This window comes from Plecotus auritus (genome assembly GCF_963455305.1).
Source record: "Plecotus auritus genome assembly, chromosome: 7".
In the NCBI taxonomy this organism is placed as follows: Eukaryota; Metazoa; Chordata; class Mammalia; order Chiroptera; family Vespertilionidae; genus Plecotus; species Plecotus auritus.
Genome location: NC_137774.1, coordinates 78,672,642 through 78,743,645, shown reverse-complemented (window position 1 = coordinate 78,743,645; position 71,004 = coordinate 78,672,642). Strand labels below are relative to the sequence as shown.

General features: G+C 50.0%; 1 protein-coding gene across 1 annotated transcript; it reads left to right on the top strand.

Moving 5' to 3' along the window:
* The first annotated feature begins 35,817 nt into the window (after positions 1 to 35,817).
* EMP2 (epithelial membrane protein 2) lies at positions 35,818 to 69,770 on the top strand. Its single transcript, XM_080678584.1, has 5 exons — positions 35,818 to 35,980; positions 56,970 to 57,108; positions 59,265 to 59,361; positions 62,945 to 63,091; positions 66,226 to 69,770. Exons 2-5 carry the CDS (start codon positions 57,031 to 57,033, stop codon positions 66,411 to 66,413), a joined length of 510 nt encoding a protein of 169 aa, XP_080534710.1. The 5' UTR covers positions 35,818 to 35,980; positions 56,970 to 57,030; the 3' UTR covers positions 66,414 to 69,770.
* Positions 69,771 to 71,004: the final 1,234 nt, after the last annotated feature.

The following is a 71,004-nucleotide window of genomic DNA, read 5'->3' as shown; positions in this document are numbered from 1 at the left end:
GCTGGTGGTGGTGGGAGAGTGGGCTCAGTCAGTAGAGAGATGAGGAGAGTCCCCTGAGGGGCTGAATGTCTGCTTCTCTGCATTCCCCTTGCCCTGTCTGTTAGCATCTTGGCAGGTGACTCCAGAGGGCAGAGGATGGTGGGTGGAATGTGTGTGTGGGGGGGGGGGGGGAGGGGTGTCCTGGCACTGCTGTCTGAGGAGCAAGGGAAACAGGGGTGGATTTTGGCAATGGGACTAGAAAACAAGATTCTCTCTGGAGCTGCCCACCTGCAGCTGAGCCTGAGGGGATGCAGAGGTGGGCACAGCCAATGGGAGCAGAAACCAAGCCCAGAGCCTCCTGTCTGCCAAGGTGGGCCTCCAGGCTACCTGGGCTCCTGCTCCTGCTCTGCCAAGGCCCCACAGAAGGAGGCAGTTGGGAAAGAAGCCCAATTCTGCCAAAATCTGGCCCGGGGCCTGGTAGGCTCAGTGTATGTTTCTTCGAATGAAAAATCTTTTCAAAGCATCAATCATGTCAACCCTTCACATATAAACCCTTCCAGGGCTCCCCAGTGCTCTTAGGGTACCCTTAGCCCCAACTTTAACTCTGACCCACCTCTCCAGCTCTCCCTTCCTCCTGAGCTCCAGCCACACTGGGCTTCCACCTTCCCACCCCAGGGCCTTTGCATGTGCTGATCCCACTCCAGGAACACGAGCCCCTCCCTCTTCACCCAGTTAACAGCCTTGTGCTTTAGCTCCAAGTTCTCAGTTTCCCAGGAGAGCCTTACGGATCTCTCTGGCCGGTCCTCTCAGCTTCCTTTCCTTCCCAGTAAGTAGCTCTTTTCATACATTCCTGTTCCTTGGAGATATGTTTATAATAAGAAAGATGAGCCCTGGCCGGTGTGGCTCAGTTGGTTGGAGCATCATCCTGTTATCCAAAAGGTCTCAGGTTTGATTCCCAGTCAGGGCACATACCCAGGCTGTGGGTTTGATCCCCAGTCGGGTGCTTGCAAGAGGCGACCAATCAATGTTTCTCTCTCACATCAATGTTTCTCTCTCTCCCTTCCTCTCTCTCTAACAACAACAAAGAAGGAATTATGTGAAACACTTTTTTAAATTGCAGATTCCTGGGCTCTTTCCCAGCCCTGGAATCAGAAACTCCCGGAGAGGGGGCTGGGCACTGTTTAAGGAGACCCTCAGGTATCTCTCTCCATCACTGCAGCAGTGGCTGATAGATAATTGTACTCAGCTCCCCAACTCCTCTGAGTGCCAGGAGGCGGGCCCATCTTTTTCTTCTTCCTTGCAACCCTACCACCAGCACAGGGTCTGGCACATAATGAGGTTTAAGAAATATTTGTTGAACAAATGGATGACTATAGAATAAACAGGATTAGTTCCAGTGACTAGCTTTAATTCTATTCTGAGTGTATTTATCACCCTGACTACACAAGGCCAGCAGAATCCAAGATGATTGACATGTCCCCGGAAACTACCTGAGAGAGTGAACAGGATATTAATAAACCCAAGCTGGGATCTGACAGAGAAGTGAGTTGGCGACGGGACCCTGCCTGTGCTGTGAGCCCAGAGCAGAGGACCGGAGAGTCCTGGAGACCATCCTGAGGTCGCTAAGCCCACCCCCTTCTCTGGAAGGCACCTGCCCCCCAACCCAGGTGGAGCAGAGGAACTGTTTACACCTGTGGGAAACCGAGGATCCAGAGAGAGTGCAAGGCAGCAACAACAGGAATAATAACAATAGTAATTAAGAAAGTCACTTTTGGCATTCCTATAATGCTAGGCCCTATTCTGAGAATACACAAGTTAGCTCATGCAAACTACCAGCTCTTTGGGCAGAGACAGTACCTTGATTTCCTGCCCTGCGCCCCCTTCCTCCCCCTTCTCTCCCCCTCAACTCCCGCCAAGTGTTGAGCAATGAATTGGAACAGCTCTAGCCCTCCTTCCACCCCACTGTGTCCTGGATTTCAAACAGCCCCATCTTCCCGCCAGTCTTTCCAGAGGGGGCCTCCCTGTCTGATGCAAGAGTGTAGAGGGGAGGGGAGGAGAGAATGGGGTGCAGCCCCACCCCAGCTCTCCTCCCCGCTGGCTTCCCACCCTGCTGCCGGCACCCACAAGGCTGCAGCTTGCACTTCAGGATTTTGAACTTGGCCTGATGCCTCTTGGTTCATTTCTGAGGAGGCAGAGAATGGAAAGAGAGGGTAGGAGGAGGAGCCAGAGGCTTTCCCCATGCCCTGCCCAAGCTGGGATGGCCAGTATCTTTGAGATCAAAACCAGCTGGCCCACACCCAGGCCTGTGGGGTGTCCCTCCCCTTTGATGAGGGAGGGGAGGGATGAAGATGCAAAATAGTGGTGGGTGGGTGGGCTGTAGCAGGAGTTGGGGGTGGGTTGCCCTGCATCATTGACCCCAGGAGTACTATCAGGCCCCACCCCCCAGGATACAGAAGAGACGTGTTTCAGGGCTGGGTGGGCTGCGCTGACACTAAAGGCTTGTTTGCCTGCTGCCCACACTCACTAGGAATCGCCTGTGTGGCTGGGCACCGCAGGGCTGCCACTCACGCCAGAGCCTCAGCCAGTTGGAGTTGGCTCCCCCCATTCCTCCTGCCCTGCCTGCATCCCAGTGTCCCAGGGGCGGCTCTGAGAGTGCCCCACAGGGCAAGGGCTTCCGGGTGAGCAGGAGCCCCTAGCTTTGCCAGGCCAAAGAAGTACAGAGCTCTGAAGTCTCTCCAGACTCTGGGAGGCCAACAGGGTGACGCAAGGGTGGGGAGTGCGTGGACAGGCTGGGACTCGCTCCTGCCCGGGGCGCCCTGGAGCAGGCTCCCTTGAAACTAGCAACTCTGAGCCTGCTCTTGACTGAGGCTCCCAGAAAGTCTTAGCTCTAACCTTCCCCTTTCCAAACCACACCCCCAGCTCCAGGGGATCCAGAAAGGAAGCCCCCTGGAAATTCTGGATCCAGGATTTCAAAAGGAAGCAGGCAGCAAAGCATTTATTTGGCGAGAAGTGCATCTGTGCTGGGGTTCCATGGGTCCAGAGAAGTGAGGTGTGTTCACACCCAGGTCAGGGTGTTCTGACCCAGGTGACGTAGGCTGGGCAGGGGAGAGGAGCGTGGGCTGGCATCCTGGATTCTGACTTTGCCCTTGTGGTCTATAGATCTTAAGCAGAGCTGGCTTTGTGGACATGTGGCCTGTGCAGTCACAAAGGGACCCCAGCTCAGAAGGGCCTTGCGTTTGATTTCATGGTCTGCCAGCGCCATCTTGAAATTCTTAATAATGTTGAACAAGGGGCCCTGCATTTTCATTTTGAATGGGAACCTTGATAATTATGTAGATTATAAAGCTGATCCTGGCCTTAAAACTCAAGGGAAAAGTGGTGGCTCTCAAGTTTCTATTTGGGGAAGCTTCAAAGTAAAAAGCTGGTTGGTAGTGAGAGCTGTACAACTTGTCCTGAAGCTACACTTGAATAATAATAATAATAGTTAATAATAATAATAACAAAACAGCATACTCTTAGGGTATTTACTATGTGTTGGTCACTATTCTTTATATGAATCTGCTCACTTAATCCTCACAATCCCTATGTATGTTCAGAACTATTATATCCCAATTTTTACAGAAGAGAACACTGAGGCTCAATGAGGTTAAAAGAGTGACCAGATTATTCCTGGGCAGTTTGGCTCCACAGCCCTTAACCTTTTGCTAGAGCTCCCCTTCATTAACATTTAAAGTAGGTTTCTTGTAGGCAACATAGTCAGGTCTTGCTTGTTTTTTGTTGTTGTTGTTTTTTATCCACTCTTGATAGTCTCTGTTTTCTACTTGGTGGATTAACACCACTCACATTTAATATAATTATATAATTGAATTAATATCTACCATGTTTGTAACTGTTTTGTAGTCAGTACACTTGTTCTTTCTTTTTAAAGATCTTCTCCTCTCTTTCCGCCTTCTCTGTTTTTAATCATTTTATATGATTCCATTTTTCATTCTCTCTTGGCCTATCAATTATACTTCTAAAATTTTTTTAGTGGTTGACCTATAGGTTTTGAAATATAAACTTACAGCTAATCTAAGTCCACTTTCAAATGGCTTCACAGAACGCCCCCTTACAATATGGCTGCAATTCATTTCTCTTGCACACCTAATTGCTGTTCTCTGTCATTATTGCGTTATTCATTTCCTGAATCCTCACAAAGACCTTACGAGGTGGGGCTGTCCTCACCTCATTTTACAGGGGCGTCTATAAAGGCACAGATGTTTAACAAGCTGCCTAGGTCGCAGCCAGCAAGTGGCAGAGCTGAGCTTTGAACCCAGGCAGCCTCACAGCATGGCAGGCAGCCTGCTTCTGTTTAGTTGATCTATTCCATGTCATCCAATGGAGCAAAGTTTTTTAAAAAAAGACTTTTATTCTTATTTTATAGGGTGTTTTCATTTACTATTGTTCTGGTCAATGTATTATTATGGGGGGCTTTGGGAGGGCCAATGGAGATGGGAGCTGGCAAAAGAATTTGGGTTCTAGTCTCGTCTGTTGACTCCTCCTCAAATCACGCCCTGCTCCCTCACAGACTTAGAGCGAGAGGGAGGAGCTGGCAGTGCCTGCCCTGTGGCCTGAAGAACTCAGGGCTGGGCATCCTCTGTAATAAAACAGGCGTCTGCTCCCAAGGTCAACACCCTGGCCTCTGTTGCAAAACCTCTCTGCAGAAGAACCTGAACTCTGGAATCTCAGGCTGTTCCCTGGTGGCCCTGGGGTAGCCCCTTGGTCCTTGGAGAGAGGACAGGAGAGGCATTCTGGGGACTTTCCCTGCAGGAGCCTGACTTCCTGAGCCAGCGGGACAGCACCATTCTCTGGGGGTGGACAGGAAGGAGCCACTTTCTGTTTGTAAACAGTGACCACGCCCTGCTGGCATCCTTCCTCCCTGAGCTCTGCCCTGCTGGCAGGGAGAGGAAACCTGGCCAAGGGTCCTGGGGCAGGACTGGGCAGGACAGTTCTCCCCAAGCTTGCTGGGCTGATTTTCCAGGCCAGAGGGATCCTCGGGAAAGGGCACCTGGAGTCAGATATGAATTCCTGGGGTAGACACAACCTTGGCGGGTCTTTGAGGGGGAAGCCAGGCTAAAACAGAGGAAACCTGAAGACCCCCCACCCCCAAAATGCCTGTGCAGCTGGGGCTGTGGGGCACCCAGTGACAGGCCAAGAGGTACGCACTAGGGTAGGCATCTTTTTGTCTGACCAGCATCTGTTCTTCCTTCAGTCCCCAGCATCTCAGTTTCTCTTTGAGGAACCACCCTTCCCCTTTTCCTTTTTCAAGTGACCTCTCCCCTCTGGTAGGTCAAGCCTGGCCAGTCCCTGTGGCCACGTTGGTTCACGCTGTCCACTGAGTCAGCTCTGGGGCTTTTGCCGGGACTGCTGACGAGAAGACCTTGATCTGCTGAGCTTGTTGAGCTGGTCAGATGTAAACTGAGAGCTGCTGGGAGCCGACTTGCCTACCAACAGAAGGAAAACTGAGCCTAAAGACGATTTTTTAAATTGCATTTCAAATTAGTGGGGAAAGAATGAATTCTTTACTAAATGGGACAATCGGCTACACAAGTAGGGGAAAATTAAGTCAGATCCCTTCCTCCTATCACAAACAGAAATAGATTCCAGTTGGATGAAAGAAAAAGAAGACTAAAAAGTGAATGTGGTGGAAGGAAATACAGGATTATACTTTTTCATAAGTTTGGGAGTGGGCAAAATGACACAAAATCCAGAAGCCACAAAGGAATCTATTCACAGATTGGCCGCACACAACAGAAACGTGGATAGCCAAAGACACCACAGGAAAAGTTGAAAGGCCGATTATTGCAACTGACAGATGTAAATACCCCTGATTACAAAGAGGTCGACCATCAATAGGACAAAAGGAAAACCACTTAAACCCTAATTGGGCAAAGGACATGAACAAGCAAATGAGGGAAGAGTCAGCCAGACCATTGTTCACTCCCAGGAGCACCCATCAAAAGGAGGGCTTGAGGGGAAGATTAGAAATGAGGTCATGTATGAACTGTTGAAGGAATGGAGAATATTTAGCCCAGAAGGAAATAGATCAGAGCAGCAACTGTCCAATAAAATACAATGCCAGCCACACATGCAACTTGAACTTTTCTAATAGCCACTTAGAGAAGCAAAAAGAAACCAGTGAGATGATTTTAACAACATGTTTTATCTAGCTAAAATAATGTCATTTCAACATGAAATCAACCTGAAAATTATTTCTTGGTTTGGGTCCTAGCTCTGGGAAATCTGGTGTGGATCTTAGATTGAAGGCGCATCTCCGTTTAGCCCATCCACATCTCAAGGGCTGGAGAGTCATACAATTGTTAGTGGCTATTTTGAGCAGCCTGACTGTTAGAGGCTAAGAGAATGGATCCCAGAGCTGGGGCCACGTCCAGGCTTTCCCATTTCTCAATCGCTAAAGGGCTTTCCCATTTGCTAGCTGTGTGACCTTTTTAATGTTCCATGTCTGCATTTGAAAACTGGCACTAAAGGGCTGTGTAGGTTTTCAATGGAATCCACATAAGCATCCAGCTCACTGGCTGGCACAGATTTAGAGCATAACAGTTGTTTATTTGTAGTTATAATAAGTACCAAATAGCTGATCAGCCTGTAAGCACAGCGGACAAAACAGAGACCAACATGTAAACACGGCAGGACATTAGATTTCATTCAGCATAAGAAACATAACTCCCCAACTGAGAGCTACTACAGCTGCCGCCAGCCCCGTGTGGCCACGGAGCAGCAGAGTAGCTGGTCTGATTGAGAAATGCCGAAATGAGAAGGCAGACTTCCAAGACGTGGCGCAAAAAACGGAACGTAAAACATCTCACTAAAATTTTTAATGTTGATGACATGCTGAAATGATCACATTTTAGACAGACTGGGTTAAAGAAAATATTAAAATTAATTTCGCTTGTTTCATTTTAAAGAACGTGGATTCATTCGCATTATAGTTCTGTTGGGTGGCACTGATTGAGAACTCCCCCACAGTGAGATAGCATGCTTTGTTGAGTAGTGAGTTCCCCGTCCTGAGAGTGTTTCAAGCTGAGGATGGATAATCAGAAAGCAGGGATGGCACATGATGGCTGGAGTTGGGGATTCGTGGGTTTCTCCAGTCTGGGTTTTCTCGCCATGCAGAGGCCTCTGGCTTTGCAGTTAAGTATGTGGCTGGAAGGCAGCTGACCATCTGCCTGGAGGTGGCCTAGAAAGCAGCACTCACTCCCAAGCAGCAGGACTCAGCGCTTCTAAACAGGATTCCAGCATGATACACTATTGGCTGGCAGGGAAGGGAGGGGGGACGGAGGGGGGGCGACCGGCCAGAGGGCGGACCCGGCCCTGCATGCCTTCTGTGTCCTTGTCTCTTAGTGTCTATGGGCAGCTTCATGAGTTCTCCATTCTCTCCTGCTCCCAGACAGTGTCTAGGGAGGCCTCCTTCCCCCGCCCCCCCCCCCCCCCCCATTGCTCTCTGCTCAGCCCGGACCCTGGGCAAAGCTGCCACAAGGGAAGTTCTTGTCTGCCTGGATGTGCGGAGAATCCTTTAGAGCAAGTAGTTTAGCAGATGTGAAGCCGGAGCAGCTGTTTCTTCCACCCAGACGGCTTCCTCCTCACAGTCTGTGTCTCATCCAGGAAGCCATCCCCCGTAACCACGTGTGGGCTTGCCTGATGCAAGCCAGGCAACCAAGACCCAGCGTGAATTCTGCTTAATAATTGAAACCCACAACTAGCAGGATGCCGTAGCTGAGGCTCCAAGTCTGTGTTCCAACCTTGTCTTCTCCATTACCATGAGACCTCAGGCAAGTCTCTTCCTCTCTCTGGGCCTCAGCTTCCTCATTCATCAAACAGGAGAGGGGACGCCAAATGGTCTTTCCAGTTCTTAAATTCAGGGATCATTTGATTGATCAGTGTCAGCTCCTCATAGCTCCTGTCTGTGCATCCACATATATATATATATTTTAGCGAGAGGAAGGGAGAGAGGGAGAGATAGAAACACCAATGATGAGAGAGAAGCATTGATTGGCTGCCTCTTGCACACCCCACATTGGGGATCGAGCCCGCAACCCGGGTATATGCCCTAACCGGGAATCGAACCATGATCTCCTGGTTCATGGGTTGACGCTCAACCACTGAGCCATGCTGGCCGGGCTCCTCTTATTTTTCATTGCTGAGTCTTATTTGTCTCAGCTCGATGACAATGATGATGGTAATAATAATAAACCACAGTAGCATTTGTTGGTTTCTATTTTACTTGCATTAAACTTATTCAGTCCTCACAACCACCTTAGGCAATAGGGACCAGTATTATGTCCGTTTTACAAAGGCAGAAACCCAAAAACTGTGAGGCCCTTGTATTAGTCTGCTCAGGCTGCCATAATAGAGTGCCACAGATGGGTAACTTAACAGAAATCGATTTTCCCACAGTTCTGTAGGCTAGAAGTGCAAAATCAAGGTGCCGGCGGTGTTGGCTCTTTCTGAGGCTTCTCTCCTTGGCTTGCAGATGGCTGTCTTCTCCCTGTGTCTTCCTTCACATGGTTACCCCTGTGTGTGACTCTGAACTAATCTCTCCTCTCCTTACTAGAGCATCAGTCCTATTGGATTAGGATCCACCCTAACGATCTCGTTTTAACTTAATTGTCTCCTTAAAGACCCTATCTCCAAATACAGTCACATTCTGAAGTACTGGGGGTTAGGACTTCAATATAGGGATTTGGGGGGACACGATTCAGTTTATAACACTCCTCAAAGGCAAGGAGAGACTCTTCCCCTGTACCCCTCACAGGCCTGGCCCACAACAGAGGTCCTCAGATGATCTTTGTTGAAAACCAAGATTGGGGGCATGGGGAAGGGGGAAAAATAAAGGGATATGAGGGTGAGAAGTATTCCCTCAGGGTTCTCTAGGTCCACCCTAGCAGTACCTGTGGGGGGAGGTGGGGGCGGGGGGACTCGGCCTTCTCTTTGCCCTTGTGTGTGGCTGACACCCTAGATGAGGGAAAAGGCCCAGTGAACAGAAATTGCCTTTTCATCACAGAAGTGTGCTGACCTCATTGGGGAGGGTCAGGAGGAGGCACCGGAAAGAGGATGAGTCCTAGTCAGGTAAGAGGGGAAGGAAGAGTTTCTGGGCAGAGGGAACAGCAGTGCAAGCTGGGAGAGAGAGTGTGTCCTGTGAAGGGGGCTCCAGCAGCATCAAGTTCAAAGCTGGGGACAAGGAGACAGGAGGGGCAGTCCAGGAAGGACTTGGTGCTAAGGAATGTGGACTGAACCAGAGCTCCAGGGTTACGGAATGATGTCCGGAGCAGAGTGCAGGGATGATTTCCCCACGTTCACGCAGTGGCAAGTGGGCTCCTGGCCAGGCTGGCTCCTCCCCACCCCCTCTCTCTAGTTCCCCAGTCCCTGCCATGCCTCCAACTCACTCACAGCCCTTTCTTCTCCTTCCTCTGGGAAGCCAGGGACCCTTCTCATCTGTTGTCCAGCTAAGACCCTGAGCCATTCTGCCTCCCAACATTAGTCTTGAACAATCACTTTGCAAACTCAGCTTTTGGGCACAGTTTGGGAAAGTTGACCTGGCCACGCTGAAAGCGGGATGTGATCTCCATCTTTATAAGGACTGCGTGTGCCTTGCTGAGCTCCCACCCACTGGCTCAGGAAGCAGTGTCTCTGGCTGAGCCTCAAGATGGAGGGGAGAACACAGGGACCCAGAGTGGGCTGAATTGGGCACATCCTGTGACACAGAGCACACACACACACCGCCAAGCTGCTATGGCTAGGAGCAATCATCCTAATATATAAAGAGCCAGGGTCTGTAACGTCCAAAACGACAGAACAGACAACCAAACGCCAGGCTGCGCGCACAGCAGGCTCAGGTGGGCGGGGACTGGCAAGTGGGCTGAACTGCTGACTTCTCAGTCCCTCCTGGGTCGCAGGCACCGTGGTAACCCAGCACTGACTGCCACCGCCAAGGTGGGTACGATGCTATTGGTCAGGGGGCCCTGCCATGGCCCCATGATCACCCCGCAGAGGGAGGCCCAGGCTACCTGGCTGGTGATGGTGAGCAGGGCCTCCCTCTGTGGGGTGATCAATCGTGGGGCTCCCAGACTGCGAGAGGGTGCAGGCTGGGCTGAAGGACCCTCCACCCCCCGAGTTCATGAATTTCATGCACTGGGACTCTGTAACAATAATAAAAACAGAGTGAATATTTAGCAGGCACTTACTCCATGCACACTTTACAAAATTAATTGTGAATCTTCACAGCTTGCCCTATGAGGTAGAAATGATTTTTATCTATTTTACAGATGAGGAAACTAAGGCATAAAGTGTCTAAGTCACTTGCCCAAGTTCACTGGTTCAACTGCTCAAATAAAAAAAGGGAGCTTTTTGCTGAGTAGAGACGAGGAAGGCTACCTATGGTTTGGAAATAGTTACACTGTCCATTTTTGGTCAAATGCTTCACAAAAATTAGAGAACGCAAGCTGGCTTCTCCAGTTTTCCACACAAAGCTGAAACATTTAGAAATTAGATGCAATGTTTAAATGGAGAGATGTATAGAAAACTCTGGCTCCTGCTCCCTGTTGGAAAATTAGAGGTGTTGGCACCTTGGGCCCACATTCCCAGCAGTTGTCCGGGGCAGATCTGCTCGCAGGTCCATCTGTCCTCCTGGCTGCACTCCCTGGGTCCTGCACTCATGGTGGCTGCCTGCCCTGGGGGTGGAGACACTGAGTTTGTCTCCCGTTGGAGGATTGTAGCCATAGAAAGTAGTGTTAGAAAGTCCTTTAGAAATTGACTTTGAGCCCGGTCGGCATGGCTCAGTGGTCTAGTGTTGACCTATGAACCAGGAGGTCATGGTTCGATTCCTGGTCAGGGCACATGCCTGAGTTGCGGGCTCAATCCCCAGTGTGGGGTGTGCAGGAGGCAGTTGATCAATGATTCTCTCTCAATGGTTAATGTTTCTATCTCTCTCCCTCTCTCTTCCTCTCTGAAATCAATAAAAATACAAAAAAAAAAAAAAAAAAGAAATTGACTTGACACCTTTACTTTACATACATGGAAACTGAGTCCCAGAAGGCAACTGCAGATTATACGAAATCTATGCATTTTCATAGGTGAAATGTCATTGACTCTAAAAACCACTTGGGGGAAGTCATTAAAGTACAGATTCCCTGGCCCTGGTCCCACATGTTCTGATTCAGTAAGTCTTCCCTGAGGTCCAGAAACTATGTTGGAAGGAGCATGTTCCCTCCGGCCTACAGAGGGTTCCCTCATTGGTGGTCCTTGGATTATACATAGAGAAACATTGCTCCCCCAGGGGTGGGCAAACTTTTTGACTCGAGGGCCACAATGGGTTCTTAAACTGGACCGGAGGGCCGGAACAAAAGCATGGAGTGTTTGTGTGAACTAATATAAATTCAAAGTAAAGGAGCGGAGGGGAGAGCAAGAGAACCGGATAGAACAGCCGGATCCGGCCCGCAGGCTGTAGTTTGCCCACAGCTGCTTTAGACCATGGGTAATCAATACCTGGGTAGCACATTAAAAACAGCCTTGGACCAGAGTCCAAAGGCCCAGGTTTTATCCTTGGTCCATATTCAGCTTACTCCATGTTAGTGTCTGCCATCACCAAGATCATACATGAGGCTTTTCTTCCCAGAGCATCTAGTCAAGGGTCACACAGCTGCATGATGAGGCCTTGAAGCTTTAAGGACTTGTCAGTCCCTGCCCATCCTCACCCTCTCTACCTGCCCCACCTCCCACCTAGAGCTGAAGGTGCCAGGTCTGGGTAGAACCTGTTTCCCTGCTCGTTGTACAGGTTTGAATGAAACAGACTTTGAGGTGGGACGGGTTTTAGAGGAAGGAACCTGGGTCCTGCCTACTCCAACCCCTTACGACACAGAAGGCTGGTTTATGATCTCGTATAAAGGCTTTCACAAAAGTGGTCAGACTTACCAGCCTGCTCCACTGGCAGCTGGGGTGTGACCGTGTAGAGAAGCATGGAAAGGGAATGGTCCCATTCATACTGTGTTTATAACGAGGAATCAAATTGGATGTGTGAGTGGAGGGGTCCCACACTGCAAGCTCCCTGAGAGGTGGGGCAGGACTCTCGGACCCGCTGTGCCCCCTGAGGGTCCAATCAGCCCTCGACATCAACATTCCCACACGTGGTCACCACTGTCACCAGCAGAAAGCCTCTGTTGCTGAGGACTGCTCACCTGGGGGTAGGACTTGGCCTCAGCTGGGGAGTTATCATAGGGCCAGCTAGCTCTGACCCTTCTCTTGTTCTGGCTGTTCTCTATGCTCAGGCAAATCCCACTACAAACAAAGTACATTTCGTTCTGCTCTTCAGGGCTCCCCTACCCAAGTCACGACTAATCCTAATCCTCACAAAAACATCCTGAGAGCGGTACCACAAGCCCCATCTCACAGATGAGGAAATGGAGGCTCAGAGCTCAGGGGGGTGGGGGGCTTGCAGAGGTTCTCAGTGAGGTTTGTGTGTGCATGTGTTTTTAAGACTCATGCTCCTCCTCTGATTTCTAGCCTTGGTTAACCCATCCTCTACGTTCCAGCAGGTCTGGGAGAGCTTTGAACCTTAGCAAGAAAGACTTACCTATCCAAGGTGATAGCTGCACTGCCCAATTGGGGGCCACAAGCCACAGGTGGCCACTGAGCACCTGAAATGTGGCTAGTGCCAACTGAGATTTGCTCTAAGTGTAAAATACACTCGCGGTTTTTTTTGTTTGTTTGTTTGTTTTTTAACATTTTATTGATTTTTTACAGAGAGGAAGGGAGAGGGATAGAGGGTTAGAAACATCAATAAGAGAGAAACATCGATCAGCTGCCTCCTGCACACCTCCCACTGGAGATGTGCCCGCAACCAAGGTACATGCCCTTGACCGGAATCGAACCCGGGACCCTTCAGTCCACAGGCTGACGCTCTATCCACTGAGCCAAACCGGTTTTGGCTACACTTGCGGTTTTGAAGATTTAATACAAAAAAGGGGATGTAAGATATCTTATTGATATTTGTATCTTGATTGCATGCTAAAATAATATTTGGGATATATTAGGTTAAAGAAAATACATTATTAAAACTCAATTTCACCTGTTTCTCCATTATTTATTTATTTTTAAAATATTTTTATTGATTTCAGAGAGGAAGGGAGAGGGAGAGAGAGAGAGAAACATCAATGATGAAAGAGAATCATCAATTGATCAGCTGCCTCCTTGCATGGCCCCCCAGCAGCCTTACACTGGGGAGTGAGCCCGCAACCTGGGCATGTACCCTGGCCAGGAATCGAGCCATGACCTCCTGGTTCATAGGTCAACACTCAACCACTGAGCCATGCCAGCCGGGCTGTTTCTCCATTTTATAAATGTAGCTACTAGAAAACATTAAATTCTATGTGACTCCCATTTTATTTCTGTTGGGTAGCATCTCAATCACTTCCTTCCCAGAAGGTCCTGAGATCCTTATACAGAATTTCCCAATGTATCCTAGCCATCTTTCAATTACAAACATTACAGGGAGGAAGAGATGGAGAACTTCATTCGCCTACTGAGCCCAAGTTAGGATTATATCATTAGCACTTTCTCCTTTCCTTGAGTTTCTCTTTGTGGTGCATGCCCATATTAATTTTAAAACAATAGCATGTATGAGTCTCTTAGGGTTGCTGTAACAAGTTGCCACAATCTAGTGGCTTAAAACAACAGCGATTGATTCTCCACAGCTCTGGAGGCTACAAGCCTGGAATCAAGGTGTGGGCAGGGCTGGTTCCTTCCGGAGGCTCTGAGGGAGAGCGTGCTCCTTGTTTTGGAGGAGGCCAGCGATTCTTGGTGTCCCTTGGCTTGCAGCTGCCTCACTTCCATCTCTGCTTTTGTCATCACATAGCCTTCCCCACTGTGTGCGTGTCCCAATTTCCCTTACAAGGCCACCAGTCATTGGATTGGGGGTCACCTTAATCCAGTGAGACCTCAGCTTAATTACTAACTAATTACACCTGCAAAGACCCTGTTTCCAAAAAAGGTTATACCCACCCCCCGGGGGTAAAACCGGGATGGCTGCCCCATGTGCCCAGGAGCCCCATTCTCTGAGTCTGGCATTGAAATAAGACCTGTTTGCTGCAGGGGCCCCTGCAGCTAGAAGCAGCCCCTGTCCCCATGGGGAGTTTGGTGTGACTAGTGGCACTAGAGTAATCAGGGATCCCGAGTCCCAGCTAGTCAACGACTCAGCCAGCCCTGCATGAGTTTCTCACATCCATGGTCAAGCCATGGGGGGCCTGGGGGCACATCTTAGACGCCACTGCCTTGTCATCCCAGCCTAATGTCTGCATTTAGTCTCCCAAGTTTCCATTCATGGAGAGCTACCCCAACACAGCTGGGCACTCCAGGATTGGTCAGTGAGAGAACTGGCACAAGCCCATGTTCGGGGCTGTGCCCATGATGCTGCTTCTCCCTATTTGCTTATCTTATTCACCAAAATAGGGCATCCCCCCCCCCAACACTCCACTTTACAGATGAGAAAACAGAGGCACAGAGAGGCTGGGTGACTTGTCCAGGGAAACACAGCTAGAAGTGGTGGCAGTTAGATTTAAATCCAGCCTGTCTAGCTATAGAGCTGAGACATATGGACAAGGAAGGTTTGGGCAGGCAGGGATGGGAGGTGGGAGAGGTCATGGCAGGTGGAGAGACCTATGATCGAAGAAGGAGGGGTGGCTCCTGGGAGGAGGGCCCATTGTTCCTAAGAGCCTATTAAAGAAAAGGGCAAGGAGAGCGGGCTGGGAGCCCGGGCAGAGGTTCAAGGGCCCATGGAACTCGCTACATGACACTTACCTGGTTACTCAATTCCAGTGCCCAGTATGCCATGTGCCTGGGTTGGGGTCCCCAACATAGCGGATCGTGAAGGGGGTTGGGGGCTCCATGGGTGGCCTGCTCCCATCACTCAGCCCTGTGTCCCCTGGCAGATCCCAGCAGGCCTCTGGGAGCTGGAGGTTCTCTGGTCAGGTTGACGTTGACGGGAAACAGGGACATTCCAAACCTGCAGGAATTGGAACAATGTGGCCACCGCGGGCTGAGGGCTGGGGGGTGATGGCAGGCAGGGTTCCAGCCAGGCCCAGCTGCAGACAGACCTGGCCTCAGCAAACACTCCGGGTGCCTACTGTGTGCAAGACATGGAGGGAGAGGCATTCCTGAGGTCCCTGCCCAGAAACTGTGGCAGCCAGCCCATGGGGTGCGGGGTCAGCACCCTTGGAAGGAGTGGTAGAGTTTCGATCTCACCTCTCTTCTGCATCTCAGGCTCCTTGAGAGCTCAGGGCGGGGCAGAGCCGTACCATCTGAGCTGCCATCTCTGTGAACACTGGGCAGGGACAGTATCAGCAGGGCTGCCACCCAGAGAACTGTCCCCAGGCTGGGACCGGAGCCACGAGGTCCTGTGGCTCTGCTTTCATATCATTAGTACAAAAATTCCTCTTGGGCTGGAATCTGAGCCAGAAAATATGACAAACATTTTGAGAGAAGGAACTCCAAGCCAGAGTGGCGTGGGTGGTGACAAGCACAGAGTAGGGCAAAACCGCTCCCTCCCCTGAAGAAGGTTCCTCTGAACTGTGGGAGGCTCCAGGAGATGGATTCTTGGCTAGGGGAGTCCACCCCCACCCCCGCCCCACCGGCCTGGCTCTTGCTGTTTTCTCCCTTTTCCCACCCCTGGCTCTTGTCTCTCCTATCTGCTGGGATACCTCAGGATCTTACCCCATCCCTCTGACATCCAGCCTCTGAGCGGGTATCTGGGACCTGGAAGCAGCTAGCACCCACCCTCCCATCAGGTGTATCACTCAAGGTGCAGTCCACAAACTGTGTGCCAGCTGCCACCAGCCCAGGAGAGCTGAGCAGACGGGAGTCAGGATTTGGAAATCTCTGTAGCAGTATGCCATTGCTGCGACATGCAGGCACAGGGTGACTTCTATTGTATGTTATGGAACTATGGGCTCCTGATGAACAGGCAAACAAACCGGACCTTTACGCAACTGGGTTGGTGAGCACTGAGCTATGCGAATTGCAAAGCAGAAAAAAGTTGTCCCAGGATGCTCCAGGCCTCACTCTCCTTCCCTGGGAGCTTCGGGGCGGGGGGGCCCTCCAAAGCTTCCCAGGGCAGGGAGTGGGCATGGCCTTGCTGAACTCTGGGGGATTCTCTTAGCTGAGCCCTGGGGCCTAGGATGCCATGCAGAGAGGACATCTAGAAAGGCACCCCTTCTTCACCAGTAGCCCCTTCCCCTCCCTCCAGAGCCTCCAGGGTGCTCTCCCTGTGACTCTGTCATTCATTCCCATGAGTTTGCCCAGTTGCTGCTTTAGACATCAGATGGGCATGGCCCCTGACCTCATGGAGCTTATGTTCTGAAGGCTGGGGGAGGTGTTGGCCCTGCAGATGAACAAATGAGTCAGGTGATCTCAGGTGGGAATAAAACAGGATGATGTGATAAGGAGCAGATGGGTGTGCTTGGGAGTGCAGTTTATAAAATGGGACAATATGCATGGCCGGTGTGCCTCATTTGCTTGAGCGATGTCCCGTGTACAGGAGGTCACCAGCTAGATTCCCGGTCAGGGCACATGCCTAGGTTGCTGGCTTAATCCCTGTAGGGAGCATGCAGGAAGCAGCCGATGGACCCTCATCGAAGTTTCACTCTCCCCCTCTCTTTGAAATCAATAAAAACATATTTAAAAATAAGTAAGTGGGGACAATATGCCACCCACAGGACACGGTGGTGGCATATTGTCCCCATGTATTTATTAAGCTATTTTAGATAGCGTAATGAGGCATAGGGTGTCTTTCCAGAAACCCTCAGGGGAAGAAAGAAAGAAGACAACGAGGAGAGAAAGGAGAAGAAACTGTGCAGGGGACTCAGCCCTGTCCAAGTTCAAGGTCTGCCAGGCCTCTGCTTGCTCACACCCTGGAGGGGTCCCCCTCTGACCAGAGCCCACCTCCCAAATGCAAGAGAAGGCAGGACCCCTTCAGCGGGCTTCCATCCTAGCAACCCCAAATCTCACCCAGGTGTTGGTTGGGGGCTATGGAATGGTATTGGTGTGAATCAAGTGTCCCAAACCCTGCCCTTGCCATCTCCTTCTGCCTGCAGACCACGGCCTCCATGAACTTCTTTCAGTGGCCCTGCCCATGTGAGTTCTGAGAAGCGCTGAGAGGGAATGCTGGCCATGCGCCCTGCTCCCCTGTTGCAGCCGTCCCCTGGCTGGTCTGTCTGCCTGGCCTCTTGGGTAACAGGCCTCCAACCTCACCTGAACTCTGGGGGATCCTGTTAGCTGAGCCCTGGGGCCTAGGATGCCATGCAGAGAGGACGTCCAGGAAGGCACTCCCTCTTTACCAGTAGCCCCTTCCCTTCCCTCCGGAGCCTCCGGGGTGCTCTCCCTGTGAGATGTCCCTCCATTCCCGGGGGCTTTGGGAAAAGCCTGGTTCTGTGGCTGAGGGTTAGGACCCCCGAGCTCCTTCCTCAGCTCAAGCACATGTATTGGTTTTCTACGGTACAAAACTAACTCCCACAAACTTCACCACACAAAACAACATGCACCTATAGCTCCCCGGACGCGGTGGGGCTGGTTTCTGTGCTCTGGGCTGAAATCGGGCTGTGGCCTTATAACTGGGGATGCTGGGGAGAAGCTAGTCCCGGGCTCACTTGGTTTGGTGTGAGAATGCAGTTCCTTTTGGCTGGTGTTTGAGGTCCCCATGCTGTTTCTGGCTGTCAGCGGGCCTGCTCCTTGCTCCTAGGCCGTTGCATTCCTTCTCAGACGGCTTGTCCATGTTCAAAGCCAGCAACGGCGCAGAGTCCTCCGCGTCACCCGCCAGAGCAAATGCCTGCCTTCAGTGGCCTGTGTGATTAGACTAGGCCCCCTGGACAACTGCCCTTTAGAGGGACTCAAGGATAACTGAGAAATCCCTTTCGCTGTGTAAGGTGACAGAATCCCAGGAGTGACAGCTCTAACATTCACAGGCTCCCTCATACCTGAAGGAGGGTGGGGGCCATACAAGGGTGAGGGTCACCATGGGCGTTCTTTCAATTCCCCCCTGCCTCACAACGGCTGGTCTCAGATGGAGTCTTGCGTGTCCCCATCTGAGGCCTCCCCATCAGGGTGCGTAGTGCCAGCCTGGGAATCGGGAGTCTTGAATTTAAGCTCTGCTTTTGCTACTAGCTGGCTGTGTGACCTTGGGCCAGTCACCTTTCTCTGGGCCTCAGTCTCCCTACCTGTACACCGGGGAGATTGGACTATCAGGGGTTCTCCAGGTGACTGCCTTCTGAAGTCACCTGGGGGAGCTTTTAAAAACTATAGTGCCTGCACCCCCTCCTCAGTGATCCTGGCTTACTGGGTCCAGGGTGGGGCCCAGATGTGGATTTCTTTAAAAACCTGCCCAGGAGATTCAGACAATGAGTCAGGTCTGAGAAACACAGAATTGGAAAATTCCTAAAGCTGAGGTTCTCAGCCTGGCTGACATTAGGATCCCCTGGGGAGATTTTTTAAAAGGCCAGTTCCTGGCCCCACCCCAGAGCCCCCACTGAATTGGGTGGAGGTGAGGTCCTGGCAGCAGCATCTCTTTAAAGCTCACCAGGGGTTGCCTGTCCAGTTAGGTGATTGCAATTCCTGACATCCTGTCTTTCCCCATGACACTGGGTGGAAGGGGGACAAAAAGTGCTAGATCGAAGGAGGCAGCAGGGACAGGGTCCACCCCACAGCTGCTTTTCTCAAGAGCCCCCCTCTCAGGACTGAGGGCTGAAAGCCAATTAGTGGCCTGTGTGATTAGACCAGGCCAGTTTCGCACAGGGCTTCAAAAATGGCGTTAAACCCGAATTCTTGGAAGCTTCCTGGGGCAAGGTGGAGGCTTTGCAAACTGAATCAAACTTCCACAGCCCCGAGAAGGCCTCCTGATTCCTCAGCCACTGGGATCTGAGCCCTGGAAACGGATCCCGGGCCTATTTTCAGTGTGGGCACTGCTTCCTTCTGCACCATTTCCTTCCAAACAAGCGGCTTCCCCTGCAGGGAGGTTATCAGTGCACAGACCAGGGCAGGCAGAGCCGGATTTCTGCCCTGGGCACTCCCAGGAGGTGAGAAGGACCAGAGGATGGGGCCCTGGTGGGGCTGACTGACCTCAGGCTGATCTTGGACCAGAGTTCCAGGCGGGGATGCTTCAGGGCTAGCTGTCAGCCCAAGGTATCCGGATGCAGGGAGTTCACCTCTTTCCCTCTTGGAATAATGCAGCCTTGCAAACAAGGACCAGCCTGCTGGCCAGTGAGCCATGCTGTTTGATTGGGGTTGCCCGGGTGCCTGCCTAAATACTCTGTAGGCACCTAAGTAATGGGCTCTCCATTCTCACCATTTCTCAAGAACCTCACACTGGTCTCTCCCCTCCCAACTTTGTCCCCTTCCATTTGTTTTCCTCAGAGCAGCGGGTGACTTTCGGAAAACATGAGTTAAATCCGTCACTCCCCTGCTTAAACTGTTCACAGGCTTCCTGTTGCCCTGAAGATCAAATTCAAAATCGTACCACAGCCTGTGAGAGCTGCTTCATGTGGCCTCTGCCCGCCTCTCTGATATTTCCTCTCCCTCTTGCTCATCCCAGTCACAACAGCTCCTCCTTTTCATCAATCATACTGAGCTCCTTTCTACCCCAGGGCCTTTGCACTTGCTATTTATTCCCCTACATGAAACACTCTTCTTTTGGCTGATAATTCTTCAATTCTATATGTCACCCTTCAGAGAGACCTTTCTAGATTACCCTGTTATTTCCTCCCAATACTTATCACTGTTAAAAGTGTCTTGTTTGTTGATTTGGATTTTTTTTTCTTTCTGGTCTGTCTCCACCCCTAGAAGTAAGCTCCTCAAGGGCAGGGGCCTTGTCTGGCCTGTTCTCTGTAAGTTTCTGGGCCTGAAAAGTGCTCAATACGTGTTGGCTGAATAAATGAATAAAAGAAATGGATCGAGGGTTTCAAAGCCTGTAGTGTGTGCGAGGCACTGTAGGGGGTTAGGAATGCATACATCACCATCTCAAATGGAATACACGCCAGGGATTGTTCTAAGTAAGTAGATGAACTCTGAGCTAGGCAGTGGTGGTATTGTTCACATTTTATAGATGAGAAAATGAAGGCACAGAGAAGTTTAAGTGACCTGGCCAAGGTCACACAGATGGTCCAACTCAGGCATAGTGGGCTCTCTATGCCAGCGGTTGCCAACCGGTGGTCCGTGGACCCCTGGTGGTCTGTGAGGTCCGAAAGGTTGGCGACCACTGCTCTATGCTATGCTGTCTATGGGGAAACATGAGGCATAATGCAAACTGCTTATCTGGTTGGTTGCACAAGGCAGAGGAAATCCATTTCATTGCACTCCCCTATGGGTGTGATAAGGCCGCAGAGGGCAGGGGCGGGGGATGTGAAGTATTCCCTAACAAACCCTAAAAGGAGCAGCAGCATCCCACAGGGGGGTCAATTAGGAGCCCCACTGCTGCCTGCCACCCCAGACTCAGTTTCCCCAATTTCAAGGTGCAAAGGGGATGGGATGGTCTTGGGGATGGGATGGTCTCTCCCTATCATAAGATTCACTTAAGTGACAAATCAGTGCCCCCAATGAATGTCACACAAACTCCAAGGTGGGGGGTAGGGGAGATGGCAGAGAGTGGGGCTCAGATGGTAGAAAGGCAAGCGGATCTAAGTCAGCACACGGGAGACAAGTGGAGTGGAGGGCGCAGACCCCTGAAGTTCCTGCTTGCAGTGTCCAGGCCCCGTCCTCAGCTGGTGGCAACCCATTCGGCCCTGGAGACTACCCAAGGTCATCTCATGGGAACCGGAGCTGGGAGGAAGGGCTAGTCAACGAGGTGCTCAGCATTCCCCTGGCCCCAGGGTGGGCACTGGACCCATCCCATACCGGTCAAATCCCCCCCCTCCAAACCCAGTCATAGCTCCAGGAAGCAGGAGGGAAGGGGGCTGGCGATGCCCACTTCCGGACTCCTCCCAAGGCTTGCCATGCCCTATGGCTCCCGCGGCTGCTGCACTCACAATCCTTAGAAACCCCTGCCTACCCTCTGACCTCGTTCCCTACCACTTTCCCTTTCACTCACCATGTTCCTGAAACACTGTCCCCTTTTTATTCCTCATGCCAGCCAAGCACCTCCTCACCCCAGGGCATTTAAACTTGCTGTTCCTGGGCTTGCAACCTTTAGCCCAGTCCTTATTTCACAAGACTGGCCTCTTCTAATCATTCCAGCCTTCCTTCAAGGTGTCCTCAGAGTGGCCTTATCATGGAGCCGAACCCCAGGCCCATCCCTCTGTCAGGGTCCATCACATCCTGCAGTTGTGTTCTCCACACGGCACACATCACCAGCTTGGGTTGTTTTACTGACTTATTTGTCAGCCTGTTTCTGCCTGTCTCCCCTCACTGGTCAGGAGCCCCCTGAGAGCTCTTCTCTGAGTGTCTTGCCTCCCACTGCCTCCCAAGCCTGGCAGAGTCCCAGCACTTGGCCGGTGCTCAAGAAATACTTGAAGAAATGAATGAATGGATGAATGGCCTAATGGATTGCATCTAATGCCCAAGAATCCTCAGAGGGAAGACTTCAAAGTGAGGGGATTCTTTGTTGTGTTTTCCAATGGGAAAACTGAGGCCCAGTGAGAGAACAGGTGGCCACATCAGCGCTCACTCAGCCTGTCTTCCCTATGGGAGCAGAACTTCTCCACCTCCCTCCACCTGCTCACTTGGGGTTTGGGGTCACTTCCCACAATTGTGAGCCAAGTCACCCCAATGCCAGGGGATCCCCATCCACAGGCCCCCCTTTCTCCTCTCCCCAGGCTTCCAGGAAGGAGTGCTTGTCTCTCTTTGCCAGAACACAAGGCACTCTCATGTGGGGATGGAGGAGCCTTTGAGCACCTGGGCCTACGGCACCTGGCAGGTGGGAGGGTGGGAGGCCAGGAGGCAGATGAGCCAGGTCCTGCTCTGTGCCTGTCCAAACGGATCTGGCTCGCATGTGGGTGGTGTGGTCCAACTGGTTGGGTGAGTATAGGGTGTTGGCTGGCAAGGGTGCTAGCCAGTAAGCTGTGGCACCCCCACCCTGGAGACTGGGAGGCCCTCTAGGGAGACAGCTGGTCTCTCAATGTCTCTCCTGCTTGGTCAGCACTGACTTGGGTTTGGGACCCTCAACTCAAGAGACCCAGAGATTCCCTGGCATCCTTCAAGGGCTTCCCAAGAGCATCTCACCTCAAGGAGGAAACATTCCGGGGCTGGGAAAGAGGCCAGTGAGGAGAGAGGCCTCAATGGAGGCAGTAAGAGAGCTGAGTGTGGTTAGTCAATGTTTTGAGCCACAAAGACCTTTGAGCCTTGGCTCTATCACATACTTAATTAATCTGTCTGAGCCTCAGTTTCTTCACCTGTAAAGTGGGGTCATAGTACCTACATCCTCATGTGGTATTAAATGAGCTAGGGCATGTAAGGTGCTTAGCACTTAGTACATGCTCAGTAAAATCAGCATAAGGAGGGGGAGCTTAGAGGGGAAATACTAAGCACAGTCTTGCTTTTTGTCCTCAAACTTTCTTAGCCTAGGAAATGCAGAAATGGGCCCACCTCTCTAGACCCTTCCCCTTCCATAATCTATCCTGTTCCTTTGTAAAGCTGGTTGATAATGGCTCTAGCCAAAGGGTTAATGGTTGGTTATAGCTGATGAGTAATCATGGCTTAGTGGGTTTCCCCATCTAAGAATATTTACATTGTAATCAGTGACAACTGGGGAAGACAAAGGAACAGTCACTGCGGAGCCCAGGGTGGGGTTGGAGGTAAGAGAGGGGTATTTTGGCTCAAGGGGGCTTCCTGGGTTCTCCTATGTTTCCTGGGGGCATTTGTATCCAGTCCTGGGGGTATTAGATGGGTGGGCACTGGACACAGCTGGACAGAGGAAAGACAGGGAACTTTACAGCTGCCTTACATGTTTCCTTGAGTTTCTGACTTCCTCTGTGGGGGCTGCAAAGGGGCAAGATCAGCAGATGTGCCAGGAAAAGGTCTGGGGCAGGGGTGGGCAAACTTTTTGACTCGAGGGCCACAATGGGTTCTTAAACTGGACCGGAGGGCCGGAACAAAAGCATGGATGGAGTGTTTGTGTGAACTAATATAAATTCAAAGTAAAGGAGCAGAGGGGAGAGCAAGAGAACTGAATAGAACAGCCGGATCCGGCCCGGGGCCGTAGTTTGCCCAAGGCTGGTCTGGGGGCTACGCTTGGGAAGAGGCCCTACGATTTATTCTCTCTTCCTTTGTGTCGTTGTTCTTGATCCCCTGGGTTTATTCTAGAACAAGACTTCCTGAGTTTGGTCATCTCAGTACCACCTTCAGCAGACCTCAGTACCGTCTTCGCAGACCCACCCATAGGGCAGGGCAAACTTGTATTTACTCAACCTCTGCTCTTATCACCCTGCAAGGACCCTTTGAAGCCCCCAAGATGCTTTACCTCATTGCTAGCTCAAGATGTCTCCTACACCTCCATCCCCCTTTCTATCTCTGAACCTCTCCTGCATGTGGGGTCCCTGACCCTCTCATGTATATGAGGTTCCCAAATATACTAGTATGCATATATTAAATTTGGCTATTTTTTTTCTTGCTAATCTGTCTCATATCTATTTGATTGTTAGACCAGCCAGAACAACCTTTTTTTTTTTTTTTTTTTTAATATTTTATTGATTTATTACAGAGAGGAAGGGAGAGGGATAGAGAGTTAGAAACATCGATCAGCTGCCTCCTGCACACCCGCTACTGGGGATGTGCCCGCAACCAAGGTACATGCCCTTGACTGGAATCGAACCTGGGACCCTTCAGTCCGCAGGCTGATGCTCTGTCCACTGAGCCAAACTGGTCAGGGCCAGAACAACCTTGAGGGTACAAGAAACATTGCTCCTTCCACACAAAAGCAAAATGATGTTTTTTTAATTTTTACTTCCATGCTCTTGCCTAACCAAACTTCTGAGGTGAGGCTGAACAATGCTCTTTCTTTACAATGGCTAATATTTTTTCATTCACTCAGCACATCATTGAGAACCGCCTATGTGCCATGCATCAGAATGACTGTTAGGCTCCTTGCAGAGCCTACTCGGTGCCACACACTGTTCTAAGCAGTTCCTGTGTGCTAACTTGTTAAGCATTCTCTATAGCCCTGTGAGGTAGGTACCATCACCCCCTTTTACCAGATGTGCAAACTGAGGCACAAGGGGTTGGGACATTTGTGAACATTTGTACAACTAGGGAGGTTGTTATGAGCTAAAGTGTATGCCTCTCCCCAAATTCATATGTTGAAGTCTTAACCCCTAGTGCCTCAGAATGTGACTGAATTTGGAGATGGGGTCGTTAGAGAGGTAATTACAGTTAAAATGAGACCATTAGGGTGGGCCATAAACCAACATGGCTGGCATCCTCATAAGAAAAGGAGATTAGGACACAGACACGCAAAGAGGGAAGATGATGTGAAGACACAGGGAGAAGACAGCCATCTACAAGCCAAGGAGAGAGGCCACAGAAGAAGCCAACCCTGCCAACACCTTGATCTTGGACTTCTAGCCCCAAATTGTGAGAAAATATCTTTCTGTTGTTTAAGGCTTCAGCCTGTGTTCCTTTGTTATGGAAGCCCGACCTGAGCAGGCTAACACAGAGCTTCAGAGCTCAGAGTCCCCGTCATAACCACCAAGTGGTATCTGCAGGTGATGAAGGCATCCTAGCACCCAACAGAGACTTTCTCCTTGTGATCATCAGAGAACAGCATTCTTATTCTATAATTCAGTGTAATTAATTCCATCGCCATGTATCACCAAAAGTATTCTCCAGGACTGCTATGGTGTACGCCCCTCGCTTTGGGAAATATAAACCTGACCAGTTAGGACCAGCCTGGGTCCATGACAACCCATGGGTCCGTGATGCCCAGCGGTTGGCTCTACCAGATCTTTGCGTGACAGATGAGCATCCTCAGATTCCCTGGGCCAGCTCTTGTCTCTACTGATTTTCTTGGTTTCCACCACCTTAAGCCATCTTCTGGGATCCCAACATATGGACCGATTCCTAGGTGGCCTCACGGTGTAGGGCAGGGCTTCACAGTTTGGTGTGCATGTACACTTTCTGGGGATCCTGTTAAAATGCAGATTCTGATTCAGTAGGTGTGGGCAGGGCCTGAGATGCATTTTTAACAGTGGGTGATGCTGATGCTGCTGGCAGGGTGACTCAGGAGCTGGATCATGTGAAAACTTCAGTAGATGCTGTGGTCCCCACCATGCATCAGAATCTAGTGGTTGGGGAGGTGAGTAGTGCACTAGGGAGTGGGAATGTTTATAGGCCATTTCAAGAAAAAAATAATATGTCCTTATTTAGTCTTTAGCCAAAGGCTCATTTGCCGTTTTTCTGGCTCCTCAGTCTGGGCTCTGTCATGAAGGTTTCCCCTGGGATAACTGTTTGCAAGTCATTGGACCAGTGCCTAATAGATTTGTATAATCCTGGAGCAAGGAAGGAACTCGGCACAGTTCTTCGGTGCCATGCTGAATTGGGTGAGTTCAGGAGAGCCCTATGGATGTGAACTAATGCTGCAGCATGGTCAGAGCCTCCTCCTTTTCAGGGAACTTACAACCTGAGCTCTGAGACTCCAGGTTCTAATTCACTGCATGATTCTGGACAAGAGTTGGCTATTCATTCTAGAATCTTCCAACTCCTTCTTTAAGGATCCCCAATCTTTCAAGCTTAAAAGGCACCTCTTCAGAGAGACCTTCCCCGTTTAATCCCTATAACCATTCTGTGGGACAACTTCCTCTCCAAGTCTGTCGTTTGCCTTATAACGTTTTACAATTAAATTCATGATCACTGATATTTTTCACTTCCTTAATAGCAGTTGCCACACCTTGTAATTATATGTTTGTTTGTTTATTTATTGCATGCCTAATTGTACCCTCCACTGGGTGGGAGACCATGTCATTTTCATTCATCTGTATTTCATTCATCTCCCAACACCTGGTATAGAACCTGGCCCTTGGGGGCCCTTGATAAATAGTTGTTGGAAGAAGGACAGCAGCTCTTCTAAACTTTAACACATGTGATGCATGTGATTCATCTGGAGATTTTGTTAAAATGCAGATTCTGATTCAATAAATCTGGTCTGAGAGTCTGCATTTTTCACAGGTTCCCAGGGAATGGTGATGCCTCTGGTCCATGGACCACACCTTAAGTAGCAGTTACCTAGGTAACGTCTATCCTATTCAGCCATCCACTCCACCATCTACTGCCCCCTTTCTCATTGCTTAATACCTAGGAGAGGTTTCAAGCTTTTCAGAAGCGAGGAAGGGGCTATTAAAACCAAAGAAAGGATCAATAAAGAAGTAGGACAAATTGCAAGGAACAGAACTAATAAAGCTCCGGAAGTTTAGCTGAGCAGAGCACACAGGGCTTTCAGGGTCCCATAGCCTCCATGACCTGGCTTCTCTAGACCTGGGGGGGTTGGGAAGCTAAACAAAGATGGTCCCATCCTGCCTGCCCAGGATCTCTCCCAGCAAGAAGATGGGCTCTTTCCGGAAGAGTTAACCCTTGCCTCACCAGCTTGTCTCCATGCACATCCCAGCAGTTTAACATCCCTGGACTGACTCTTCCAGTGATGGGTACTCCACATTGCCTCGGGGACCATATCTGTCCCTAACTCACACAAAGCCTTCTAGCAGCAGAGAGACACAGGACAAGGTAGTTCAGCTGAGCAGATGATGCCTCCGGGGGCCCATCTCTATGGGGAGCAAGGTGGCCCTCCATCATCCAAGGTGTCAAAGCACCACATCTGAGGGCGTCAGGAAATGCCATGTTAAATGTGATGCTCAATGACTATAACCATGTTAAGTTAAAGGATTCATGTAGTGTTTTTCAAAGGGTGGTCCACACACCACAGGCATCAGAATCACTTTTCAGTTGGAGGTGGGCAAAGAGCTTATTAAACATGCAAAATCCCAGGCTCCAGCCCAGACCTACAGTTCCAGCACCTTTGGAAGTGAGGCCAAGAAATTTGCATGATTCTTAGGTTCTCCAGATGATTCATAGATGCTTTCGCCTTTCAAAATCGCTGGGCTCATATATTTGCTTCCTTCTCAGTCTGCACAGTTTTTATTTCCTTTTGTGTCAGCTCTATTGTGTGCCTATCTTTGATCGTCAGCTGCCTGAAATCCCTTTGGAAGCCAGATAGTAGAGTAGATCCAGGAGGCTTCATACATGACCAGGTGCCCCAGGAACCACCCCTGGCCCTTTGATGCTCTTCTTGCCAACAATGCCATCATCAAAGTGCAGCCCTCAGAGAAGCTGCCCAATTATCCTTCCTTATGACCTGAAGTGAGCCAACAGGTCCCCGAGACTCTTTAGGGAACATCTGCACCTTTGGACCCTCCAATGGACCATTTCATCTGAGTCCCAGACTCTTCAGATCTCTATGCAATGTTATTTTCCTTCTACATCTCCTTGAAGGGACTTCTGAGCCACCTTTGGGATATTCTTCTCCAAGACCCAGTGTCATTCTACAGTGTGAGTAGAATCTTGGATCCTAAGTTACTATCCCTCCTCACCTCCTCATTTCTCTGCCTGGGCCCAACTCTGGCCTCCTTAACCTTCCCACATAGCAGTCAGTCAGGCCATGTTGCCACTTTTTTATTTGTTTGTTTATGTAACTTTATTGAAGAAAAATGAGTCACTTACTAGCAGAGCTGGCAGCGTGTATCATTTATTCAGTGCTATGCTAAACAATGTATTGGAAGATAGATTAACTAATAGCTCCAAACCTCCTAACAATTTAAATGAAAATTACAAAATGTTGGAGACCCTATTTGGAATGCAAAGGATGATTGACTTCCAATTTCCATTCTCTGTGGAACAAGCACTGGTCATTCCTTCATTGACATGCATAAAATACATCACATTTTCTGTTCAGCTGATGCTATAAATGCAATACCAATTCTATAGCCTCATCAGGTTATGAGCATAAAATAGTCATGTAACCTCAAACCTCTAACAATGCAAGGCTTAAACAAGAATGGATGCTGCTGACTAATGCTACTTCCTTCGATGAGATAACGGAGCATCCATTTCCCTTTTCCTCAGATGATGTGTTCAGCATGTTAGAGCAGTGAGGAATGGTGCATCCACAGTGCTCCATCGCCTGGAATGAAGCCCCCAGCCCTACCATAGCCTGACTGCCTTTCCCAAGCTCATCCTGGCTCTCCCCTTTCTAGTCACACTGGTTTCTTTAAGACCCTCCTACATACCACATTCACACGCAGAAGGCCTTGAACTTAGTGCTGCTTCTTCCACCCGGGGCCCTTTCCCTTCCCTCTTGCCAAACCAACTCCTGGTTATCCTTCAGGCCTAAGGCCTAAGCTCCAGCACCACTTCCTCAGGGAAGCCTACCCTGATGTTTCTGCTTGAGTCAAATCCCCTTAACTGCAGGTTGCCAGAGCACCGGCTTCCCCTTCCTTCATAGCGTGGCTGTTATGGTGACATGTTCACATTGAATTGAGTGATTACTTAATCCATTAGTGCATTCTAATGAGGGTGATATCATTGTGCATCTGTTTCCCTGGGACAGTTCCTAGTAAGTATTTCTGTTCCACTGCAATTATGAATAGTAGCCCTCTCACTCTCAAAAGTGTCCTACTTTGGATGATAAACTCTGGCCATCCCAATAATAGCCCACCCACCAGACTACAAACTCCATGAGAACACCAGGCGTGTTTATGACTACTTCTCACTGTCTCTGAGCACCTGGCTCCCAAGAACCAGGCAGATCCTGCCTGGATACTTGCAGCCCACCTTGGAAGTCATATGGCCTCACTCCCACCATATTCTTTTGGTCTACTAGACCCCTATCGATAAGCCTCTGCTCTCAAATAATTCACTCATCAAATAGCTCTTGATCCAGTGCTCCTGTCTCTTGTCACATAGTTAGTAGATGGCCCACGAGTTCCTAGCTGAGAGCTAAGGGGATGCTGCTTACAGACTGTTCACCAAGTCACATGCCTGGCTTGGAATTGCATTTGCCTGGAGGAAAGGACAGGTTTTTCCTTTTCAAGAAGATGTCACCTTTATGCCAAGCCCTGTGCACTGAGAGGACACCTGTTTCTAAGTCATCAGTTTGGAAGGAGCACCTTTTTCTAGTTTTCATAAAGGCACTGTGAAGACCAGCGGGAACCCTGATGGATCACCAGCAGGAAGCCTGATGTGTCAGACATCGGTGACAAAGCCACGGGCAGGAGGGAGGTGGCCTCTGCCCTCAGGGTGTCTGCCTTCTATTGGGGAGTGAAGACAATGAGTAAGAAAGCACACAAATGAAACATTTTAAAATGTAATTACAGATCATAAACAGTGTTATGGGGGGAAAGCCCCTCTACCAGCACCTACACTGTGCTGGTTGCTGGAGGCAGAAGCCAGAATCCAGAGGGCGAGGCTGCCGTACCCAGGGCCACCACCTCTCATGAGATGTCAGGCAGCAGAGGGATAAACAAGAGCAAACAGAAACCAGCTGTGTCCAAAAGGACTTGACTCTCCATAAGGAGGGAGTTCCAGACTGTTCAGGTGGAAGGACTTAAAGATGAAGAGTCTTATTTGCCCAGAATGCTTCGAATGCCTTCCTGCCTGGAAGCAGAGGAATGGACAACAGATTCTAAGTTTACCTACCTCCTACTTGCCCTGTCATTCTTTGGAGTTTGAACTGTGAGTGTGGTGTGTGTGTGTGTGTGTGTGTGTGGTGTGTGTGTGTGTGTGTGTGTGTGTGTGTGTTCCAGTGGAAAAAGAAGACACCCTTCCTTCCCCCAAAGATCCATAAGGATTTGTGAATCTGGCCTGAGGCTGGGGTTGTCTTGGCTGGGCCAAGGGTCACTCAGTTTAGGGAATGTTTCCATAGTATTACAGCCTAAGAGACAGCCCACATGCACAAAGATACCCAAGAATCTTGGAAAACAAAACCTAATCAAAACTGTAACTGTGTCAAGCAAAGTAACAGTGTTGCTAGCAAGTTCCACGAGGTCAAGTGTTTTTTATAAGTTTGTTCACTGCCCCATCCCCAGTGCCTTACGCAGTGTCTGGCACATGGGAGAGTCACACTAAGTATATGTTAAATAAATAACTGGAAAATTTTATTTCCCTGAGCAATTGTTTGACAGAAAGGAAAGAGGCAACGATTTGGGGGGTGGATTAAAAATACTTAGAAAGAACATTTTCATAGACAGATGGAATAGTATTCATAATTGTACTTAAGATCCCAGAAAATGAGAGGGACATTATTACTAAAAGGAACTTCTTTTTCTCCTTTTCTTTTTTAGTGTTAAATTATACTCCATTCTATTCAGAAGATGGGTCAAGAGTGCTGGCTTCCACTCACCTTGCCACACTGAGAAACACCTGGGGACTTTCTTTTGTGATTTGCCAAGTACATCCCATGGGCCACTCTGGGCTCCAGACATCTGGGTGGTAATGATGCTGGTGGGAGCGTTCTGCTTCCTATGACTCTTTCTAGCTGTGTTTTGGGAAATTCAAATCTGTGAGGGCTCTGAAGCCCTGGCCCTATGATGCCAAGTCTCCTGATGAAAGCTGGGCACTACAGTCAAGCCGCTAGATGCCAAACATTTCCATAACAGGAAAAGCCGAGACACCACCCTCTGGTTGGTTCTGCTCATAGTAAGCTTGCGTGCGTTACGTGTGTTACCTTTAAAAGACACGGGAGCCCAATGCAGCAGCACGATGGGCTGTGTCTCCAGAGGTTTGGATACGGTGGCCGTTGACTTCTGTGATTAGTGTTGTGAATGCTTCTTGTACTTGCAGGAAGTTCTATGACAGGGCGCAGAGATGAGACCCAGAGCTCCCCGGGTTAAGTGGGAAGACAGCAGGGCTTCCTTCTCAGCTGGAAACCATTGTCTCCATCCTGCCCCCAGTCAGTCTGTGGAGGTGGGCGAGGAGGAGGAAATTGTCTCAAGAGAGCATATTTCTCAGACCCCACTCCAGGAATCCCTATTTCTTGATTCTTCATATAGCAGGCACAAGGGGTTTTCCCAGCTGTCATGGGCAGCCAGCAGAGCCACGCCTAGAAGTGCTGATGGCAAGGCCTTTGGTTTGGAGGATCCTGCTTATCTGGAAGAGCAGCCAAGAGAAAATGTTTCTTGTGAGGCCTTTGAATGTGCTTGCTATATTCCTACATCCAGAAGCAGTTAGAGCTGTAAGCCAAATTCAAAGATAGAAATGAAGTGACTGGCCAAGATAAAGTGGCTAGTGGGACATTGTTCTTGCTGCTTGGCTTTATGACTTGCTTTGCCAATGAAATGTGAGCATGCAGAAGCTTTCTATAGTCAATGTGTGGTTCATCCTCTTAACTTCCCATGTCCCTGAGACCAGCAATGGTCCATATAGAGGATGCTCCACCAGCCCAGGTCCTAAAGTAAAGATGACTTGGACACATGGTCAGAATCAACCCATAATGGACATGTAACATGAGCAAGTTATGTCAACATTTGTGTTGTAAGCCAGAGAAATTTGGGGGTCGTTTGTTATTGTGGCATAACCTAGCCAATCATGACTGATGCAAAGGCTACAACTAGAACCTGGCCTTCCTAATCTCAGTCAATGGTAATTAAATTATTATTTTTTGTCTGTGTATTACTTATCTATTACCATATAACAAATTATTCCAAAATTTAGCAGCTTAAAACAACACACATTTGTTAACACAGCTTTTGTGGGTCAGGAATCTGGGCATAGATTAACTGGGTCCTCTGCCTCAGGGCCTCTCAGGGCTTCCAGGGAGGTGTCAGCCAGGGCTGAGGTCTCATCTGAGGCTCATCCGAGGAAGGAGCTGCTTCTAAGCCCATATGATTGTTGGATGCATTCTGGTTCTCAGAGGCTGCTGGACTGCAGTCCTCAGAGCCTGGCTGCTTTGGGCCAGAGCTTCCCTTTGTTCTTTGCTATGTGGGCCTCTGTAACATGGCAGCTGACTTCACTAAAGCAAGCAAACCTAGAAGGCAACAGAGTCTGCTAATGAGATGGAAGTCACAGTTTTAATAACCTATTCATGGAAGTGATATCCATCATTTTCCCCTTATTCTATCCATTAAAAGCAAATCATTATGTCCAGTCCACTCTCAAGGGGAGCACGCAAGGGGGTGAAAACCAGGAGGCAGGATCAGAGGGGGCCATCCTAGCAGCCTATCCACCAATTTGTTTTCAAAGGAAATGGTCCTTGAATGGAAGTGAGTAAAACCTCTGACATCTGTCAAGAATTAAACTGACCCACTAACCAAAAGCCAGTTTCAGTGACTGAACATGTTCCCATTTGATCCGTTTCCACTATGACTATGGATTTAGATCATGTTTTCTGTTAGATCCTGGTCCTTCTTGACAACAGTCCACATATTCTCTTCCATTGTGTGTTCTGCTACAAATTCTGTTAGGCTCGCTTAAGGTTGGGATCAGGCTTGCCCCAGGCATGGACACCCCTAGTTACTCCTTCTGAGGACAGAAAAGAGCCAACAGGAGCCGGTTATAAGAGACTGGCAGGCTCTTAAAATGTCTTAGCCAGGAAAGACACACAAGAGATCACTGAGTTCTCAATTACTGCCCCTCCCCAACCCCAAAACAATCCCCCAGCCTTCTCCATGGCCTTCCATGCCTTCAGATGCCTTCTTTTAGTTTTCTCGTTCTTTCCCCATATAAGATGGTCCTTTTATCCACCAGCTACTGCTGTGAAACAAACAGCCATGATGCCTCAGTGACATGCAACCATAGGCATCCTTTCTCAGTCACGTGTCTGCAGCTTGGCCGGAGCAGCTCTGTGTCCCAGATGGAAGTCCTGAGGATCACCTAGGGTAGCTCTGCTCCTCATCTCTTTTATTTTCCTGGGGCCAGTGGGTACCAGAGGTATATGCAGCATATGGAAATGGCAAAAGCACAAGAGGACAAGCCCCCCCCCCCCCCCAAGCACATTCTCAGCTCTCCTGTGTGCCATCTGCTAATATCTCATTGGTCGAAGCCAGTTAGTTACCTGGCCTAGCTTAAGGTCAGGGAGGGAAGGGGTCTCCAATTGCCAGGAGGCCACATCTGGAGTGTAAATGTATTCATTACTATAACATCTGGAGTGTAAATGTATTCATTACTATAGAGGGATGAAGAGTTGGGAACCAAAATTTAGTGGAACACACTCTTGCTTTTCCTTCACACCATGTTGAGGTTTCAGACTTAGTATTGAAACACTTGGAGTGGGAAATACAAGTGGATAGGAGGCAGATTGCTGTTTCCAATCTTATCGGAGAGACAGGTAGATATTCAAAGAGAGTAAACTAAGAGGCACACCTATCAGGTGAATGGGACAGGGAGGTGGGATTCTGGAGAGGATTTTGAAACCAGAGAGAGGAGCAATCCATCCATTCCTTTCTCTGGGTCCTGGAGAGGCAACTTGGTGTCTGGCCAGGTTCTTCCCAGTGTGGGGCACACCCACCAGCAGGCACAGGGGAGGTGCTTTTAGGTGACAGAGGGAGGAGGCGTCATCTAGCTTTGAATCACCAGCTGAGAACGCAATTCCCTTTTCAATGATCTCCCCATCGTTCTGATTACACGAAGGAGAAAGTCTCCTTCTGCAGTAGCATGAGACTCTCGCCTCTCTTTTACCTGCTGATCTCCCTTTGTCACAGCTCCTAAACCTCAGGCTCGCGGGCTGGTTCAAGCAACAGTATCTGGCCAGAATGCACTAACACTGTTTTCTTTGGGTAGTGTTTACATTAGTAAGTTTGTCTTCTATTTCTGGCAGATGGCACTAGTTTCCTGTTTACCATCATGACATAGAACTTCCTTTTAAAATAAATATAGTCAGCCCTGGCCGGTGTGGCTCAGTTGGTTAAGCGTCGTCCCATGCACCAAGAGGTCACGGTTCAGTTCCCGGTCAGGGCACAGGACCAGGTTGTGGGTTTAGTCCCTGGTGGGGTGTGTATGGTAGGTGACTGATTGATGTTTCTCTCTCTCTCCCTTCCTCTCTCTCTCAAATCAATAATAATAAAAAAATAACCCACACCATGTAAATATAAATAAACAGAGTAGTTGTTAATGAGAATGTTAGGTGAATACTAGTTCAGGTGGCATGTGGAAATGTCAGAAATGATGGCTTGACCATGGTTAGCATTTGGTGAATAGCTTTATAGTAAGAGGAGAGTGGCGTGTGCTGCAGTGGGTCTAAGTTCAAATCCCCACTCAATCCCTCACATAGGGCCTTTGGGCAAGTTTCTTAGGTAGCTTCTCAGAGCCTGTTTTTCATGGACTGTTGTGTACACTGACGGTAATGTTTGTAAAGTAACTGGTGCAGAGTAAATGCTCAGCAAATGGCAGGACAGCTCCAGCCCCACCTAGATTGTGCATTCTGGGAGAGCCTTGGGTTGTCTCTGTCCTCTAGGTGGCTGTGAGACAGGCAGGGGCCACCGTCCCTGCTGGTGGGTGGGCTCCTCCTGATCCTCCTCTGTAGTAGCCAGACCACATTCTTGTTCCCTTTTATATGGGACCTCAGTTCAAATGAGCACCTTCCTGCCTCCTCTGCAGCCCTAAGGAGAATCTCTTACTTGGGAGACTGAGTCTTGATTAACCATAGAATTTCAGAATTAAAAGACATGTGACAGGTCAGACACTAGATCTACTGGGAAACCTCAGGACCTGAGGCAGGGTGGTGGGTGGCCCTTTGGAGGGGCCTCAAACCTCCCAAGGATCTCTAATTTAGACCCCGGAGGCTGTCCCCTTGGAGAGCTTCCCAACAAGGTGGAAAAAGAGCATCAGAAAACTTAAGCACGGCCTCCCAGCTGGTCCAGCATCTGAGCAATAAATGAGCCTTTCTGAAAAGGGCTTCAAGTCTCATGTTTGTGGCAAGTCTATTGCCTTGTATTTGGGGGGGGGGGGGAATGCAAATAGCATTAACCTGTGGAACTAAAAGCTTAAAAATATTCTGTGATACGTTGTGGCCCTGTTTTGCAATTTCTTCAAATTTTTAATACAGAAAATCTCCCCTTCTCATCTCCTCCTCTCTTCCCCCACCCCCCCACCCGCCGCAGGTGGGGGAACTGAGACTGGAAAGAAAGCCAGTACCTTCTTTTCTGTCATTTTCAGGGACAACAAATTCCAGGACTGTGGGTTCAAAGGCTATGGGTAGTGGTTTGTGTGAGTAGGGGGTCAGTGAATGCGGGACTCTGGAGGAACCACAGGACTAGGTTCTCGGTGGCCCTGCCACCTCCCAGCAAGGTCGGGGCTATGTCAGATAATAAAAATGCCAGTAGCTAACATGTACTGAGCACTGACTATGTGCCAGGCACTGTGCGTGTGTTCTCACTTTCAGGCCTTACAACCACCCAAGGAAAGCGGTCCTGTGTGGAAAGAAGAGAGACCCAGGCAGGAAAGATTACAGGCAAGACCACAAAGCTAAGAAAAGTGTCAGAGAAGGGGTCCTAAAGCACGGAGTCGAATTCCAAAACCCTGTTCTTCACCCTTCCCCGAAGGGAAGAGAAGAGGGGTAAAGGGGAGGAAAGAGAGGAGAGGAGAGGCGAGGGAGCTGGGAACCTGGCAGGGGGAGCTCAACGAGAGAGACCCAGATCCAAGGAGTTTCCTTCCCACGTCTCCCGCTTCCCGCAGCTACGCTATGGAATCCGCCCTAAACTTGGCAGTGCTGCGCAGGAAGCAGGCAGGGCTGGGGCTGGGGCTGGGGGTGCCCTCCCAGGGCTCCGGCCTTTCTCTGCGGGGTCCCCCACCCACCTCCTGCGGCCCCTCCCACTCCGCTCTCCCGGCTCCTGACATCACGCCCCGGGAGGCGGGATCGGAGAAAGAGGGGGACGTGGGGAGGAGGCTCCGCGCCACCGTAAGGGAGGAGGGAGGGCGCGCAGTCCCAGCTCAGAGCTTCGAAACAGTCTGGCTACTTCGCCTCGCGCCCCAGCCCGTCGGTCGGTCCCGCCGCCAACGCCCGGTGAGTGGGGATTGTGCCCGGGGCCGCGCGCCCCTCGTAGGGCTTCGGGCGGTGTGCGCCCGGGAAGCGCGCGCGCGGGCCCTGCACGTACTGGACCCAGGGGGATCCCTGCAGTTGATAGGGAGCAGGGTGGGGTCGAGGCCCCTCCCTGCCGAAAATCCACCCTTCCTCCGCCAGATACGGGGACGCAGGCTTCCCGCCGGTGCCCCACTCGCTCGGGACCCGGAATTCCACCTCCCCACCCCCGGACTGCTTCCTTCTCCGTGAGCGCCGGGGCGGGCGGGAAAAGTTTGGGGAGGAGTCCGAGGCAGCCCTCCTGTCGCGTGAGGGTCCACAGCGCCTCGCAGCACTGCCCCCCGCCTCCCAGAGCGCGCGGGACTGGCTGCGCCCAGGCCGGGTCAGTGGGTCGTGCGGAGTAGCGCAATCCTTTCGGCCCGGGCGGCGGCTCCGTTGCGCCCCCCTACGGCGTGGAGCTACTTTCTTAGGTCTGGGTCGGTGGAGGAGCCTCAAGGCCCTGCTTGGAGGACGCCTCCGCCCCTCCCCACCTTAGCCTTCCTGGGGCTTTCAGGGCTTTTAGGGCCCGCCCATGGGTTCCAGAGAAAGAGGGATCGAGAGTTCAGGTGTGAATTATACAGGGTGCTCAACACACTCCCATGAGATCCTCATTTGGGGTCCTCATGGGGACCTCATCTATGGAGACTAGTCTTGGGCACCTGGACCTGAGGGAGGCCCCACAGAGGAAAGCCCTCCCTCCAGGCCCCACAACCCACTCCTTACTTTGGAACAAGGCTGACAGCTTAGTTTCAGATTTGGGGTTAGGGGCACTGCCCCCTCCCAAGCTCCAAAGATGTGTATGTGGGATTGGTGGTGGCGGTGGTGGTGTGATCTTGTAACTTATCTGCGTCGGAAATGCAGAGACCAGCCTGAAAAGTGACAGCCAATGGCCTTGCCCAGGGCCTTAAGAAACGAGCAGCCCAAATACTGGGTAATTCCCCTCACATGAGGTACCCTAACATAGGCACGTTCCTAGGCGCAGAAAGTAGCGTAGAGGCTACCAGGAGCTGGGAAAGGGGAGTAAGGGATTATGGCTTAATGGGTGCAGAGTTTTTGTTGAGAAGGGTGAAAACATTTTGGGTATAGATAGTGGTGATAGTTATACGACATTGTGAATGTGTTTAATGCCACTGAATTGCACACTTGTAGGTGGTTAAAATATTATATATATTTTATCATAATGTTTTTAAAAAGTCTTCAGCCACTTACTTCTACACTGAATCTGTCAGAAATCCCAGAGGCACTCACTGTTGCTGGCCACTTCTCCCTGGAACTTGGCCTTGGGATGAGGAAGTGGACGGAGGATGAGGAAGGGGCTGGAGCCTGGTTTCCCCAGGAGTCCTCAAGGGACAGAGATGGAAACCAAAGCTGCGGAGCCTTTGCAGCGCTGGGGCACCCAAGCGCTCGCGCTCCCGTTCTCCCAGAGCCTCTCACTCCTAGATGCGGAGCCTGGCTGAGACTGCCAGTCAGTGTTTCAGGTCCTTGAGCTAGTAATGCCCAGAGCCAGACTTGGAACCTCTACCTGCACCCCCTCCCCTGCAAGACCTCCCCTTTTCTCTACCTGGAGATGTCCAGGTGGGTTGTGGGGAATGCGGGAGACCCTTCTGGAGAAATCAGGGCCCAGATGCCAAGCCCACAGCCTAGGGAGGGGTGTGGGGGTGGCAAGAAGGTGCAGAACCAGTTTTCCCACTGAGGGTTTTGGATCTGCCACCTCTACCCCCGCCTGGACTTGGGGAGTGGGGGTGGGAGGCAGAGAGCAGGCCACACAGCCTGGAGCTGCCTCTGTCTGTCCTGTGAGGAAATTTTGATTCGCCTGAAATCCTGGGACAGGTGTTTGTGCCTCAGAGATGGCTAGCGGGGTGGGTGAGGCCAGGGCCAGGCAGGGAGCTTGGGAGATGACACTGTACTTCCTCACCCAGAGGGGAGGGGCCGTGCCCTCTCTGGCTGGCAGGGCCCCAGATCAGGGCACAACTCTTGAGGGTCAAGCAGGTCTCCCTGGCATCTAATTGTAAATACAGGGCACATCCATTCACTCCTCTCTGCCACCCCCTTCACACTACACGCACAAGTAATTTGTAAGGCCCTTTCTTCCTGGAATTTAAGCGTGTTTCACCTACATATCCTTTCTCTGTCTCTCACACGATATCTCTTTCACAGGAGCTAAAACCGCGTGCATGTGGCACACTCTCAATTTCCCAGCTACGGGTGATTGACTGAGAGGGAGGCTCAACTGGCCAGTGTTTCATCCCAGGCACATGCCGCCCTGCCCTCTGGGGCCTTCCTGGCTGACGGGGGCAGAGTGAAGGCCTCTCTTTGTCATAGTCAACCCCGCCAGACATGGCCAGGAAGGGAAGTCTGTCGAGACAAAAACATAGGAATGCCTTTCCAGGCCAGATGGGATGGCAGTGGGCTGCTGGCTGGTTGGCGGGGTTTGTTTGGGAGGCAGGAGTCCAGCCACCTTCCTGGGGGGGCAGAAAATTGTGTGTGTTGCAACATGTGGTTGCTGCACCGGCTCTGTGGACAAGTGGGGCCTCTGACATAGGCTCTGGGGCTAACGCAGGGTGGGGGTGGTGGCAGCATCACCCAAAGGTGCAGTGGGGTCCCTGGCATTGGGACTGGGGAGCAGAACCCTTCCAGAAGAGGCAGTTAAAGGTCAGGTTGGCGGCCGGACTCCTGTGTGGGAGCCCCTTGGGGATGTCTTACTGGGTTTGGAAAAGCGGGCGATTGGCAGCAGCAGCTGGAATGGGGAACCAGGACAGCTGGCACCATAGCCAGGACTAGAGGCCTGACTCTTGGTTGTTGGCTTCAGCTTGTCCAGGGAAGGAATGGGGACCTGGGAGAGGTGTGGCTGGAAGAGGAGGCCCCCATTCTCCCCCCGAGGAGTGGTGCAGCCTGGCTTCCTGCAGGAGTTACTTAAAGACTGCAGTTTCGGCAGGACCAGCTTTGGCGGGAATCGGCAGATGCATCTGGCTCTTGTTAGGGACAGGCCGAAGGGGGAGGCTAAAAATATCTGAGGCAGAGCTGCCACCCAGCGTGAGCGCAGGGCTGGTAACCTGATACCCACGGTGGGGGGGTGGGGGCGCTGGTGGTGACTGTGATGTTGTTCTGTACCAGTCACTTGGGCTCTCCCAGGCAGCAGAGCCTTAGGTGGACTCCTGGAAGGGGTAAGAGCTCTCAGCATTCAGGGCAGCCATGGACCGAGATAGGAGAATTTCAGAGGCACAACCACCTTAGATCATCCCATTGTGACAGCAGCAGGGCCACTCCGAGAGGTGGAGTGACTTGCCTACAGTCACCCAGCACTTGGCTGCAGGTTCATCTCTGTTCCAATGTAGTAAGATCTGTAAGACACGGTTGAATCTTTTTAAAAAGAGCAAAGCAATATGTGGGAAAATACGCTATTTATGTAGCAACAAACAAGTACTAGGTGTGTTTCATGTGTATTCCTGTAACTCATACGTATCACGTGTGTACAAAGAAAAATGTCTGCAAGGGTTTATCAGAATAGATTGAAGTGGTTGCCTCTGGTGAGAGGTGTGGAAGGCACGGGCACAGGGACTCCACTCTTATCTACAACAGAGAATATGTTCATGGGTTACTTGTGTACCTGAAGTTCAATAATAATATAGGGCATTTTGCAGAGCGTTAGAAGATTGGCTGCATGGTGGAGGCTCTGGATAGAGTCTAGGTAGGGCTGTGCAGTAATCCAGGGACACGTAATGGGGGCTTAAATCCAGAGCTGCCATCCAGTCCCCATGGAACGTTGCCCTCATTGTGGACACCTCATGGGTGTGATGGGTTTCCCATCTGGGGTCTGGGTGCTATTCATAGACAAGTGGCGGGTGGGGGCAGGGGGGGAGCAGTGAGTACCCTTGGGGTATGTTAATAGCGCCACCATGAGGTCCTCGGCAGCGTGTCCTAGAGACCACTGGGAGTCTAGGCTGGGAAGAGAATTCGGAGACAGACCTGGGTCTGCTTGGTGTTTGAGAGCAGGGAAGAATGACTTAGATTTTGCCAGTGTTTGTTTGTTTTCTGTTTGTTTGTTTTTTAAATATATTCTTTATTGATTTCAGAGAGGAAGAAAGAGGGAAAGAGAGATAGAAACATCAATGATGAGAATCATTGACTGGCTGCCTCCTGCACGCCCCCTACTGGAGATCGAGCCCACAACCCAGGCAGAGCCCTTGACTGGAATCGAACCTGGGACCCTTCAGTCCACAGGCCGGTGCTCTACCTACTGACCCCAACCGGCCAGGGCAGATTTTGCCAGTGTTATCAGCAGCAATGAAAATAGTGATCCTGCTGTTATTATAGCATTTATAGGATGCAAAGCAGTGTACTGGCCACGTGCTTTACATCCTTTATCTCATTTAAAGTGAGTAACTACCCCCTGAGATAGGGACTCTTATCCCCGCTCTATAGATTTAAAAAAATGGAGTCCTAAAAATGTGGCTTAAACATGCACTGTGACTGTGTTGGGATTTGAATCCAAGTCCGTGGACTCCACAGACTCTGTTCCATCGGACGTACTTCGGTCCCGTCCCTTTCTTTAAAAGCAGACATGTGTGCTCTCCTCTTGAAGCAGTCCTGGTCCTTTGGGCCGGGAAAGTTCCTTGCTGCAGATGTTCTGGTGAGTGTCTGGGAGACGAGCATTTCTCATCCAGAGGTGGCATCTCGGCCCTGAAGGTCCCCGCAGCAGCCTGATCACAGAGAACAGGCGCCCACCCCCAGGAGAAATCCTGCTTTCGACGGGAACCCCCTGTCCACATGGCATTGGGTTCCATTGTTTCTGATGGTCTTTGCGTAAGAGAGGCCGGAGCTGCTGGTGCAGGGACCCACCTGTCGAGTTCACAGGATGTTTCCAGCACCCAGCACAGAGCTAAGCATGCAGTAAGCACTTAGTAGATCTCTGTTCACGTGACTAACTGATAGAAGGAATCACCCTGGGTCTTAGGCAGCTTCCTGCTTTCCAGCCAACCCCAGTGAGGGGCCAGCCAGAAGCTGCAGGGGATGGGGAGGGAAGGGTTTTGGGAAAGGTTGGGGACCGTGAGAGAGTATTAGGATCGGCAGCTGTTCCCTCTCCCTCCTGCCATTGGCTCTGCCTGGAGCCGCGACAGGCCCAAGCGGTATGGTCAGTGTCCATTTATATCAACATGACATGGGGTCACATTCTTCTAAGACCAGAAGAGGCTTAATCTTCGACACGCTCAGAGTGTGGTCTGCACACCCACAGGCATTTGGAGGTGAATTATATGCAGGCAGTGCTGAAAACTGCAGTACGCTCATATTTATTTTAAAGTATATTACTAAAACGTCAATCATTGGCAAGTGATACTGATTTTCCATTTATGGCATAAGACACATTTTAAAAGAATCCAATTAAACTGATGTGCTTTAGTGATAATTCTGGGCAATGAACAGTACAGTTGGCACACAGATGGACACAAAGGATAATGGTGGCCATGTTGACGCTATTGGTGTCCCACCTGGTCCCCTTGGCTGGCTGAAGGGCCCACCCCCACCCCCACCCCCAGCTGTGATGCTCTCAGCTTCCCCTTCTCCTGAGAATTTTAAGAAGCCCCCGACCCGCCCTAACCAGTTTGGCTCAGTGGATAGAGCGTCGGCCTACGGACTGAAGGGTCCCGGGTTCGATTCCGGTCAAGGGCATGTACCTTGGTTGCAGGCACATCCCCAGTAGGGGCTGTGCAGGAGGCAGCTGATCGATGACTCTCTCTCATCGATGTTTCTAACTCTCTATCGCTCTCCCTTCCTCTCTGTAAAAAATCAATAAAATATATTTAAAAAAAAAAAAAAGAAGCCCCCGTCCCAAAGATGTCTGGGAAGTTATGCGCCCGCTCCCCCCGGGAGTGAGAGGAGGACGCTGAGCCTTCCTCTCCACCCGCTCCCTGGAGGTTCTTCAGTCTTCACCTCCTCCCTGCTCTGGGGCTTCCTGGATGCCAGGCACTGTGCTGGGCATCAGGGACACAGCAGTGACCAAACAGACATAAATCCCTGCCCACAAGGCACTTCCAGTCTAGAGGGATGAGACCAAAAAAGTGAATAGAGAGCAATAGGGAAATAGCAGATGATGTTCAGCGATTTGAAGAAAATAAAACAGGAGTCACTTCGATTGGATAGTCTGGGAAGGCTTCTCTCAGAATGGGGACTTTGGAATTGAGGCTGAACACAGAGAAGCAGCTAGACACCCCAAGATCTAAGAACTTCCCCAAAAGGGGGAAGCAAGTGGGAAGCAAGCTGGGTCCTTTGGGGAGAAGGAAGGGGCACTAAGGTTTGGGGTACTAGCCTATCCCCGATTTCTTTTGGCCACTCTGTGAGGGCCGGGACTGGGTGGTCCATGTCCTCATGTCCTCGAGTCGTGCCTACTGTATACTCTCTATACTCAGGACACCCTGGAAAGTGAGGGGCTGGCTCAGTCCCAGGCATTGGGTGTGGGTGGTCAATTGAGGGTGTGGGATGAGGATGTCTGGCCTCTGGGCCGTGCGGTTTCTACCTTCCCTTTCACACCAGGGGCTGCCAAGGGCTCTCAGGTGTCCTTGTGTGTCAGCCCCAAGGGCATGGAGGTATTGAAATACCAGCCCCCAGTAAACTCAGAGCTCCCCCATTTTATTCTCTGAAATCTTTTTAAATGAGTTTTTTCAAGCATACAATTCAGTGTGTTTTAGTGGCACCGCAGCCAGGTGTGACCATCATCAGAGTCCATTTGGGAACATTTCATCGCCTCATAAAGAAATCCTTTCAATATCCCGCCCTATTTTCCCATCCCCCTCAGCCCTGGTCAGTCACTAATCTTTCTGTCTGTATAGATTTGCCTCTTCTGAACATTTTATATAAACAGAATCATACACTATATGGCCTTTTGAGTCTAGCTTAGTTCACTTCATGTAATATCTTCAAGATTCATCTATGTTGTAGCATATCTACTAGACTTGTTATGACCTAAGTCTATTATATTGTATGGACTTCACACATTTTGTTTATCCATGCATGAGTGGATGGATGGATGGGTTGTTTCTACCTTTTGGCCATGGTCAATAATGCTGCTATATACATTTGTGCAAATTTTTGTTGGACATGTGTTTTCATTTCTCTTGGGTACATATCTAGGCGTAGCAGCGCTGGGTCATGTGGTCACTCTGTTTAGTTGTTTGAGGAACAGCCAGACTGTTTTCCATAGTGGCTGCACCATTTCACAGTCCTACCAGCAGTGTAAGAGCATTCTAATGTCTTCATTTTCATTCAATGCCCCATCCTGTCCTGGTTCCCTACGAAGCTTCCACTGGTGGAGGTGTAGAGCAGCTCCTGAGTTGGGGGCTCCTGGATCTAAGTGAGGCCCCCCTGAAGGTCTTGGGACAGGCTGGGGGTGGAAGGAAGGGAAGGCATGTGCTCTGTGGTTCCCTGGGAGGGGACCACCAGAGGCAGAATTGGAAATCAATGAATTCCTGCAGGGTGGGAGTCGCGATGCTGGAGTGACTTCAGGTGGTGCTGGTTATGACATTAAACAGTGTTAAATCACTCAGCGAGAAAGTGGTTCCCTTTTTGTCGTTAAACGTTTTGATTCCATCAAAGGGAAACTTTGTCACTGCTAAACTCTTGATGCCTCTTTGACTCTAGTTTTGTGTGTTTTTTTTTCTTTCACCAGACAGGGCAGGTCTTCAGCTCAGCCCGTCTGCAGACAGCAGCATTGAACCAGAACTTGTGAATTTTGGAGGGGTTAGCGGAAGGGCCATTTATTTTACAGTCAATCTCTATTTGTGGCAAGTGGTGCCGAGTTTCCGTTTCCCGGGGGCCAGATTTCTTTTTCTTTTTAAAAAATATGTTTTTATTGATTTCAGAGAGAGGAAGAGAGGGATAGAAACATCCTATATAATAAAGAGCTAATATGCTAATTAGACCGAACAGCTGAACGACGACCTTCCAGATGAAGCTGGGGCTGCGAGGGGCTGTGAGGGCCGGCCAGGGCTGTGAGGGCCGAGACCTTTGCACAAATTTCGTGCATCGGGCCTCTAGTCAATAATAAGAGAGAATCATCAATCAGCTGCCTCCTGCATGCCCCCTTTTGGGGATCAAGCTTGAAACCCTGGCATGTGCCCTGACCAGGAATCAAACTGTGACCTCCCGGTTCATGGGTCGATGCTCAACCACTGAGCCACACCGGCAGGGCCAGATTTCTTTTTAAAACACATGTATTTCTGTTAAAGAGTGGTTTTTTTTTAAGACAAAGATGAAGTGAAATCCTTCAGTGATACCTTGAGAGGGTGGTAGGCAAATGACTGAGGTTTGGAAAACCGTGTTCTAAAGCTTAGGGCCCCAAAACCAGATGCGAAGTTGGGAAGTGGTGAGGTCCCCAGTCTGGGGGCACATACGGGTGGAAACTGGATGCTATAAAAATAACCCAGGCAGAGGCTATGAGTCAGGGTGGCTCTGCATGACCACACCATGCCTTTCGGCTGAGACTGCATGAGTTCGCAGTTCTCATTGTGTGGGGTCAGTGTCCCAGTTCCATGGCTGGACAGTGTCAGAGCTGCAGACACAATGTCATCAGAGGTGCCCCAGTTGGAAAGGGGAGGTGTTGGGACTGCCTTTCTTTCTAGCAGGGTGACCTCACAGGCCTCCAGACATGCCAACGGGGAATGGTACAGTGTGATTTCAGGTTCACGGGGATAGCTCCCCAGCTGGCTTAGTATCTGCCCTGGTCTTGAGTGTTTCATGGCAGGATTCCCTTCCTGTCAGTCCCTGCAAGCCCCCAGGTAAGGAGCAGGACCTAGCTGCTCTCAGGTTACAGAGAGGTGCTGTGTTAGGCAGGGTTCTCTAAGAAATGAACCAATTGATGTGTATTATAAAGAGAGATTTACTGTAAGGAATTGGATCACCCAAGTACGGAGGCTGGCAAGTCAAAAATCTGCCAGGTAGGCCGGCAGGACCTAGGGGAGAACTGGTATTGCAGTTCTAGCAGGAAGGTGGGCTTTTTCGTTGTCTTCAGCCTTCAGCTGATTGAATGAGGCCCCTCACATCATGGAGGGCAGTCTGCTTTTCTCAATGCACACCAATTTAAATGCTAATCTCATCCAAGAAACACCCACCACAGAATCATGGTGGCCCAGCCAAGTTGACACATAAAATTAATGATCACAGGTACTTTAGGTGGGCCAGACACACAGAATTAAATAAAATAGAATCTTTCAAATACTCCCTTTAAAATTCCCTTCTAACCCTCCAAGGAGAAACTCAGTTTTGTGCAAATGTGTCTTTAAAACTTTTGAAACACGTGTGACATCCTGTTTCAGCAAAGAGAGAGAGAAGCTGGCCGGGACTCACAGCTCTCAGCAGCAGCAGTTTCTAGCTGGAATCTAATAACACTGTTTTGTTTTCATTGTATTTCTCTTCCCCAGCACCACCTACTTAGGGCAGCAATGGCTGACTTTCCATTTTCAGTCTTGATATAAGGTTTCCTTTTATAAAGGTATGAGTTTTAAAATCAGTTACTAGTAATGCAGGTGGTACACAGATAGGCCTGACCTTCTGAAGGTGGTGCAGGGATGACTGATTTGGAAAACATTGACGTAAGCATAGCGGAGACGGTGCCTGAAATATCCCCTAATTTTCCAAACATCTCGAGCTTCCTGTTGTCTGTTTGCACTTCTTTCCCTCGGGAGACAGTTCTGGTGGTCATTTCCACTTGGTGGCTGCCACCTGAGAGTGGTGGCAGAGGACAGGAGGAGAGAACCTGGCTCTTGGTGAGGAGAAGGGACTGGGGTGGCAATTCTAAGAAACGTCACTGAGATTCTGGTTGAGATTGGTGCATGTACTTGTTATATACAGATGCTGTTCTAAGCATGTCCACTCTGTTATCACCCAACAGTCCTATGAGAGAGTGCCATTGTCATCCCCATTTTACAGATGAGGAAACTGAGGCAGTGAGTGGCCAAGCTGCTGGGCCACAGTCCAGTCGGGCTCCATCTGAGCTCTCACCAAGTTTTGTACACATTACTTCCTGTTGGTCTTCCCCACTTCTTCCCCTTCCTGTGTGAATTTACTCGGTGGTGGAGGCCTGGCTTCCTGGTCTTGAAGCTCCTTGGACCTGGCTGAGTTATAGGCAGTGATTCCTAGTCCCTAACTTGCTGGCAAAATCCATCTATAAAAAGGACAGCTCTTGTCACTTGGGCTGTTAGAGGGAGTGCTGCTGCTCTGCGGATTACATGAAAGTCACTAATACAAGGTGCTCTGTGGCGGAAAGAGTATTCCTAACCCAGTGGCTGTGAGGATGGGAACAACCTGAGCCTGACACCTGCCTCACCCCTAGCCACCTAATCCGAATCCACCTCACCCCACACTCACATGTGCGCCTGCAGATACAGTATCAACCCTCTCTGGGCTGGGCTGTGTGTTTGCCGGGCGGCATAATTACAGGGAACTCCTGGGATGACAGCAGGCAGCAGGGAGCTCTTTAATTGAGGGGTCAGGTAGCAGTCATTGGCAGAATGGTGGTTATTAGCCCTTTTAAGAGCTGCCCAAACTAGCAGACATTCAACAAATATGTGCTGAGTAACCTTGGGCACTCGGAGAATGAAGATGAGTGAGACGGGGTTTCGGTCCTTGAGGAACTCTAAGTCTCATAAAGCAGTGTTTCCCCCTGTATCAGTTCGCACTTGCTGTGTAACAATCCATCCTGGAATGCAATGGCTTAAAACAGAAAACATGTGTTTAGTTCCTGATTCTGCAGTGGGCGGTGTGGGCTTGGGTCAGCTGGGGGCTGGCTGGGTTAGGGTGGCCATCTCTGCTCATGGAGCCTCCTGCCCTTCAAGCGGCAGCCAGGATTCCGTGGGCAGTGGGCGTGGAATGCATCCCACCTCTCACGAGGAGGATTCGATTCGTTAAAATGTTACTAAAACCCTTTGTGGTTATGAACAGGAGAGGTGCATTTTTCTTATAATGTCTTGTCTGCTTTTGAGATCAGGGTATTGCAGGCCTCATAGGATGAGTTGGGAGGTATCCCCTTTTCAATTTTCTGGGAGAGTTTATGCGGAGTTGGTATTATTCTTCCTTCAATGTGTGGCAGAATTCGCCAGTGAAGCCATCGGGGCCCGCATTTTCTCTTTGGGAAAGGACTCCAGGCACTTGATAAACAGTTCTTCCTTCTTTTACTGTCAGACGTGGAAGAAAAGTCTAGCTCTAGCTCCTTTCTTGACTTCTTAGCTCTGTAGCTCCTTGAAACCTGGTTCCTTTAGTCATTCATTCAACACACATTTACTGAGCACCATCTATAAACCGGGCACTGTGCCTTCCTGTAGAAACATGCCAGGCCCGGACCCCAGCGCGAGAGGCAGTAATGCCCAAGTTAACAGCTACAGGATAACGAGCAGGTCGCAGGGAGGAAAATAAAGAAGGGCCTTCGTTCACTTCACCAAAATTATTACCAAGTTTGCCTGTGAGCTCATTTTCCATCATGATGGGTTTTTTCCTAACGTCTCCTCTCTTGCCGTCTGGGTCCCCCACCGCTCTTGTTTCCTTCCCACACTGTGCCCACATCGCTGTCTCCTTTGCTGGCCTTTCCTCCCCACCTCTCCTCTCTGCCAGCACTTTCTCCCGGGTAATACTTTCTATCCACCCGGGGTTTTGTCTCCCATGCACACCCCCATGACACTGGATTTCTGTTCCCAGCTCCCGTTTTCTCCTGAGTAACAGTCCCGCCCATGTTTCCAACTGCCCAACCCCTTTCCACCGTTGTTAACCAGGCATTTCTAAAACACGTGTCCTTCCAGTGGTCCTCCTGCCCCAGCCCAAGTGCATCCGTGGAACCAGCATCCACTCTGGCACAAGCAGACGGCCCCCAGGGTCCTTGCCCGCCCCTCAGCCCACGCAGGTCCTGGCGATTCTGCCTGCTGAGGAGCTCTCCATCTTTCCCTTCTGCCCACATCCCTATCCTGCCTTAGTCCAGACCCTCATCATTTCTCACCAGGGCTGCTCCAGTGGCTCCCCAATTCACTTCCTTCTAAAACCGTCTGCCGGCCTGTGCAATGTTTTGCTTTAGAGGCGGATCTTGTTACTCCCTGCCTGAAAATCTTCCCCATCTCACACTGTGTCCAGGGTAACACGCAGACTCCCAAGGCCCGTTAAGTTCTTGCCCAGCGTAGATCTGGCTCAGCCCGGGGCCCTGCCCAGCACACACCCTTTTGACACTGGTTAGGCTTCTGCGCCTCGAAGCGTTTGGCTCCGTTTGCCCACCACACCCCGTCCCCACAGCCCTGCCTGCCCATCCTGACACCCAGCTCCGATGTCACTCCCTCTGAGAAGCCCTGATGACGCTGCCCGGCTCCAGCACAGGACTAGTCACACCTCCCTCTGTGTTCTCCCAGCACACATGTCATCACAGCGTGTTCATTTATTGGCACACACTGTTCTTACACCTGAGTGCTCCCCAGGGACACAGAGCCTGCCTTACTCATCCGTGTATCACCGGGGCCCCGGGCGTGGACAGCACTCAGTGAATGCTCATTGGGTGAATACTTGCTCCATTTAAAAACAGTGAGTGACAGGCTGGTAATCAGAAGGCTGGGGTCTGAGCCCTGGTTCCCCACCTGCTAACTGAATGATGTGGCTAAATCCCTTAGTTTTAATGTGTCACCTGCAAAACGCATCATAGTCCTTGCCCATCCTTAGGACTGGCACCTCGCTGACAAGGGTTCCTCCTGCGCTCGGCGAAGGGAGGCGCTTTCAGGACTCACAGGTGACTCTGTTCTCTGCGTCCCTTGTCCCCAGCCTGCTCATGTGTGTCCCACTTCGTGGAGCCCGGAGCAATGACACATAGGGATGACCAGAATCCAGAGCCACATGTGGCCCTAGGATTTTGGACTGATCTCCTCATCAAGCCTGAAAGTAACAGCACCCTACAAGGGAAGAGAAACTGAGATGTAGACAATATGGTGGTTTCTCTGGTGCCTGATTGCCTAGGTTCAAATCCCAGCTCTAGCCTTTCCTAGCTCTGTGGCCTTGGGGAAGTTGCTTAACCTCTCTGAACCTTATTTTCTTTACCTAATTATAGCCCTTGCCGGTTTGGCTCAGTAGATAAAGCATTGGCCTGTGGACTGAAGGGTCCTGGGTTTGATTCCAGTCAACAGCATGTACCTCGGTTGCAGGCTCCATCCCTAGCCCTAGTCGGAGGGTGTGTGGGAGGCAACCAACTGATGTGTCTCTCTCACATTGATGTTTCTCTCTGTGTGTCTCTCCCCCTCCCTTCCACTCTCTTTAAAAATCAATGGAAAAAATATCCTCGGGTGAGGATTAACAAAAAAATGAGGCTAATTATAACAGTCACATCATAGTGTTTTCCCGAGGAACAAGTAAGTTAATACATGTGGAGAGCTTAGAATAGTGCCTGGCACACACAAGGCAATAAATGTTGGCCATCACTGTTGTTGATGTTATGTTATTATTATTTCAGTGGCTGAGAGAGCCAGGGCTGAGCAGGCAGAACCATTCTCTGTGGCTTCGGCCCTGAAGCACTGCCAAATCCCAGTGTCCTGCCTCTTGTCATTTCTGGATGGAGCCAAGAGTTGTCTTTGTGCCCAGAAGCCCCAGCCACAGTGAGCACAAAGCTGGCCAACCCAGGACAAAGGGGCTTCCGCCATCCCCAGGGCATCTCGGACGTCTGGATATTTCGGGCTGGCTGCTGTCTAGATAGCAGGGCAGGAGGCTGAGCTGACCTCTGCCTTCCTGAAACAGAGGCCAAAGCCACTGTCCCCTCCGAGGGCTGTGGGCAGTGGGAGGGGCCCAGGCTCCAGCCAGCTGGGGGTTGAACTGCCAGCTTCAGAATGGGCCTGGGAGTCTCCTTGGCAGTGTGGCCTGGGCAGCCGCTGACCAGCTGACCTTCCCCAGGACAGGGCCCAGAGCTTCCCTGGCCTTTTGAACCTGGGAGCTGTGGACGGAGCACTTCTGGGTTGGGGGCAATGGCCCTGACCTCCAGATGCCAAACTTCTCAGGTCTGTTTGAAGGGCTCCAGGATTGTCCTTTTGCCTACAGTTCCTGGAAAAGGCTCCACTCAGGCTGAGAATGGGCTGTGGTGTAAATTGTGGGAAGAACTCCCAAGGGTGGGAATAGAATCGGGGGGCCAAGTGGTCACCTTAACAGCGTGTTCTCTCCCCTCGGGAAGGCAGCTGGCTTGCTCTTGTTCCCTTGCACGAAAGAGAGCGGGTGCCAGAGCAGCTTCCTTTTAGCACCGGCAGGCAGGGCTGAGCCTCCTGCTGGGGAGATTTGTGTTTCTATGAAGGCACGAGAGGAGGGGACCCCTACACTGCCAGTGGCAGGCCTATGGCCTTCTCTCTACCTGTAAGACCATTAGCAGTAAATCAAGTCAGATGGAGGCCCATTGAGTCATCAGCAGAATTTTCTCCACACCCAAGGCTAGATGTGCAACACACACACACACACACACACACACACACACACACACACATTGCAAGCAAACATTGGACCAAGGCATAGTAGAACAGCACCTCTACTTAGGGGGCAGCAAGGAAGTGGCAATTCTTGGTGTATCCTGTTTGCCATCTGTGATCTAGATGGACATTTCTGGGTAGTACTGTCAGCCATCGCTTTAGAACTTGACATTCACGGAGCCACAAATACCCCATTCTGCATGCAGAATTTCCATGGCCCCACCTACATCTCCCAATGTCCCTCCTCCTCCTCCTCCTCCTCTTCCTCCTCCTCACCCCTGCTCATCCCAGTCCCATGCCCAAAGGAAGTGGAAACCCATTTGCTGCTCCTGTTCTGATTAAATTTTTTCTTAAAATGAGAAAGAATCAGTAAGCAATAATTTCTAATATCCTGTGCTCTGTACTCTTTTCTGTGGTTATTTTATGGGTTTTGTATACAGCGGTAGGCATTCAGTCTGAAGATCCTCTTCCATGGTTCCTACAATGCACCTAAACCGAGGTTGGGGAGTCCAGGTACAGTGCTCCGCCAGGTCCACCTGAGTTTCTGGATGGAGAGAGGGTGTGTTGTAATAAATTTAGAAAACAGAATGTAGTCCATTCTCCCATGTCAGAATGAATCCTTTCTGTGATTAAAGAGCCAACATTCAAACCAATCTCAGAGTAGATTAATAAAGACAATGCATGCTTCAGTTTGGCCAGTGAGCCAATAGATTTTAAAAGGCAGGAAGCTCTATTTTTAGTCCAAGTGAAGACTAAAACATCCTTCTTCGTCAAGCCTTTTCTTAATTAGCCCAGTCATATCCCAGTTTTAGCTAATGGGCGCGCCCAGATCTCTCCTGCCTGGTGCAGAGCTTGAGGTAAATCCAGCCAAAGGAACAGAAACAACAATGACGCTGCCCGTCCTCTCACCTGATTTTAACTAGGCCACCATGTGACTTTCATTAGGCCCTAAGCATGTGGGCAGGGAAGAAGGGACATAGAAAAGTGTCTTGGATTTGGAGTTGGAAAACCATACGAGTAGATTGGTGTCCCAGCTTTGCAAATGTTGGCAAGTCACCTGAAGCCTTTGTCGGCCTCAGTCTGTCATCTGTATAATGGGGATAATGATACCTCACTCTGCCAGCTTCACGGAGTTGACGTGAAGATCCAGCACAAGACAGGCTGTGTAAACTGTAGCTCGATCTTTAATCTGAAGGAGCCTCGTTTCGTGTGGGATGAGTCCTCTTGGGCATCCCCTCCCCAGGCACTTGCTTTATCTCCTTTATCTCTTGGGGTTATGCCAGCATCCCGTGCCCTGGCCACAGTTATGAGCAAATCTGCTAGTCTTCCCTAGAGAATGCTTGTCTTACTTGTTCTGTGGCAGTAGCAGCTGCTGAGGTTGCACATGGCGAAGAGCAGAGGAAGACGGAGTTAGAGAGGGCCTCGCTGGGTCAAGTGCACTGGGAAAGATGAGTCTAACACAGGCTTGCAAGTGAAACAGTGCATTTGCCCAGCATCTGGGATTCTGCCATAAGAGACTTGGGATGATAAAAAATATGGAAAGCACTGAAGAAATTAGGATAATAGATGGAGCCACAGGGAGAGAGAACAGGGAACTAGCTAGAGAAAAGAAGAGTTTTGTAAGAAGAGTGCAATCATAGTACACTATTTGGCTCTGCAGCGAACAGCCAATGTGGTCATAATGCAAATGACACTTACTGATGTGAGTATGACAAGACTGTATTGGGATGACGGGTGAGGAAACTCTCCTCTAGGCAGGAAGTCAGTAATGTTTACAGTAGATGAATCTGGAAATAGAAGTGCTTGAGTGTTGCTGGGAAATATGGAACTGTGGAGGGAAAGACAGCCGAAAAGGTTAAGTGTTTCCCGGGATCAGGACTGGGGTGGGGCAGAAGGCTGTGGTTTTTCATCATGTGCCTTTTGGTTCCATTATCCTTTTTATTCTTAATCAGCCCATGTACTATGTAGATCAAAGCATATTTTTTTAAAAGAGAAGTTCTGCCAATCATAAGACTGATTTCTAGACAGGAACTGGAGAAGCTCATCTGGTGCGGCCTCCCACCTTTGAACAGGTAAACGCCCAAACCCAGGTGGCCTCTTACCACACCCTGCTCAGCACCAAAAGAAAAACAGCCTGGTTTGAACTGCCTGGCGAATGCTGTGCTTGAGAGTGACAGAGACTTTTGGGAAATGGTCATTGACTGTTGAAGGATCATCATGCGCCCTCTAGGGGTCTCCCATCGAGGTTGAAAGGGAAACTGGAGAGGGGCCAGGAGACCCTCCAGTCCTGGCCTTGCCCTCCTTTCGCTGTGGGACTGGAGCCAGTCATGGCTTCCCAGTTCCTGTCTCTGGGCAATCGGAGCGCTGAGTTTTCCAAGGGCCTTGACAATTCTACATTTCCCCAGATGGAAAATGACAGCTTCTGTGCGCTGGGCACAGCAGAGGACAGAGGGAGAGAGAGATAATAGACAAGTGAACAAATAAGATTCTTTGAGACTGAAAGTTTTCTGAAGAAAATAAACCAGGGGATGGTATAGGTGATGCTGGGATGGGATAGATAATGATGGGGGATAGACATTGCTGGGGGGCATGGGTGATCAGGGAACTGGTCGGAGGAGGGGATGCTTGAGTTGAGACCTAGACAATGTGAGGGAAAGCCAGCGGGGGTGGCAGGGAGAGGGCACTCTGGGAACTGCTCCAACAGAGCACCGGACAAGAAGGGGGTGGGTACAAGGGGTCAGTATGAATTTTTTTTAAGGGAAAATAAGTTTCTGTGCATGGGAAGCATAAATGTGATGCCACCCTGGGTTTGGTGGACCAGCCTTCCAATACCCAGTCCAGGGAGCTGTCTGTCCTTCAATATCTCCCGAGAGGGCCCACTGAGTCCCTGCCCAGGAGTAAAACATGGGTGTGTGTTGTGGGAAGGATTGAGCACCGCTAGGAAGAGCGTGGGGATGCAGAAGCTGGACTGTAGTGGAAGAATTCTACTTGCAGGAGAAATAGGGGTGTTAATAAGTCAAAGATAGGAAACCAAGGCTTGTCCACCTACCCAGGCCATGCATAATAGTTGGTCCAATACTTTCTACCCGCTGAAGACCCTCTGAAGTTCAAGGCTGACACAGCACTAACAGTTCCTAGTATGCTTTGCAGTAAATCAAATTTTAATTAATAAAAATTAAAATGCAATAAATTAAATGTTCATATCCTTTGACCCAGCATCTCCACATTTAGGAATCTGTCCAAGCAAAGAAGTAAGTTCAGAAATGTTCACTGGCGGTATAGCTTGGAGTAGCAAAAGCCTGGAAATGAACGAAATGGGCCTGGATAGGGAGCTAGTGGAGTACATTGTGGCAGAGCCTACAACAGAACACCGGGCAGTCTATCCAAGAAGGAGGTGGATTCCTATAGAAAAGAATGATCTCTGGGGGATATGAGCAGGTGAGAGAGGCTGGGTTGACTTAGCTCAGACTGTGGCCAAATGAGCTTGCTGTTGCTCTCAGCTCCACACCCTGTCCTCCACTTGCCCTGAAGCCCCTCCAGCCAAGGGACATTGGGACTCTGGAAGCTCAGACACACCTCGTGGAAAGAGGAGGGAAGGGCATCGCCATACACAGTGGCCCCTTGATGGCTGAGCTCCACCAACCCCGAAAATGAACACTGGATGTCTCCTCCAATCAGAAGCAAAGGAGTGAGTGAGGGGTGGGACATGAGGCCAGAAGTGTTACTCTGGTGCTTCCCCGCATAGGGAAGCATGAGGAGTGGGGAGTAAGTGTTCCCACCTAACAGATACTCTCTCTGGAAGGGGTCATAGGAAACTGGGGAGAGTGGCTGCCTGTTGGAAAGGAATAGGGAGACTTACTTTGATTTAAGGATGTAGGAGTAAAGGGTCATTTCTAGTCCCTTTTAAAGATTCAAGGGATCTCCTCTACTTATGAATAATTTCTCCAAAGCTCTGGTGAGGTCACTAGATCTGAATTCCAGATGTCATCATGGGAGAGTACTTCTCTATTTCCAATTTTCCCGGATGTCAAACAATTCAAACCAATCTCTAGCCACCCTTGTATTCCCCCAAGGCCTTCGCCTTACACTGGACTCAAGACCTGACTTGACCCCTTGTAAACACTTACCCTTTTCTGTGCAGGAGCTTATTCCTAATGTCTGGGATTCCAACTGAAATCACTCGCAGGTGTTAAAGCAACGCGTCCCAGACATTAGGCTCTGAAAACCACCCCCAGGATTTTTGCTAACTCTGAAGACCACCCGTCCTTATATGTACATAATATATTTTTAAATGACTCATTCTTTTAAATTTTCAATAAAGTTGTTTTAATGAGACTTTATATCTCTACTATATATGATATTTCTATAAAAAGAGAGAACCTTAGCCCTGGCCCGGTAGCTGAGTTGGTTAAAGCATCGTCCAGATACACCAAGTTTATGGGTTTGATCCCTGGTCAGGGCACATACAAGAATCACACAATGAATGCATAAGTAAGTGGAACAATACATCAATCTCAATCTCTCTCTCATTCTCTCTCTCACCCTCCCTTCTTTCCTCCCTCCCTCCTGTCCTCTTTCTTTAAAATCAATCAATACATTTAAAAAAAATTAAAAAGAGAACCTTAAAATAAACATTATAATATCAAAGCAACATTGTTAAATTCTTGCTACACACTATGGCTTGCCCAAAGTTCTGCTTATTGTTGTTGTTTTAAAAAATGGCACATGTTAGAGACAGACTAGCACCAAACTGGGTCTTTTCTCCTTGGTGGACTCAGACAATTTCGATGACGACTTTCTCCCTACATGGTTCATTGTTATTTGATACCATATCAGTGCACCATCCAAAATCATGCCTTGTAACATGAATTCCACACTTTGGGGAAGACTGAGTTAAAGCATTTTTTTCCTTTTCCAGAAAGTCTTAATTATGTGTCCATAGGCATTTGTGTCATCTGAGCTGGACAATGTGTAAAGCCATTATCACCCTGAAGTTTGTGGCCCTGCCTGGTGAAGTTGGCATTTTGCATTCCAGCTGGCATTAAAGTAATATCTGTGGTGCATGAGCCTTTTTTGTTTTTTCCTTTGAGGCAGCATATGATGGCAGCTAAGAGTGACGCGGGCCTACACAAAGGGGGGTTTGTCCTTTTTAAAAGAATTGGAAGAATCTCTGAGCTGGTTCACTGGGTTCTTCCAAATGATGATGCAGAGTCGCAGCTGGGACCACCCAGGCTGAGCCCTGCAGCCACACAGCTCCTGGCTCATTGTTAAAGGTCCTGGGTCTCAAAGGGCGGCCTTGGTCAGGGACTAAGGGAGTGAGAGTGAGCATGCTCTGAGGGGAGAGCTGACAGAGAAAGGGTGGAACATTTTGCACAGTGCAACTCTCTAGGTGGGAGAATTGGTATCAGGAAAAGGCTCTTTTAATGATTCTATTTTGGTGTGTTGTGGCTGCACCATCCCAGCTATTTCATCAGAGGGGGGAGCATGGAGAACTCACACCTGCTTCTGAATGCGGAAATGCTTCAGACGGAAATGACACCCACCCATGTTGCTTACAGTCCATTGGCCAGAATTAGTCACAAGGTCCAACCTAACTGCAAGGGAGTCTGAGAAATTCAGTCTTCCAGTGCCCAGAGGGAGGAAAAATGAATGGCAGCTGTCTGCCACATGTTGTATTTGCATTTAGTGGTCGGATGTTGTTCAAATGAGTATAGGTATTAAGAGGAAGGGTGTTTGAGTGGGGGTTAATTTTATAAATGATCAGATCACTAGGAAATATTTGTGTATCATGACCACCTTTGCTTTGTTACACTGCAGGGACTGTGACAATGAATACTCAACCCAGAGGGTGAGCTTCCTCTGGTGCTGTGATATCCCCAGAGCATTGCCTGGTGGGAGGGAGATTCAGACAGCATTTTAGCCCACACACAGCCCCTCCTGCTTGCCTCAGTGCCCCTGGCAGGCCACTGAAGAGGTGGGATGCTTTTCTGAAGTAGGGATTCTAATTGGTCCTCACCCCAAATCCTCCACAAGGAATATTCAGTGTCTGGATACAACAAAGAACATCTTTGAAAAGATAGCTCTAGACTTTGTCTGATAAAATATGCAGGCAAGGAAAGACAGGAAGGGCTGCTTTTTCTTTTCTTTTTTAATAGAAAAGTCTGTATCTTTTTTTAAAATATATTTTTATTGATTTCAGAGAGGAAGGGAGAGGGAGAGAGATAGATAGAAACATCAATGATGAGAGAGAATCACTGATTAGCTGCCTCCTGCACACCCCCCACTGGGAATCCAGCCTGCAACCTGGGCATATGCCCTGACCAGGAATCAAACTGGTGACCTCTTGATTCCTGGGTCAACGCTCAACCACTGAGCTACACCCGGCTGGGCTGCTTTTTATTTTCTTAAACCCCATTAAAAGTTGCTTGTTTTTCATTTTAATTTTGTCGTTGACAAATTCCAATTTCTCACACCCTCTTTAGCACATCCCCTGCTCTCTCTGGGCTTTCCACGCGATCCCTCGCCCTCCCGCGCCCTGTGAAAATGTTGGTGCTCCTGGCTTTCATCATCATCTTCCACATCACCTCCGCGGCCTTGCTTTTCATCGCCACCATCGACAATGTAAGTTCCTTTTCCTTATGACCATCCCAGAACCCCTGGATCCTGCAGTCAACAGCAGGATTAAGAACTCCCCAAGGTGATTATAATTGGGGTTGTCCTGCCCACCAAGGCATGCCCACCTCCTGAGCCGGGGCCTGAGGGCTCTGGACTAAGTGTTGGGGTGTGAAGCATCCACATTTAGGTGGGCCGGGACCTTGGTCCTCTCATCTCTGATTCCCCCACAGAGCCTGGTGTGATGCCTTGGTTGTAGGAAGCCCTTTGGGCACTCGGCTTCAGTTCAGCCCTCCTGAGGTCAATGACTCGACCGTGGCACTAGGTTGACCAGTCATTTTGGGGACCGTCTGTGCACTGTAGGAGGGTTAGCCACATCCCTGGTCTCTACCCACTAGATGCCAGCAGCACTCCCACCCCTATTTGTGACAACCAGAAATGTCTTAGGATGTTGCCAAATATCTAATTGGGGGGGGGGGCAAAATCATCCTCGGTGCCCTAGCTCCCAGGTGACCCATCCCAGGGGATCTCTGCCCCTCTCGCTTCTGACATCTCCTGACTGACAGAAGCCCTTGTTGCTGGCCTTCCTGGCCTTGCCCTCCCCAGCAGAGTGCAGGCTTGGGACTCTCTGACTCTGCCCGTGCTCCCATGAAAAATTGAACTCTTTTCCTTTAGTGTCCAGCTCTCAGCCATATGGCAGGAATGCATTTGGTAAATCTATTGGCATAGATTAATATCCCTGCCAGCAGCAGATGAAGATTTTATCAAAGGTTCCCTGTGGCCCACACCTTGATCCAAAGGCCTGGCTTCAATCCTGATCATTTCAGACTGCAGAGACATTTAGAGTCAGAAACACTGCTCACACATCTAAAAAGTGCACCTTACAAGTGGCCATCAGTTCTGCCTACATATAGACTTCTGTTGACTAATCGTCATAACAGTAGTGACATAGACCATCACACCTCCTGTCGCTTAGCGTGTGCTCACGCTGGCCAGGTCCTGGGCTAGTCCCTTTTATGTGCATCATCTCAGTTGATCCTCACCTCAAGTTTACAAGATAGGCCCTCTCCTAGCACTGTTTTATGAGGGAACTGGGTCTCGGGGCAGTTAAGGTCCCTGCTGGAGTTTACACTGCAGTCAGGGCAGACCTGGGGTTGGAACCATTACAGATCTGGCCTTGGATCCTGTAAGGGCAGATAAATGCAGTGTCAGGTTTGGCTTCTTGCAGGTTCCTGAAGAACAGCTGAGAGTGGGTAGGGCAGGGATCACAGTGATGCCGGAGTTAAAGTATTTCACTTGCTGTTATCCAAAGGGCCCGCGCTTGGTGAAATAAATGGTATTGAATGTTCTTTTAGAATCTCCTTTTTCTGTGTTTTGCATCTGGTTCCCTGGGGTTCTGAAATGGTTGCAGACTTAGTGAACAGGATAGACAGACACGAGGGGCAGAAAAGCCATCGGCCACAGCGCCGCTCAATCCTATGGAACGCTCCTGCATATGCACATGACTGTGGCACTCACAGATGGGCATTCTTGCCAGTCAGTGAGTCACAGGTTGCTCATGGGTTAGGAATTGTGCTTGGCACTGTAGCAGGGCATGCAGTGGGAGCGCAGTGAATGTCTGTGACTGGGTGGACGGGTGGGGGAGATTCCTGTGATCTGGAGGGTGGAGACAGCAGAAGCAGGAGAGAAATGAAAGCCTTTGGACTGAAGACAGGAGAGTCTCGTCTGATCATTTCATCCATAACAGGCTCCCCCTTCCCTGACCAGTTTCATCATGGTCTCACTCCCTTCTGCCTTCACCCCTGTAGCCCTGGTGGAATTTACCACTGTCTGTTTATTCCACCAACTGAGCCTGGTCTCCTCTCCTCCACCTCGGGAGGGCCTGGATCATCCTGTCCTTTACTCAGACCAGCAGTGTGGACATCACCTGGTGCATCACCTGAGCCTGGATCTCAGGCCCCACTGCCGGCCTCTCAAATCAGAATCTGCAGGTTAACCAGATCCTCAGGTGACCTGCATGCACACCGCAGACTGAGAAGCACCGGTCCCAAATGCCCATTCACCCTGTGCCTCCCACCCAACAGGAATCTCATTCACATGATTAGGAGTCTGTGTTTTCATCATTAACAATCAGCCTTTCCCTGTGTTTCCATTTCGTGTTACAGGCCTGGTGGGTAGGAGACGGATTTTTTGCAGATGTCTGGAAAGTCTGCTTCACGGATAACACCACCAATTGTACAGACATCGACGACAGCTTTTCCCGTGAGTTGAAGCCGATGGGAAAGCATTGATGAAAAAGAGGCCGCTTCCCCTCCCTCTGACTCCTCACCCTCTCTGCCACCCAGCATAATGGGAGGGGTCCGGCGGGGCTTCAGCAGGGACGACGGCAGCTGAAGACGGGGGTGGGGGGGCGGGGGCGGACAGGGGTGGGTGGAGAAGCAGAGGCTGGAGGGCACGCCAACCCCACCTACACTGGGCCCACCCATCTCTGTGTCTTGGCCAAGCAGAGCTTCCCTTCCTCACACTTTCTCAGCTTCAGCCCTTATCTAGAACCTTTCCCCCCTTCTCATTTATCCAAGCCTCCCCTCTCCTTAGGCTCAGAGACTGTATTTGACACCTGTGTCACTTCCCAGCATCTCAATAGCTGGCTCCTTTGTGAGCTGTGTGACCTTGCCTTGGGACAGGTCATCGGAGTGCTCAGAGTACCCTCAGCTTAAATGGAGGTAGAAGCAGTGTACCTGCCCTGCCTGCCTCTGTGCACAAGCCCAAGTACCAAAGGGCTTTGCAAATGCAGGACATCCCACTTAGACCCATGCCGGCGACGACTCTCCTCCACTCTGGAGAGGATGGCTCTGTGTTCTGTTCTAGAACTGATGCAAGAGGCACTTTGGGTCCTGGTGCCTGATAAAATACTGGATGCCCCATTAAATTTGGTATCTCAGATAACCATAAATAATTTAAGTATGTCCCAGATATTAACATGGGACATACTTATACTAAAAAAATTATGTGTTGTTTATCTGACACTAATATTTAATGGGCATCCTGTTTCTTTGTGTGTGTTTGTTTACCAAATCTGGCAATCCTATTTAGGGAGCAAGGGACCCTGCTCACTGACTCCTAAAGTCTCACCATTCCGTCAGTAACAATATCAACATTCATAGCACAAGCAGCAAAAGTACCAATAGAAGGCATCATTTGCTGAAGGTTTCCTGCGAGGCACAGGGCTACATCCTTTACCTAAGCAATTTCATAGCCCTATCCGTCAGGGACCATTGGCCCTGTTTTAAGATAGGGAAACTGAGGCACAGAGCGGAAACCCAAGGTTACACATCCAGGACTAAATGATGGAGCCAGGATTCCAGTCTTGAAGTGATCGACGCTGAAGCCTGTGCTCTAAACCGCATCATGTGGTCCCTGCCACACCCTCCCCCTCAGTGCGTTTATCTGACACGAACCCCTGACCCTGGGAACAGCCATTCTCCCCTGTGCTCTGCAGCCCCGGCTGTCAGTGTGCGTGGTCGGCTGTGCGAGCTGGCTGTGCTCTGTGGCAATGTTTCCCAGTCTCTATTGTTTGCGTTCCATATCCTCTACGTGGAATTATTTAATTCCCTTTTACTTTTCCTTAAAATAACAGGGGTTGGCAGACTACCAGGCAAATTCAGTCCAATGAGCTAAGAACGGTTTTTACATTTTTAAAGAGTTGTTAAGACAAAACAAAACAAAAAAAACAAAGATGAAAATGTAACAAGGGACTATATGGCCACCAAGCCCAGAGTATTCACAGAAAAGCCTGCCGACCGGACTTGAAAACTGCTCACGGTTTCCTTACATCCATTTATTTTAAAAGGGACTTTACATCCCTACATAAATGCTAACCTGGGATCACTTGCCATAAAGCAAGGAAAATTTGTTTAAAGTGCTACATTGAAAATCAAATGTTATTAAATCCTCACCAGATGCATCTGCCTCTTGAAGGTCCAGAGACTGTTTCCGGTTCTTTCCTTGTTAAAAACAAAGCCACCACTAAATCCAGATATTAGCGGTGTTACACATGTGCTAACGGGCCAAGTGGAGAGCTCCCTGAGGTCCATAGACACATGTAAACCAGAGCAGAGTGAGCATGCCTCTCAGTGGGTGAGTGTCGTTGGTCGGTGCACTGTCTGGCCTCCACCCATACTGAGCTCATCGGCCTCCAGCGCTACATTCTGCACCCACCCCCCAACGTTGAGAAACCCTCTTCTAAACACACGTCCTCTCCTCCTAAAGCCATGGTCTTCATACCTTTGGGCAGTGTGTAACCATAGGCTTGGTGGGTGGCTTAGACAACAGACATGTATATCTCACAGGGCAGATCTGGTGTCTGGTGAGAACAGACACTGGTGCTGGTTTGCAGACAGCCTGGATCTCGCGTCCCCACATGGCAGAGAGAAGAAAGAGAGGGTCACATTGAAGGTGGCACCCCCTCCAGGCCAGCTCCCGACACCACCAGAGATTCTGATGGAGTTCATCTCCGTGTAGCCTCCCGGATGTTTTTATAACGGAGCAGAGCTGTAATTTACAAGCGAGAAGATGTAGACTTCTTAAGGTCTCAGTTCAAAGAGCTTTGACAATTATGTACGCACCCTTGTAAACGCCAGCCAGGCAAGAAGGAGAACATTCCGTCCCCCCAGAGGGCTCCCTCGGGCCCCTCTTAGCTCAGTTCCCACCACCCCCTGCCCTGAGGGCAACCACTTCTGCCACTGTTGTTCCCTCTGCCTGTTCTTGGACTTCATAGGATGCGATCATGTGGGGTTGGGGGAGGGGATGAGGGTTCGTTCCTCACTGTAAGCAGTGGGGGAGGGGCTCCATGCTCTCCTGCAGATCTTCAGGTGCAACCAGACCACACTAAGAGCCGTTGCTTAACATTTCATTAAGAACTTAACATTATGCCTCCCTCTAGTCATTTTTTGGCAAGATTGCAAAAAGAAAAAGAAAAAAGTAAGGTTTTCCTTACATTTTCCTCTGCAGCTCTGGGCACTGTCCCCTCAACCATCTTACATGCGTCCTGGTGATAACATCATCCCTTACATAGCACTCCCTTTGGCGGGGGGCACCCCCTAAAAACCTTCCATGGATGAGTTCCCTCCACTCTCCCAGCCTGCTGAGGTGGGAGCTGTTATTATCCCCATTTCACAGGTGAAGAAACTGAGGTTCGTGCAGGTGGCTCCAGTCCCTGCACTCGACCCCTCTGTACGCCTTGGGCACAGGGCTCCAGCTGTGTCCTTCCCCGTGCAGTGCCCTCCCAGACTGGCTCCTGTCTTTGCTCAAGCTCCCCTGTACCAAACCCCGATTGCTCACACCTCACACAAACGTTGCTTTCCTTTTCCTAAGGAGCGAGCACAAGGTTCACTCTCTAATGTACTTTCAGAAGGTCACTCAGTCCTGAGAGCCTCACGTCCCCGAGAATGCCTCCAGAGGTCTCGCTAAAGAACAGACACGCAAACTGACCTGTCCCCTCTGAGCTCTTGAATCCAGAATCTGCCAGCTTGGAACCTGATGGCTTGTGCTTTTAAATAATCCCCCATCCGAGAGCCACGGATGTGGGAGCAGCGACCCAGGCTGGGAAGAATGCCCAGCAGGTGGTGGTTCTCCATTTTCCAGATAAGGACACGGGATCTCGGGTCAAGTGCACAAGTGGACACTAGAGGGAGAGGGGAGAGAAGACTCCTTGGCTGCCATGTGCTCACACTGTGCTTCCTGCACTCTAGTCTCGTCCCCCCACTCGGGAGCTGGCACTGTCCCTGCACCCGGGGGCCCAGGGCGCCTGTGGTCCTCAGTCTCACGCTCTTGTCCTTTCCCACAGATTACTCCACAATGCAGGCGGTCCAGGCCAGCATGATCCTCTCCACTATTCTCTGCTGCATCGCCTTCCTGATCTTCCTGCTCCAGCTCTTCCGCCTCAAGCAGGGAGAGAGGTTTGTTTTAACCTCCATCATCCAGCTCATGTCATGTAAGTAAAATGACAGGCTTCCTGGAATAGGGCCCCCCTCCCGGCCAGGAGCGTGGCAGGCAAGGACTCGGAAAGGAGAGGTTGGCAGCTGTGCCCCGGTGCCTCCGTGGGACATTTCATATTTTGGAGTTTGGATTTAGTTAGGGGGCCAGGGAGGGCGCCCTTCCTAAGCTGGAATCTGTAGGGTGAGTAGGAGTTGCTGCAGAATGTGCTCTGTTGGTACAGAGGGGAAGGAACAGTGTGTCAGGCAGAGGGAACAACATGACCAAAGCCCTGTGATAGGAGAGACTTAGCTGGCCAGTGGGGCTGGAGTGTAGAGATGGGGGCGCGGGGGGCGAGGCCTGGTGTGAGCTGCACCAGACTCACAGGTGTTGTAAGCCTGCTAGGATTTGGGGGTCTTTTCCCCAAGCTGGTGGGAAGCCATCAACAGGCTTTTCTGTCGTTTTTTTGGCTGGTTGGTGTTAGGTGTGTCTGCTTTGGGCCCTTGGGGGATTCTGGAGATACAGAGATGAACAAGACACGGCCTCAATCCTGGAGGGACTTAGAGAAAAAAGGTGTCCCAGAGCACTTTGCCCTATTGTGAGTTTCAGCGACGCTGAAATCGGGTGCAGAAGCCTGTGCCACCACGTGATGGTTTGTTATTGTTCCTCAGTAGAGAGTTAAAGCTTTCTGATGCCAAAAACTGGAAGCCCCTCCTTCCATGGTACTTTCCAATCGGGAGACAATGGGGGGCTTGAGGAGGATGAGAACTCTGTACTTCGGAGACCGCCTGCTGCTTGGTGCTAACTCCCACCTCCTTCCAGCCAGCCGTCTGTCTCCCAGACTTCATTCTCTGCAGCCCAGAGTGAAGTCCAGACCTGCCACATGCCCTCAGCATAGCCCCAAGGCACACGTTACCACACACCAGGGGGATCTGTGTGCCTGTGACTGTTTCAGTTTTACTTTTTGGTTTTTTTAATTCTTATCCGAGGACATGCTGAGGAAAGAGAGAGAGAGAGAGAAAGAGAGAGAGAGAGAGAGAGAGAGAGAGAGAGAGAGAGAGAGGAACATCGATGTGAGAGAGAAACATTGATTGATTGCCTTCCATATGAATTGCCTTCCATATGCTCTCTGGGAATCAAACCCACAACCCAGGCACGTACCCTGACCAGGAATTGAACCGGCAACCTTTCCGTGCACAGGACAATACTCAACCAACTGAGCCACTCCAGGCGGGCTGTCTCAGTTTTAAAACTGAGTCCTGCATCCCAGGAAACCCCTCAGTCCTGGGCATAGCAGGATGGCTGGTCACATACAGCATCCTTCTTTCGGGGCACCTTACCTGAGAAGCCAGGGTGCAGGCAGAGATTAAAGCATTTCGATCATAAAAGACCCTCGAGGGTCACTTGGTCCCCAAGCCCCAAGTCCACCAGGATCCTTCTGGGAACCTGTCTGAAGTGCAGCCCCCAAAGGCCCATCTTGACCTGTTGGTTAGAACCTGGGGATGTGTGTTCTCATCCATGAGTCCAGCACTTGAGAGCAGTGACACAGACCCAGACCCAGTGAGGCCGAGAGAAGTAATATGACTTGCCCAAGGGCACCCATGAGGGGGTGTCTGCTCTGCCTCTTCCTTTACTTTCCTTGTGTCTCCCAGCAAGAAGCATGGACACCCCACTACTCACACCATTAAAGGCCATTGAATCTCGACACTTAACATGCAGAGAGGGAGTTGGGGAGTTTCCCACTCAAGTTTACTTTCTGTTATTGTCTCCATTTGTCTATTTGTCTCTTAAGGCCATTTAGTCAAAACTGGTTACCTTGATACAAAAGTCACACACACCCCTTTCCCGTCCACAACAACTCCTTTGACCATTTTCTGGTCTGAGGACCTGCCCCTCCCTCTTCTGCCCCAAGCCTGCAAGGTTTGGACACCATATCAGTCAGTGATGTTGAGGTGTGAGCAACAGATGCTCTAACTTACATAAGAACCGGATGCAGGGGCAGCTCACACAATTCAAAGGAAAAGCTGGACACCAGGTCTTGGATAGAGGCTCCAGGCAGCAGGAACTGATGGGCAGTCACTTCAGCGAGATGCTGGCAGAATCCGTGTGAATCAGAAGACAGTGTGACTTTTCCCTAGATTCAAGCCTCCAGGAACAACAGTCTGATCGGCAGAGATTGTCATACACTCAAACCCCAGTTAGAGAAGGGCTGGCACCCTGATGGACAGTCCTACCTGGCCAGGAGAGGCTACAGGTCCCGCAAGGAAAACCAGGGTACTTAACCTCATCCTACCACTCATGTCTTTTAATCACGTTGCCTTTGGCTGCAAGTAAGAGAAAATTCCAATTAACAATGACTTCAGCCACAAAGACCTTTACTTTTTTAATATAACAAATAGGAGGTGGAAGGTGCCAGAGTTGGTCCGGCAGCTCAGCAGCAGTATCCCAACCCCCACACCTCTCATCCTTCTATGCCATCATCTTCTATGCCTTCTATGCCTCTCATGGCCCCCAGAAGGCTGCCATAGTTCCGGCCATTCCATCCTGACCTAACAGGCTAAAGTAGTATGCAAGGGAAAGTACAGAGTTGAGTAGTGGGGGACAGACATTGTACAGAGCCTGCAAAGCCTGAACTATTTACTGTCCAGATGACCCCTGGTTTAGATACATTATGTCTTATTTTCTGGGCTGGGCACATGGCTGCCCAAATAAAATTGGGTTCAGCCTGGCCAGCATGGCTCAGTGGTTGAGCGTCGACCCATGAATCAGGAGGTCACGATTCAATTCCCAGTCAAGGCACGTGCCCAGGTTGTGTGCTCGATCCCCAGTGGGGGGTGTGCAGGAGGCAGCTGATCAGTGCTTCTCTCTCATCACTGATGTTTCTATCTCTCTCTCCCTCTACCTTCCTCTCTGAAATCAATAAACACATATTTAAAAAAAATAAAAATTGGGTTCAGCTAGCAAGAATGAGCAGCAAAATGGTGACAGGGGAGGCAGTGATAGTCAAATAAAATATTCATTATCATCTTTCCAATAGACTAAAACAAACACCTATGAGAATAAAAGCTTAAGTTGGTCTTTAATAGTCCCCTCAGGGGCCTGGGACACACTGCGGTCCGTGATTTATTGGTATCTTCACTTTTCTTCTCACAGGCCTGTGTGTCATGATTGCAGCTTCCATTTACACAGACCGACGCCAAGACATTCACCACGAAAACCGGAATCTCTATACTCCAACCGCAGAAGGCACCTATGGCTACTCCTTCATCCTGGCCTGGGTGGCCTTTGCCTTCACCTTCATCAGCGGCCTCATGTACCTGATCCTGAGGAAGCGCAAATAGACACCCGGCACTCAGTCGCTCTCACGCAGTACAGAATCTACATCCAGATAACCGTTTTGTATATAATCCGTTTTGTGTGTTTTTTTTTTGTTTTGTTTTGTTTTTTGTTTTGTTTTGTGGTTTTTCTAGCAAACATATTGTTTCCTTTAAAAGCCAAAAAAAGAGAAGAGTTTTTGCATTCTTGAGATCAGAGAACGGACTGTGAAGGCTGGAATTCAGAACTCCCGCCGTCGGAAAGTCCCAACAAGACAAAGCCAAAAATCCAGCAATGCTCAAATCCTAAAATGTTCGGCAGCGTGTTTCCTTACCACGGGGATGGGATGTGAGGACAAGAGGCCGAGAAAGCCAGGTCTGGGGGGACATCTCCCCATGGTTGGGCCACACCAGGTCCTCCTCACCTCAGCTTCCCTTTCCTGAATCTCTGGGTGTTAGTGGTGGAAGGTGGGGTGAGGGGTGGCCAGGTGAGGGATGAAACCTCCTCAGGTGTTGAGCCAAGTTCCATGTGAGAAACAGGTGTGGACCCTGGTGTTCTGCCTGTATCCAGACCACAGCCCCAAATGCCAATATCGGGCTAGGTCCAGAAGGTGCCACCTGAATTTGCAGACGGTGTCACCTGCTTGCCTTGGGAGGGGGGTTCAGACGTGGGCTCACCCTGAGGCAAAGACTTTCCTCTTGTGATCCCTAGGACACCTTGTAAAAATGCAGACTATTGGGTACCCACCCCCAGACCTACAAAATCCGAGTCTTCTGGGGTGGGGCCCGGGAGCCTGCTTTGCTAACAAGCTCCTCCGTGATGCTTATGTGCCTTAAAGTTGAGGGCCACAGTCCCAGGACCCGGGGAGCAGAACTGCCTCACAAACGTTAAAGCTCTCATCATATCAAGCTGGGAGGTGGCTCTAGACCCCACTGCAGACCAAAGCCCTGGCCTCCATCAGCTCTTGATTCTTCCCTGTCCCTAACTCAGCTGCTTTCATCTGGATCACCCAAACTCCAGGCCCAGGCCTCACACCCCAATAGCCAGCCACCCTGGGGGACACAGCCTCCTTACAACCCTAAGTCAGAAGGCCTCTCCCTTCTCTTCCTGACCTGCCTTCTAAGCTGGCTAGTTGGCCTCTACTAACTCCATTTCTGGAGCCTCAGAGGACCCATCCACCATCCATTCATTTACCCATTCATTCATTCATTCGTTCATCAACATAAGGCTTGGTGATAATTTCTCCTTCTGGGGCTCATCGTCTAAAGAGAAGATGGATTAAAAACCAATTAGGGAAACTAATTAAAAACTGTGATGAAGGCTGCAAAGACCGCAACCAAGGATTGAAAAGCGAGGCCGGTGGTTGGGAGGGAACCTGCTTCCTGCCTGCCTATCTTTAAATGCCCCAGGAGGCATGGAGATCACCCTGGCCTAAACATCGCTCATTCAGCCCGTGCAGCTGGCATTTATTGGGCAGCGTTGTCTGTTCCATCAAGAGAACGTTTAGTTCTGTGGAGCATCCCAGGGTCCTGATAGCCAATGAAGCAGTGGCAGGAACCCAGTCTGCTGTGGTTCTCAGACTTGAGTGAGCCCAAGTGCCACTCGGGGGAATCTGCCTTGTCAGGGTCTAGGTGGGTGGGTGTTTCAGACAATTCCGAGAATATACTGACAAATGCGGCTTTGGGGAGCTTGTCCTTAGGTGTAAAAGCACCGTGAGGTGTGTGGCAATGCGCCTGACCCTGGGGCGTGCCCCACTGAATAAGCTTTTTGCATGTCTCTGTCTTTTTCCTCTGGTGCTCTGAGCACGCTTCTGGGGAGGTATGCCTGGGCCAGTGCGACCTGTTGGCCACGTCTCGGCACTGGTGCTGCTTAAATGCTTCTGCACTTGACCTGCTGAGTGGCAACGATCTGCCATCAGCCCAGTTCTGTGTTGAGTAGTTTTGGGGCCACCGTGGACTCCTTTTCAGTGCAGGATTTGGGGTTTTTCTGTCCATCTATTCATTCTTTCATTCATTCTTCATTTTCAAGAGTACTCCATGCCTGCTATGTTCCAGGCAGGGTGTGAGGCTTTGAAAACACAGGGGTGAGCAAATCCAGACATCCTCCCTGAGGCAGGACACCCTCCCCACAGAGAGGCCACCAGCACAGGGCAGGGTGACATTGGGCCAGGGACAGGACAGAGTGCCACCTCCTGGAAAACTCAGACATGGGGTGGGTCGGAGCAGTCACACCCTTGGGGTTTGGAGGATGCTACAGGAGCCTCTGGAGGAAGGTGGGTCTAAAGTGCCCCCAGCTTTCCAGCCAGATGGCTTTTCTCTAGTTTCCTGGTGGCCACATAGAAACAAGCAAGCAGCCCTCAGAACCAGAACTCTGGTAAGCCTCATCCCCAGGCAATGCCCGGGTTTCCTTCTCCAAAACTTGAGGGGTGCGTGAGAATCTGAAATGACCCCACGGATTTTCCTGGCTGGTTGCTGCTACTGTACAGCACTTGTATCCACATCCATCGCGATGCCAAGGTTTTGTGACTCATGAGAGCTGCCTGCCCTGCATTGCAGAGGTGGGAAAGAGGTGATGCGTCAGGGAGAAAATACCCACATTTCTTACCTGTAGGCAGAATCAGCCCTTACTTGGTGCTTGTGATCAGTTACTCGAGAACATCAACAACAAAGAAAACTAACTGAGACATCCAGGAAGCAAAAATTAGGACCAAATATATTACTGGTAACAACTGTATTTGAAGGAACTGTAGTTTGCGCATGTTAGGACATTTTTATACAGTACTGTAATTCTTTCATTGAGGGGCTATGGATAGAGACAGACTAACTCATTTTGTTACTCACATTAAAATTACTTTGGGTCTCTGTCAAGTGAGTTTGGAAAATTGATTTGTAGCTCTGAGTGAATGTATATATTTCTACCTGAACACAGGAGAATTGGAGACCTCCTCCCAATCCTCCATCCTCTGCGACAGGTTGGTGGCCTGTGTGCATCCCTAATTGACAGGCTGAGGTCCTGGGATGCTCTGTGTTAACTAATGCCGAGGACACCTGGACCCCCAAGCCTGTATGTAAACACACTAAACATAGTAGCTTTGATAGAAGCTGTAGCATCATTTAAAATCTGCCTGGGTGGGGAATGACTAAACTTGCTAATCGTTGAAAGGCTACTTATAATACAGCGTGTTGGGCAATTTTGTATATTGGGGGCGCTGTGGTGATGAGGAAATGCAGGGAAAGGCCTAGAGGTTAAGTCTGAATCTTGGTTTGTGGACAAATGTGATTTTAGGGTAGTTAGATACTTTCTCCTTAATGTGCCTTTAAAATAGTACATTTTCTATGTTTTGTATAATCTGAAACTGTACATGAAAAATAAAGTTTAAAACCAAATCGCCCGGAGCCACAGCCTTGAATGTGCCCACGCGTGCCAGCGTCTAGGTTGGAATGCTGCCATGTTGAGTGGCAGGGGGTCATTTGATTTCTCATCAAGATGAAGGTGTGGTTTTTACAGCCAGGAGTACAGACTCCCACTACCTTTGCTTCCTGGATGAACTAACCGCAACTGCCCAGGACCTGGGCTTCCAGAAGGCCCCATACTGGGTTAATGATCTGCTAACACCATCTTAAACTTCTTTATGATATTTCAGCAAACAGCCCCACATTCCCATTTTGCAATGGTTCCCACAAATTATGTAGCCAGTCCTATTCTCTTCCTTTTTCTTTTTTTCAGTTATGGCTTACATTCAGTATTTTTTGTATTAGTTTTGTTACTGGGTTGGGTCTGGGCCCCGAGGGGGTCTGTCTAGGGCTGACCAGTAATGTGTGGGTTCTTGACTTCGTGTAAGAAGGATTGCGCAGCACCAGTCCGGGTGATTTTGAGAGCACATTTATTCAAGCTGGGGACAGTGAAACAAAGGAAGGGCTTAGGGTAGAAGAAGCAAGGAGAGAGCCTATGTGGGGCTGCTTTGGCTCACTGAGAAATAGGTCACAGTAAATGAGGTGAGCTCCCTGGGAAGTCAGAGAAAATGGGGGCCTTGGAGACAAGTTCAGGCAGTAAGCCTGGGATGAGCTGCCACTGCCCGCTGCTCCCCTGGTGACAAGTCTCGTGAGGACCCATAGAGTTTAGGAAAAAGAAAGCAGAGATACAAGGTGTAGGGGGTGCTCTAGCAAGAGCATGCCATGGATCCTTTGTCTTGAGGCTTTTTATTTTCTTCTGGCCAGTGGGAATCCTAGGGAAGGTCTCAGAGGAGGTCTTAGCAGAATATTCATTAGCTCTCCAGGTGTGACCTTCAATATGTTGATTCATCAAAAGGTGCGTATATAGGTATCAGGAGTTATTTCCTGGTTAGTTTTATTTTCAAAGAACATCATTGAAGAGGAATGGGTTGGAGGCTGTTCTGCCCCCAGACTGTCTGGAATGTGGAAACCATTTGTTCCTAAGTGTCCTTGGTTAGGGAAGAGAAAAACTTGTGATTCATTAGCTCACTGTAAACTGCTCAAATTGTAATTATTTTGCCTCAGTTTCCCTTATAATACTTGTCAAGGAATTTCCCTAGCTTTTTACTATCCTGCCACAGTTTCAGGTGTATGACATAGTGGCTAGACCAGTGGTCGGCAAACC

Bases quoted from the DNA above. Each gene is read 5' to 3' on its own strand.
- EMP2 (XM_080678584.1), top strand. From the start codon at position 57,031: ATGTTGGTGCTCCTGGCTTTCATCATCATCTTCCACATCACCTCCGCG. The intron at 57,109-59,264 runs GTAAGTTCCTTT...TTCGTGTTACAG, and splicing joins TCATCGCCACCATCGACAAT to GCCTGGTGGGTAGGAGACGG. The intron at 63,092-66,225 runs GTAAGTAAAATG...TTCTTCTCACAG, and splicing joins CATCATCCAGCTCATGTCAT to GCCTGTGTGTCATGATTGCA.